The 72,089-nt window shown below is 44.3% G+C and overlaps 1 protein-coding gene across 1 annotated transcript; it reads left to right on the top strand.

Moving 5' to 3' along the window:
* The first annotated feature begins 36,079 nt into the window (after positions 1-36,079).
* Positions 36,080-58,623, top strand: RCN1 (reticulocalbin 1). The gene is made up of 6 exons (XM_030200663.1): positions 36,080-36,447; positions 38,041-38,234; positions 39,815-39,993; positions 44,362-44,422; positions 53,524-53,723; positions 57,872-58,623. Exons 1-6 carry the CDS (start codon positions 36,164-36,166, stop codon positions 57,887-57,889), a joined length of 936 nt encoding a protein of 311 aa, XP_030056523.1. The 5' UTR covers positions 36,080-36,163; the 3' UTR covers positions 57,890-58,623.
* The last annotated feature ends 13,466 nt before the right edge of the window (positions 58,624-72,089 follow it).

Here is a 72,089-nt window from a genome sequence, read left to right as displayed (position 1 = left end):
CCAGCTTCTCTTCCTCTCTTTCCTTCCCCTTATGCATCTGGCTCTTTCTCCCTGCATCTCTCTCCCTTCCCTCTGCATATCATCATCTGCATATCCAGCACCTCTCCTTCAGCCCCCCCCCCCACACACACATGTCCAGCATCTCTCCCTTTCATCCAGCCCCCCTACATGTTCAGCACCTCTTTCCCTTTCATCCAACTCCCATACATGTCCAGCACCTCTCCCCTTCACTTCAACCCTCTGCATATCCAGCACTTCTCCCCTTTCCCTCCACCCCCCTGCATATCCAGCACCTCTCCCCTTCCTTCCACCCCCCCTATATATCCAAAACCTCTCCCTTCCCTCCAACCTCCCCTCTGCAAATCCAAAACCTCTCCCCTTCCCTCCAACCTCCCCTCGGCAAATCCAAAACCTCTCCCCTTCCTTCCAACCTCCCCTCTGCAAATCCCAAAACCTCTCTCTCTCCTTCCTGCCAACCTCCCCTCTACAAATCCAAAACCACTTCCCTTCCCTCCAACCTCCCCTCTGCAAATCCCAAAACTTCTCTCCCTTCCCTCCAACCTCCCCTCTGCAAATCAAAAACCTCTTCCCTTCCCTCCAACCTCCCTTCTGCAAATTCCAAAACCTCTCCCCTTCCTTCCAACCTCTCCTCTGCAAATCAAAAACCTCTTCCCTTCCCTCCAACCTCCCTTCTGCAAATTCCAAAACCTCTCCCCTTCCTTCCAACCTCCCTTCTGCAAATCCCAAAACCTCTCTCCCTTCCCTCCAACCTCCCCTCTGCAAATCCCAAAACTTCTCTCCCTTCCCTCCAACCTCCCCTCTGCAAATTCCCAAAACCTCTCCCCTTCCTTCCAACCTCCCCTCTGCAAATCAAAAACCTCTTCCCTTCCCTCCAACCTCCCTTCTGCAAATCCCAAAACCTCTCTCCCTTCCCTCCAACCTCCCCTCTGCAAATCCCAAAATCTCTCTCCCTTCCCTCCAACCCTTGCAAGTCCAGCACCCTTCTGTTCCCTCCCCTCCCTGCCTCCCCTTACTGGGCCAGCACGCAGCACCCCACTGACTTCCTCACCCTCTCCCACCCCTGCCGCAGCGCTTCATTTAATGTTGTTGTCGGCGCTGCTGTTACAGTTTCCCACCCCCGCGGCAGCGCTTTACACTTTACCCGACGGCAACGCTACAGATGCAGCGCTGACGTCCGACGTCCTGCTCCGGGGCCTTCCGCGTCCCGCCTCCGTAACAGGAAGTTACATCAGCGTGGAAGGCCCCGGAGCAGGACGTCGGACGTCAGCGCTGCATCTGTAGCGTTGCCGTCGGGTAAAGTGTAAAGCGCCGCCGCGGAGGGTGGGAAACTAACAGCAGCGCCGACAACATTAAATGAAGCGCTGCGGCAGGGGTGGGAGATGGTCACGGCAAGGATCTGCTTCTGGGCGGGCCTGAGGCTAAACTGGGTGGGCCTGGGCCCATCCAGGCCCACCCGTAGCTACGCCCCTGCATCCTTCGTTTCGATAATACGGTCAGGGACACCCAAATCCGGAAATTTGGACATCCTTAGAGATGGTCGTCCCTAGACTTGGTTGTTTCTGATTTTCGGCGATAATGGAAACCAAGGATGTCCATCTCAGAAACGACCAAATGCAAGTCTTTGGTCATGGGAGGAGATAGCATTTCTAGTGCACTGGTCACCCTGACATGCCAGGACACCAACCGGGCACCCTAGGGGGCACTGCAGTGGACTTCATAAATTACTCCCAGGTACATAGCTCTCTTACCTTGTGTGCTGAGCCCCCTAAAACCCACTACCCCCAACTGTACACCACTGTCATAGGCCTTACGGATGAAGAAGGGCACCTAGATGTGGGTACAGTGGGTTTGTGGTGGGTTTTGGAGGGCTCGCTGTTTCCTCCACAAATGTAACAGGTAGGGGGGGATGGGCCTGGGTCCGCCTGCCTGAAGTGCACTGCACCTACTAAAACTGCTCGAGGGACCTGCATACTGCTGTCATGGACCTGAGTATGACATCTGAGGCTGGTATAGAGGCTGGCAATCAATATTTTGACCACTGGGGGAGTAAGGGGAGGTGATCCCTGATTCTCTCCTGTGGTCATCTGGTCATTGTGGGCACCTTTTTGTGCCTTGGTCATAAGAAAAACACGACCAGGTGAAGTCGTCCAAGTGTTCGTCAGGGACATCCTTGTTTCTTTCGATTATGGGTCGAAGACGTCCTAGTGTTAGGCACGCCCACGTCCCGCCTCCGATACGCCCCCTTGAACTTTGGCCATCCCTGTGATGGAAAGCAGTTGTGGACGTCCAATATTGGCTTTTGATTATACCGATTTGGACGACCCTGGGAGAAGGACGTCCATCTTCCGATTTATGTCAAAAGATGGGCGTCCTTCTCTTTTGAACATGAGCTCATTTGTCTCATTAATCCATGTTTTTGAATATGCTCTGTAATTTTGTTCTGTATAAAAGTATCTACCATTTTGCCCGGCACCGACGTCAGGCTCACTGGTCTATAATTTCCCGGATCCCCTCTGGAAAATATCAGCGTTACATGGGCTACCCTCCAATCTTCCGGCACCACGCTTGATTTTAAAGATAATTTACATATTATTAACAATAGTTCCGCCAATTCATTTTTCAATTCTATCTGTACTCTGGGATGAATACCATCCGGTCCAGATTTGCTACTTTTCAATTTGTCAAATTGCCCCATTACATCCTCTACGTTTATAGAGATTTCATTCAGCTTCTCTGACTTGGTAGCTTCAAATACCATTTCTGGCACTGGTATCACTTCCAAATCTTCCTTAGTGAAGACCGAAGCAAAGAATTCATTTAATCTCTCCGCTACAGCTTTGTCTTCCCTGATCGCCCCATATACCCCTCGGTCATCCAGCGGTTCAACCGATTGTTTTGCCAGCTTCTTGCTTTTAATATACCTAAAAGAATTCTTACTATGTATTTTTGCCTCCAATGCAATCTTTTTTTAAAAGCCCCTCTTTACCTTCCTTATCAGCGCTTTGCATTTGACTTGACATTCCTTAAGCTGTTTCTTATTATTTTCAGTCAGTTCCTTCTTCCATTTTCTGAAGGATTTTCTTTTAGCTCTAATAGCTTCCTTCACCTCACTTTTTAACCATGCCGGCTGTCGTTTGGTCTTCCTCCCTCCTTTTTTAATACATGGAATATATTTGGCCTGGGCTTCCAGGATGGTGTTTTTGAACAGCAGCCGCTCCTTTAAGTTTTTTTTCACTGTTCTTCTCATTTTATCATAGTCTCCTTTTTGAAAGTTAAATACTAACGTATTGGATATCCTGTGTAATATCAAATCTGATCATATTATGATCACTGTTATCAAGCGGCCCCATCACCATTACCTCCCACACCAGATTATGTAATCCACTAAGGACTAGGTCTAGAATTTTTCCTTCTCTTGTCGGCTCCTGTACCAGCTGCTCCATATAGCAATCCTTGATTTCGTCAAGGAATTTTACCTCCCTAGCATGCCCCAATGTTACAGTTACCCAGTCAATATCGGGGTAATTGAAATCACCCATTATTATTGTGTTGCCCAGTTTGTTAGCCTCCCTAAATGGTTAACTGCTGGCTCCGCCCCATGCCCTGCTCTAACCTACCCAGTTAGTGCTTTGGTGATCAGAGGGGATATTCAGTGGCATTAAATGGTTAAGTGCTGCTAAATATCTGGGCATGGCCAGCTCAGCAGGGGTTTACTAGGCAGGAGCATCTGCTGCCTGGTTGAGCCCTTTTGAATATCGACCCCTTAGTATTTAGTTCACGCCTTTCTGATGGTAGATGAAGGCCAAGGTACATTCAGGCACACAGTAGGTATCTCCTTGTCCCCAGAGGGCTTATAATCTAATTTTGTGCCTGAGGCACTGGAGGGTAAAGAGACTTGCCCAAAGCCACAGGGAGTGTCAGTTCACTGCCTGCTCTTCTAATCACTAGCCTTATAATGGAGAAGTCGCCTAATGGTTGACACGGTGGCCTTTGATCCTGGTGATATGGGTTTGATTCCCACTAAAGCTCCTAGTGACCTTGGGCAAGTCACTTAACCCTCCAGTGCCCCCCATACAAAAACTTAGATTGTGACCCTCTAGGAACAGAGAAAGTACCTGCATGTCATGTGTTCAGAGATGTGTACATCTAGTATTGCTACAGAAATGATTAGTAGGAGTACACAGTAAACTGATTGGCATGTAATGAAAAGTACTTGCAGTAAACATTAAGAACATAAGTATTACCATACTGGGACAGACTGAAGGTCCATCAAGCCCAGTATCCTGTTTTCAACAGTGGCCATTCCAAGTCACAAGTACCTGGCAAGATCCCAAAACACTACAATACATTTTATGCTGCTTATCCTAGAAGTAAGCAGTGGATTTTCCCAAGTCCATCTTAATGGCTTATGGACTTTTCTTTTAGGAACATAAGAACATAAGCGGTGCCATACTGGCACAGAACAAAGGTCCATCAAGCCCAGTATCCTGTTTCTAATAATGGCCAATCCAGGTTACAAGTACCTGGCAAGATCCCAAAACAGTACAATATATGCTTATCCTAGAAATAAGCAGTGGATTTTCCCTTCTTAATAATGGCTTATGGACTTTTCTTTTAGGAAGTTAGCCAAACCTTTTTTAAACCCCGCTAAGCAAACTGCTTTTACTACATTCCAGAGTTTAATTACACGTTGAGTGAAGAAATGTTTTCTCCCATTTGTTTTAAATTTACTATTTTGTGGCTTCATTGCATACCCCCTAGTCCTAGTAATTTTGGAAAAACAAGCGACTTCACATCTACCCATTCCACTACACTCATTATTTTATAGACCTGTATCATATCTCCCCTCAGTCATCTTTTCTGCAAGCTGAAGAGCCCTAGCCATTTCAGCCTTTCTTCATAGGGAAGCTATCTCATCCCCTTTATCATTTTCGTCACCCTTCTCTGTACCTTTTCCAATTCTACTATATCTTTTTTGAGATGCGGTGACCAGAATTGCACACAGTATTCAAGGTGCAGTTGCACCATGGAGCGATACAAAGGTATTATAACTTTCTAATTTTTGTTTTCCATACCTTTCCTAATAATACGTAACATTCTATTTGCTTTCTTTGCCACCGCTGCACACTGAGCAGAGGGCTTCAATGTATCGTCAACGATGAAACCTAGCTCCCTTTCCTAGTCGATGACTCTCAGTGTGGAACCTTGCATCACATAACTATAGTTTGGGTTCCTCTTTTTTACATGCATCGCTTTGCACTTGCTCACATTAAACATCATCTACCATTTGGATGCCCAGTCTCGTAATGTCCTCTTTCAATTTTTCACAATCCTCTTGCAATTTAGCAACTTTGAATAACTTTTGGGCTCATTTTCGAAAGAGAAGGACGTCCATATTTCAACATAAATCGGAAGATGGATGTCCTTCTCCCAGGGACGTCCAAATCGGTATAATCGAAGCTCGATTTAGGACGTCTTCAACTGCAATCCGTCACAAGGACGGCCAAAGTTCAAGGGGGGCGTGTCGGTGGCATAGGGTGAAGCAAAGATGGAACATATAGATAAGAGAGTGACAGGAGTAAGAAAATAAGGGACTAATTTAAAGAAAGATGCTTGAATATTAGCTAGGGTAGGAGTGGATAAACATGTTAGTATGCTGACTAGCAAGTTAGTTGCATGACTGCAGAAGTGAGGCAGAGAGCAGCAGAATTTTTAGACTCTCTGTATAGCTTATAGTCTCTACCCAGAACCACCTGAAAAAATCCTGTCCCAATTGAAAACATGTACAAAAGAGTAGGGGTGGACCAAAAACTCTTGTCAGCCGATGGTGAGTTGAGGTAACTTTATTCAACATCAAGAGTGCTGGGTCATATACAGTCTTGGTGCTGAATAAAGTTACCTCAACTCACCATCGGCTGATGATATTTTTTGGTCCACCCCCTACTCTTTTGCACTCGATTGAACTACATGCGGGGGGTTTCTTACCCTGACCTGTTGGTTGCTGTTTGACCAATTGAAAACGTACTACTTTGGTCATATTGAGGTGAATTTTACACCTGGGTGCTGCCATTTACACACCTTAAGGATCCTATTTTATAACAAAACCAAGTCGCCTAGGTCCCATTATATACTGGCGTAACCTGTTATCAGTAGACCTCACTTCTAGGTGCCTGCACTCACGCCCAAGTGTACACCCTGCCCATCTTGCAAAGTGTATATTTGCAAGTAGTATATTTCCAGAGCACGCTAATGGCACACACACTCAACAGGCTGGCATTCTAAACATTTTTATGTGCAAATGTTAGTGCTTAGTTACAGAATAGCTTTTATTGCGACTTACCAGGCCAAAAGCTAAGTGTTCGACAACCTGAGAAATCTAAAGCAAAGCTATGAAGTAGTGAAACCTGCTGCCAACCTCATAAGTACTTTTGAATTTTGACCTGTCGATTTGACAAATCCATTTCTGGAATAGAGTGAAGCGGGATGAGTTTATCCCTATCCTGGGAAACTGAAGCCAGCTGGGAATGTTCTCTTCAAACCCCACTGAGTCCCACCATCACCAGCACTAACCCCCCTTCTCTGAGTTACTCGAGTTCTTCTTAGATTGCAAACAACTCTGAAAACACATTTTCTAAGACAAGATTTAGTGACCAAACTATAACTTTATTGTTCCAGGTTTTACTTTGTAATATCAAATTTCATAAGCTGAAACTTGAATTTGAACTTACATAGAAAATCCCTTTAATCCACCTTGGGGTATATTGTTCAGAGGCCATTAACTAAAGTTTGCTATTACAAGTAGGACATTTTCACACTGTTCAAAATTTACTGAAGTGTTTAGAAAAAGGCCTGAGGAACAGAATATAATAACAGTCATTGAAAAGCAAGAGCCAGAACAATCGTCAGCTAGTAATAGTGGCTGGGGGTTAATGAGCGCTTCGCCTTTCTTTCACTACAGGGCTTGGCCATAAGTCAGAGATGAGACCTCCATCATACGTTTATAAATACACTAACAATAGCACATTCCTTCCTCATAAATCTTCACAAAAAATATGGACATACAAGACAGACAGGCTCATACAGCAACAATAAATTCTCTCCTCCCAAGCCTTGCCTAGTGGCCTGTTCATTTCTACAGCTGGTTTTCCAACATTCCTTCCTGCGTTCATAGCCGCTCATTTAAAATCCATTTTAATTTAAAGATGCTCTCTGCAGACCTAGAGGTACATTTACTCATCCTAGTTATACATCATGGAGCAGGGAAAAGAAAATTGTTTAATCTCGAGATACAGTTCAATCTGGTCACCAATGGAGAGCGTAGTAATTACCAGATCAGCTCCAGTAAAAATGCAGTGAGGCAGCTCTGTGACCTATCAGTGCCTAATCTGCATAGTGAAGTATGGCTTCATAACTATAAATTGCTGACTTAATTAAAACCAGGACCTTTCTGTCATTTAATTACAGGGAGAAAGGTTATTGCTTAAATGCAATTTTCCAAATGTGATTTCTTAACAGTTATTAAGTGCTCTGCTATCATTTATTGTTTCAGATTTTTCAATTTGAAAATAGTTCCTGTGACAGAAGTAATGACTTCACCAGAAACTCAATCTAGATGAAACCCAGCACACCCATTTGTTTCTCGTAAGTGGAGCAGACAGAAAAGTTGAAAATGTCACAGGAGGGTACCCTGATTGCTCTCACTTTACGGGAGTAATTAAAAACCAAGATGCTTTATTAAAAGTGGAGTGTATAGGGTTATGACAATTTCAAAGCTTTTTTTTTCCTACTGAAATGTTGTGGTTGCATTTTCAACTCTATTAGGAGTGGGATAGACTAATAATTAATAATTTATCCCACACCAGTACACAGCAGTGGGCTCACTCATGTATGAATTCTACAAATTTAGTGTTTATTTATAGGGAAAATGTTAATTGAAAGTAAAGAAAGTGTGAGCTAATTACCTGTACAAGATGAACATTTTCACTTTTAGTAATTGCAAAAGGTAAAAATTATTTTTAAATGATATTAAAGTATTACCGCTACCTAAATCAAGAATCCCCAAGTCCCAGAGACAGGCAGGAAAGGGCGCAGGAGAGGAATCAGTTTCTTGAAATATCTGAGAGGGTTTTCTCAGAGAGACATAGATAGCTTTCACTGTCTTCACATATACTTGTAATTTCTTTAAATATTGATCTAGGGGGTTGATGCTAATGTGAGTTAAGAAAATAAAGCACAATTTTTGCCTCAATGCATGCTAAACAGAATATTGCGTATTCTTTTATCATAACAATCAATAGTTTAAGGCAGTGCAGGCTACATAATAATGAGATGCAAAGCATGCAAAATACCTCATTATTATGTAACTCAAATAACACAGCTTGCATTAAATTCTCCAAACTGCGCTATCCTAGGGAAAATAGTGCCAGCTCAAACCTTGCATTATTGTTGCTGCCCAGGAGCACTGGGCTGCTAACATGTGTTCTGATGCTCCAGGCACCATCTTAAAAAGACATGTAGTCTAGGGGTCCCTCCTATCCCTCCTCCCAGCAAAGACCTGCCCCACCAAAGATACCACCTACTCCCCCACCCCCTGAAGACACATTGAGTTTGATTCCCGGCACAGGCAGCTCCTTGTGACTCTGGGCAAGTCACTTAACCCTCCATTGCCTGCCGCATTGAGCCTGCCATGAGTGGGAAAGCACGGGGTACAAATGTAACAAAAAATAAATTGGATTAGATTCTATATATCATGCCTACAAAACTCGGCAGCAAAACAAAATATGCCTAGGCGTATTCTATAAAGGATGGCTAAATTCAGGCATACTTTATAGAATAAGCCTAAATTTCCAAGATGCTGAAGACCTGTCAATGTGACTAAATTTAGTCGCGGACAGTTATGCCAAGTATAACTTGGTGTAAATGCCTAAATTAGGCACAGACTGGGTGTATTTTATAACAATGAGCATGGATTTTAGAAATGCCCAAGCCCATGGCCACAACCCCTTTTTAACTATGTGACATAATTTATGCGCATCACGTTATAGAATATACTTAAGACAGTTCTGCACATACATTATAATTAACGCCAATTAGTGTCAATAATTGCTTGGTAAGTGGCAATTGACTTGTTAACTAAGTTGCACGTGCAAATCCTGAATATGACTGGATGTTCACGCGCAACTTAAGACGCACTATATAGAATCCAGGGGAATAGTTCTAAAGCAGGGGTGTCCAACCTCAGCCTTCTCCAGGTTGATTTTTCAGGATTTCCCAAATTAATATGCATGATATATATTTGCATACAACGGAGGCAGCGCATGCAAATAGACCTCATGCATATTCATTGGGGAAATCCTGAAAACCTGACTGGATTGTGGCTCTTGATGACCGAGGTTGGACATCCGTGGTCTAAAGGGTTCAAGCCCCATTCCTACCTCCTGCTGGCCCCCTGGCTTCCCCAAGACTCCCCCCATGTCTGCCTGAAGAAATTGATAGTCAAGGTGTCATGAGGTAGGAACGATCAGCAGTCACTCCTGTCCCTTCCAGTGTTCAGTTCAGAATGGTTAACACAGCTTACTAACTTCCTCCCTTACTGAGATTAATTTGGATTTCTATAAATATTCATAGATTACTACTACTACTACTATTTAGCATTTCTATAGCGCTACAAAGCATACGCAGCGCTGCACAAACATAGAAGAAAGACAGTCCCTGCTCAAAGAGCTTACAATCTAATAGACAAAAAATAAATAAAGTAAGCAAATCAAATCATTTAATGTGAATGGGAAGGAAGAGAGGAGGGTAGGTGGAGGCGAGTGGTTACAAGTTCAGTTTTATAGTAGTTGAAGAAAACTGATTTTCTGAGTATTTGCATTTAATCTGGGTCATAAAGGTTGAAACCAGGTGACTGTCAGGATGAAAAAAAGCTCTGATCTTAGAAAACAAAAATTGTTCTGTGGTGTCTCTCATTTTATGGTTACAGGAATGTGATCCCCAGGGTAGCCAGCTCATTAAAAAAAAAAAAATCATTTCCTGACAGTCTGCCAGATTTGTAATACTATTATATAACTTTCTTTATAGAGAAATGTGGGTTTTTTCCCACTCAGCGTACAATTAAATAAATGGCAGATGAAATTTAATGTGGACAAATGCAAAGTGATGCACATTGGGAAGAATAATCCGAATTATAGCTACCTGATGCTAAGGTCCACCTTGGGGGTCAGAACCCAAGAAAGAGATCTAGGTGTCATTGCAGATAATATGCTAAAATCTTCTGCCCAGTGTACGGCAGTGGCCAAAAAAGCAAAGAGGATGCTAGGAATTATTAGGAAAGGAATGGCAATTAAGACTGAGAATACTATAATGCCTCTGTATTGCTCCATGGTGCAACCTCACCTTGAGTATTGCATTCAGTTCTGGTTGCCGTATCTCAAAAAAGATATAGCGGAAATAGAAAAAGTTCAAACAAGAGTGACCAAAATGATAAAGGGGATGGAACTCCTCCCATATGAGAAAAGGCTAACGAGGTTAGGGCTCTTCAGCTTGGAAAAGAGATGGCTGAGGGGAGATATGACTGAGTGGTATAGAGTGAGTAGAAGTGAATTACATAAGAACATAAGCGTTGCCATACTGGGACAGACCGAAGGTTCATGAAGCCCAGCATCTTGTTTCCAACAGTGGCCAATCCAGGTTACAAGTACCTGGAAAAGTCCCAAAACAATACAATACATTTTATGCTGCTTATCCTAGAAATAAGCAGTGGATGTTTTTCGAGTCCATCTTAATAATGGCTTATTGACTTTTCTTTAGAAAGTTATCCAAACCTTTTTTTAAACCCCGCTAAGCTAACTGTTTTTACCACATTCCCTGGCAATGAATTCCAGAGTTTAATTACATGTTGAGTGAAGAAATATTTTCTCCAATTTGTTTTAAATTTACTACTTTGTAATTTCATTGAGTGCCCCCTAGTCCTAGGGCCCTGTTTACTAAGACACGCTAGTGATTTTAGTGTGCACTAAAATTTAGTGTGCGCTAAAAATGCTTGCGTGCCTACAATGAGGCTTAGTAAACAGGACACCTAGTATTTTTGGAAAGAGTAAACAAGCAATTCATGTCTATCCGTTCCACTCCACTCATTATTTTATAGAGCTCTATCATATCTCCCCTCAGCCGTCTTTTCTCCAAGCTGAAAAGCCCTAGCTGCTTTAGCCTTTCCTCATAGGGAAGTCATTCCATCCCCTTTATCATTTTTGTTGCCATTCTCTGTACCTTTTTTTTTGTACTCTTTCAAAAAGTACAAAGACCAAAGGACATTCAATGAAGTTACATGGAAACACTTTTTTAAAGCAAATAGAAGGAAATATTTTTTCACTCAATGAATAGTTAAGTTCTGGAACTCATTGCTGGAGGATGTGGTAACAGTGGTTAGCATATCTGGGTTTAAAAAAGGTTTGGACAATTTCCTAGAGGAAAAGTCCATAGTCTGTTATTGAGACAGACATGGGGAAGCCACTGCTTGTCCTGGGATTGGTAACATGGGATGTTGCTACTATCTGGGTGTTTGCCAGGTACTTGTGTCCTGGACTGGCCACTGTTGGAAGCAGGATACTGGACTAGATGGACCATTGGTCTGATCCAGTGTGGCTGTTCTTATGTTCATACTGTTAAGAGACATAATATGTTGCAAGCATAATAGCGATGGAGTATCTAATAAGCACATAATTAGAACATTCAAATAACATTGCTATGATTCTAATGCTTTTCTATAATACATCTTACCATATAGCTGAGAGTCCAAATGCAGATATATAAATAGAGACAAGATGCCGATACAGAATCAGTTGGGATAAATAGATGGTTGGCAGTGCATTTTTTGTGCCGGTATGCACCTTTTTTACCCAGGGCCGGCTCACCAGCCCTTCATCTTCCCGACACCCCTGCTTTCTGTTCCTGCGCCCCATGTTTAAATCTTTTATTTTTTTTAACCTGAAGTCACAGCACCGGCGGTGGTGTTAGTGAAAGCAGCAAGCTCGCCTCCTCCAGCTTTCCCTTCCCTCTCAGTGTCCCGCCTTCCTCTGATGTAGTTTCCTGTTTCTACGAGGACAGGACACTGAGGGAAGGGAAGGCTGGTGGAGGCGAGTCTGCTTTCACTAACACTGCCACCAGCATTGCAACTTCAGGTAAAAAAATGAAAGATTTAAACGCGGGACAGCAGGAACAAAAAGCAGGGCTGACGGGGAGGTGAGGGTGGGCAGATGGGGCTGAGGTTGGAACTCAACAGGGGATGAAAAGGGGGGTAGGTAGAGGCTAGGGTGAGTCACTGGACATGGATGGAAGGGGAGGATAGGGGGTAAAGGAGAATCGCTGGACATGGAGGGGAGGGGAGAGAGGAGAAATCGCTGGACATAGATGGGAGGGGAGGGGAGGGCAGGGGAGAGAGGAGAAATCACTGGAAATGGATTGTTAGGGGAGGGCAGAGGAGAATTGCTGGACATGGGAGGGGAGGATAGGGGCAAATGAGAATTGCTGGACATATATGGGAGGGGTGGACAGAGGAGAATCGCTGGACATGGATGGGAGGGGAGGGCAGGGGAGAGAGCAGAGTTGCTGGACATGGATGGATGGAGGGGAGGGCAGGAGAAATGCTGGACATGAATGGATGAGAGGGAAGAGAGAGGAAGGAGATGCATATGGATGGAGGGGAGAGAAGAATAGGAAGGAGATGCATACTGATGGAAATGAAGGAAAGGGAAAAGAAGAGAAAAACTGCACATGGATGGAGAAAACAGGCAAAAGCTGGATCCACCCTATACCTCCTCCAGTGAAGTCCATGGAGGACCCAGCTTTTACCTATGGATGTAGAGCAAGAAATGAAGAAGAAAGGAGGAAAGTAAAGAAATAAATGGAAAGGAAGCCCTGGAAATGGAATTAAGGGAACAGATAGAGAGCAGCAGAATCAGAGACTGGGACCAATATGATCAGAAAAATAGTCACCAGACAACAAAGGTAGAAAAAATAATTTTATTTTAATTTTAGTGTTTGGAAGATGTCCAATTTGAGAATTTATATCTGTTGTCTTATTTTGCACTGGGTATACTGGAGCTGTAACAGCTTACAGAAATTATTTATAATGAAAAAAAATCACGTTATTTTTTTCTCCTATACTGGTATAGTATTTTCAATGATACTGCTTATATGCGCCACGGCTGGTATAAGGGGTGTGACTACCATAGAGGCGGAGCCATAGATGGTGATCCCCGCCCACAATGAGTACCGGTACCTTTTTTTTTACAAAAAAAGCACTGCTGTTAACATCAATAAACTTTTCTAGAGTACAGAGCTTGGATGTTTCCCTTGCAGCTTGCCATACAAACATATATATTTAAGTTCTGGTGTCACCTCAGTAACAGCAATGCAAAATTCCTCCACTACCAGATACTGTACAGTAACACAAAGCCCTGCAAATATGCTACCTAGAAAAAGAGAATATATGAACAGCAGATGTGCAACATTTCTAGTTGGGGGCCGGTGGCAGTAGTTATCATTGGGGAAAGTAGAAAAAGAGACCAGTTAATGGGGATTTTAAGTACTTAAGTCTCTTTGAGTCTCTGCTTTCCCCAGCTTGCAGGCACAGGTAGTTAGGTAAAGCACAGGCTTGCTGTCTATGTCAAATTTTTGGTGACACACCAGCGTGCCCCAACACACTGGTTGAGAATCACTGCTTTAATCTAATTAAAACAGATCAAATCCTGTAAAATCTAAAAATCATTGAGCAGAAGGCCGTGCTTTAGTTTGCTTCTGAAATAAACTTGTACAACTGCTCATCTGAGAACACACCAGAAAGTAAAAATAATTTGTGAATTCCAGCATGAACCAGATGTTGGGCTTCTGCTCATTTTTTCAGTCTTTCTAAAGAATAATAGAAATCTTTGTTTATGAAAGATGGTCCAGTAAATGCTCAAATAATCCAAGTGCTTAACAATGAAACAAATCGAATGAGAGAATGGAGCTGAAACCCATGTATCGGAGGCTAATTTAGTCCAATAAATAGATCTCACCTACAGATAGTTTCTTGATTTGTATTCTTGTGGAACAAAGTGAACTAATATAACCACTCTAAAGAATGTGACAGATAAAGCTCCATTTTTTGAGTCAGAAATAATAGTTTGCATGCTGCTGAGGTCCTTCACTAGCACAAAGGATTGCAAAATGAAATCACGGGGTGTGAGTGAAGCTTACAGAATAAACTAGCAATGTTCCACTGTTGTTTGCTGCTTCATACAAATTCTTGACAGGGCAATTTGAAGTCTGGCTGCTTTGGGACAAAGGGGCCCTTTTACTAACGCGTGTTAGATTTTGCACTTAATACACATTAATGCAGGAAATTAATGCATGCCACGGGTAAAAGTAATGTGGTGCCCAGCATGTAGCTGTAGTTACTATATCAAATGCCCATTAGCATGTGGAAGCACATAGGGCTATATATATGGTGCCAAAAAAACAGTGCTGAAAAAAAGCGCTATTCTATAAGCTGAGCTTAAAGTTAGGTGTGGTTTATAGATTAGTACTTGTGCCCGGGAATTACACCTAACCCTAGGCATGGCCATTTGCACCAACTGAAATGTGGTGCAAATCTACATGCCTTCATTAGGCACATGTCCCTATTATTCTATAACAACGCATGTTGTGCCCATTTCTACACCCCCTTTTCAAATCACGCATAAATTTTATGTGTGTCAAGTTCAATCAACTTTAATTAGTGTCAAAAACTGCTTGTTAAATAGCCAATCATTGGTGCTAATTAGTTGGCATTCAATTACATTGTGGGCTCAAATTGGGCATGTGCTTAAATTTGCATGTACAATTTTTGGCAATTTTTACAGAATTAGGGAGCTAGCGTCTCCTATTTAGTCAGCACACTGTAAGTGCGGTTGTTCATTGCCAAGCATTCCCCATGCCCATTCTCCTGCCCAGTTCTGTATCCTTACAAAAAACTGTCTTAACACACGACTTAGCATGCACTAGCTGTAAATATACTGCATAGGCTGTTAACACGTGTGTCCATTAGCTGTTAACAGGCACCAAAGGGCATGTTTACAGCCTAACACACTTTAGTAAAAGGGCAGCAAAGTCTGAAGGCTCTTTTCACTTACAGACTTTGCACCAGCTTTCAAAAGGAAATAATTGTGTTGAAGCATTTGCCATGGTTGCACGGAAACTGTACATATTTGCACCTGGTTTTACAGTGGTTAGGAAGAGTTGCAGTCTATCTGTACACTCTTTTCTGAGCTGTCTCAAAAGACACCCCGGAGAACACCTCATCTACTGTGAAACACTGCAAGTAGTACTTTTAGCCGTACTGAGAAAGGACAACTTACCCAGATGCATCACATTTAGCTATTTCCTCTTCCTGTATCAATGTATTCACCCTGTGCTTCAAAAGTGACTTCTGAATAAATGCAGAAGGGCCAGAATGATAGAAGCAGAACTGAAAAGATATAGGACTTGGTGTTTTAAGGTCTTAGAACAAAGGTATCCGAAATCACCATCGCCTCAGCATCTGGTCTTCCCATGTTCACACAGGGAGCAGACACCCTCTGGCTGATGCTTCACTGCACGTGATATACAATGCAAATTACAATAATTATTACCCGCAGGGGTCAGTTTTCAGTGATTCGGGTATAGTCAGGGTTGCTGTATTTACATATTGCGTGGTCACCACTGCCTTCACCAGTATCTGTTTAGTTTCAGTGGTGCAGGTATAGTCAACGGTGCTGGAGTTGCATATTGGGGGGGATTCTATATACGGCGCCTAAAAAATCCAAGTGGAAAACATTTTCGCCTACACATATTTTATAAGCAGCATCTATTTAGGCACAGTATATAGAATATGCTTGATAACCTATGCATTTCCATTTTCACCATCAAAAACGTGGCACAAATCCTGACATGTAGATTTAGGGGGAGAGGACCATATTCAATAACAACGCGTGTAAATTTCAGAATGCCCATGAAGCGCCCGTTTCCATGCCCATAACCTGCCCCTTTTTGTCTGCGAATGTTAGACATTAGGTGCAGTGCATTACAGAATACATTTAGCAAATTATGAGCAGAGGTTCTAATTATTGCCAATTAGTGCTCATTATTGCTTGTTAGGTGCTGTTATCAATGCTAATTAGCTGGTTAAGCCAATTAAGTTGCGCACATTGTAATAGGCTCACTATATAAAATCCGGGGGATTGTGTGGTCACCACTGCCTTCACCAGTATCCGGTTTCAGTGGTGCTGGTATAGTTAGCGGTGCTGTATTTGTATATTGTGTGGTCACCATTGCCTTCACCAGTATTCATTTAATTTCAGTGGTGTGGGTATAATCAGCGATGCTGGATTTGCATATTGTGTGATCACCACTGCCTTCACCAGTATTCATTTAATTTCAGTGGTGCGGGTATAATCAGCGATGCTAGACTTTTATATTGTGTGGTCACCACTGCCTTCACCAGTATCCGGTTTCAGTGATGCCAGTATAGTTAGCGGTGCTGTATTTGTATATTGTGTGGTCACCACTGCCTTCACCAGTATTCATTTAGTTTCAGTGGTGTGGGTATAATCAGCAATGCTGGCCTTGCATATTGAGTGGTCACCACTACTTTCACCAGTATCTGGTTTCAGTGGTGCAGGTATAATCAGCAGTACTGGATTTGCATATTATATGGTCATGCCTGCCTTCACCAGTATCTGCTTGGTTTCAGTGGTGCGGGTATAGTTAGCGGTGCTGGATTTGCATATTGTGCGGTCATGCCTTTATCTGCTTGGTTTCATTGGTGTGGGTATAGTTAGCGGTGCTGTATTTGCATATTGTCTGGTCACCACTGCTTTCACCAGTACCATTTAGTTTAGATTTGTAATTCTTCAGACCTAAATTAATGAATAGCTTATCTGGATAGTGGCTGAAAATTTGTACTAGTTGGATCAGTTTTGTGCTCGGTCCTTGCTGTGCTGTTCCTTCTCCCTTCACTCTACAGATGGGGAGTAATACTATTTACATGTGGATTGCACGTGTAACGATTAGAATAATGGCATATGTGCATTAATATGCACACATATGCCATAAGAATGCCTAAGTGCTCCTCTGCCCCTATGTATATATCTCTCGTCGTTTGCAGGTGGGAGTTCCATAGGTGGAGCTCAGCCGGTACATGGGTGGGGCGCACACTTGTACGCATGGGGCAATTCTATAACTTGGCACCATGATGTAGGTGCCCCAATGGGGTGTGTTTAGCACTAATTCTCTAATGACTTCAGGGTGTTTCTAAGCAGTTAGAATACTAGAGTAGAGGCCACCCACTTACGAAAGGTCAATGGCTGTTGTGTGACACAAAGTGGGCAAATGACAGTATTCTATAACTTGCATGGGTTGCCTGTTGACACATCCATGACCCATCCACATGTTTGCCTCCCACCCAGTAACACGACTTTGTCACGTATCTTATAGAGCAACACCTGACACATGCGTAACTGCCATTTGTTGACCCCTCTGGGCACATAAATTTCTATTATTCTATAACAAACACACACACACTTGGCACCTAATATTAGACGTAAGATTATAAAATTTCCCTTCACACTTACAGAATAAGTTTAGCTGGCACCTCTGCCTCACAGGTGCACACATTTGTCTCAGCTCTATATCTGGCGTAAGGGTAACAAGCATCTCTCACCAGTAAAGCAGGTGCCTGTTTCCCCTCATAGAATACGGACACAATTATACAATTACCCCATAGAACAGTGGTTTTTTTTTGTTACATTTGTACCTCGCGCTTTCCCACTCATGGCAGACTCAATGCGGCTTACATGGGGTAATGGAGGGTTAAGTGACTTGCCCAGAGTCACAAGGAGCTGCCTGTGCCTGAAGCTGGAATAGAACTCAGTTCCTCAGTTCCCCAGGACCAAAGTCCACCACCCTAACCACTAGGCCACTCCTCCTAAACCTGGTCCTGGAGGCACCCCAGCCAGTCACTGCATGCAAATCTCTCTCATGAATATTCATTGTGGATATCCTCATAACCTGACTGGTTGGGGTGCTTCCACGAACAGGCTTGGGAGTCACTGCCATAGAAGGTAATTTCACAGCAGGACACATGGTTTAAGAGGGTAAGTAGACGTTTATGTGCTTTAGAAAATTCTACTGTAACCTGCAGAAACTGCACCTACCTTGTATGAACAGAAATGTGTGTGTTGCTCAAACCTGTATATAATATGTAAACTATTTTGACTGTACCACAGAAAGGCAGGATATTAAATCCCTTTCCTTCGAGCGCTCCAGTTGATAATCTATGTGCAGACTTATGTTCTCTGTCCCCACTCTGCTCAAATTCAGCCCCTGTACGTGCCTTCTGACATGTCACGGCATGCACTTTTACACTGGTTGGTGCTTTGCATAAGGCCATTTACATACGCTCTGTACGTGGCCACATACATGTAAAAATGATGTTATAAAATTATCCCCGTAGTAGCAAGTCAGTTGCCTAGATTGAGAGGGTGAGAAGGCCCTCGTTTTTAGCTTATTTTATGTTGAAGTATTTTTTAAAATTTTTATTAGTAAAGGCACCAGTAAGAACAAACCTTAGCCACAGAACAGTTGCTGAAAATTAACTAGTACAATCAATAATCAAAACTGAAAAGAAATGTTGGCTACAAATTTAACCTTCCCACCCTCCCCTCCCTAATGTTTTAGCTTATTTTATAAGGCACAGAGGCAACCTACATGTATCTAGATATAAAACTGCCCAATCACACTCAACTGAAGCTAGTCTTGTTCCTGCCTCCTTGGAAGACATTGTAAATGCTCACACATAGAGGGCTCCTTTTACCAAGCTTCGATAAACACTTACTGCAGGTTAAAAGGGTTTACCATGGCACGTGCTGAGGCATCCTGCAGTGAAATCCCAATGTGGGTGTCAACACCATCCCCTGGATTCTATGTAGCGCGCCGAGAGTTATGCGTGAATCTGTGCATAGATCTATGCATATTCCATAACTATGTGTATAGATTAATTGTTTTAACAAGCCAATCAGCACTGTTAACAGCTCTTAACAAGCAATAACGAGCACTAATTGGCAAAAATTAGAATTTACATGCGTACATTGCTAAGCATATTCTGTACTGTACTGCACCTAAATTCTAACGTGCAGGCATAAAGGGGCATGCTTAGGGCATGGAAATGGGCATTTTGTGGGTGTTCCAAAATCTACATGCGTTGCTATAAAATATGGGCTAGTGTGTGTAAATGTATGCGCAGGAAGTTACACCAGCTTTTCATTGGCGTAAATAGACACACATAGATTTAGTCGCATGAACTACACACCAAAATGTGTAATCCTGTCCCTTGTCCCTGGGGAGAGGAAAACACTTCAGCCCTAGAGGCTGGAATAAGAGAGACAATCAGACTTAGATATAGGCGCAACCAGTAAAAATTTTTATTGGTATCTGACTAAGCCAATACAAAATAATTGTTCTCTCTGGAGCAGGTTGTCACCCAGTGGCCAGATGCACAGACCGAATAACAAAACTGCTCAGCAAAAACTTTCTTAGCCATCACATATATACTGTTGTAAGTTTCATTTCTAAATCATGTGATTTCTCCTAAACTAACTTATCAATATATGGATATCAATATATGGATCTTCCTGTTTCCTTCCATCACACAATATAGTAATATACAAAAATGGCAATTTCCTGTATTCTACCATCCTCTCCTACTTGTGTTCACATGCATACCACGTGGCAATTAGCTAATTCCTTATCAGTAACGCGTGATCACAGTGTGCCAAAACCATGTTTAACGCTAGTATGAAACACCTGTTAGCTCATTTTCAAAGCACTTAGCCTCCCAAAGTTCCATAGAAACCTATGGAACTTAGCCTCCCAAAGTGCTTTGAAAATATGCCTGCTGGTGTCCTTCCTCTCTCAAACACATATTTCCATTGGAACATCTTGGAGTCTGCAGAGTCCTCAGTCTCTCATCACCACCAAGGTTATATCCATGTGTATCTGCCATTTATTTATTTATTGCATTTGTACCCCACATTTTCCCATCTTTTTGCAGACTCAATGTGGCTTACAGAGTATTGTTATGATAAAGTCGTCACATGATTTAAATACAATCGATCATAAGCTGAGGTATAAGAGGATTTAGATGGAAAGGTGTTAGGTAAGGTCATGTGAGAGGTGTTTTTTGGTGTACCTTGACATGTAACATGTACTTTCCATTTACTGAGAAAGCACTGTAGCTTACATGCAGCTGCAGGAAGAAACTAAAAATATGCTGAGAACAGCAAGGCTAGGAAAACTGAGGGCTAGCAGGGCCATATTACAGGCCTAGTATAGGAAGGAATATACAGTTGTTATAAAATATGGGCTAGTGAGTGCAAATCTATGCGCAGGAATTTATACCAGCTTTTCATTGGCGTAAATGGACGCACGTAGATTTAGTCGCATAAACTACACCTAAGCGTATTCTAATACCGCATGTAGATTTACAAACAGTATTTAGAATACACTTAGGCATGATTAGGGTTACCATATTTTGTCCCCCCAAAAGGAGGACACATGCCAGGCCCCGTTCACGCCCCAACCCACCCCCTTTCATGTCACACCCCGCCCCCTTTCACACCCTCGCTCTGCCCGTCACATTTTCCCCTCCCCCCTGTCACACACCACGTCACTCCCCCTCCCCGTCACCCCCTCCCCTTACCTTACTACTGCCCTGGTGGTCTAGTGACCTCTTCGGGGCAGGAAAGAGCCCCCTCTTTCCTGTCCAGAGCGCTGCCCTGCATGCATCCTTCCTGTTCGTGATCTCGGCACTGATTCTAAATGACCGCCAAGAGTTGAAGTCTCGCAAGGTCACTTCAACTTTTGGCGGCCATTCTGAATCGGCGCCGAGATCACGAACAGGACGGATGCATGCAGGGCAGCGCTCTGGCAGGAAAGAGGGGGCTCTTTCCTGCCCCGAAGGCGGAAGAGGTCACTAGACCACCAGGGCAGTAGTAAGTAAGGGGAGGGGAGGCTAGCAATCTGCCCGTTTGTCCGGATTTCTGGACAAATGGGCAGGCTGGCGGGTGGGCAAATGGACAAATGGGCAGATTGGCAAAACCCGCCAGGCTGCCCGGACATGTCCTCAAAAAGATGACATGTCCGGGTAAATGCGGACATATGGTAACCCTAGGCATGATTGCCTAATGTGCATTAATTTTAGACACCATATATAGAATCAGGCCCCATGCGCTAAAAATTATACTGTGAGGGGGTGTGTCTGGGGGGCAGAGTGTGGTTATGACAGCACGGATCAGTTAGTGCAGCCACATTACTGCATGCTGATTAGTGCGTGAGCTCTTACTACCCACAAAATAGGTGGAGGGAAGGGCTAATGCACTAATTTTTGTTAATGGCTGCGTTCTAATGACAATATTAACACATAACCATTAATTTGGAAAATTCGCCATTTTCCAGCGGCGGTACAAATGGCCTTAGAATGCAGGAAACAAAAAACACAACCAACCCAGCACTAATCTTTAATTACTTATTCTTATCTTAATGTACATAATCTGGTATGTGGTAGAATAACATGAATCATGTTTCACAAAGCTGCATCAGGAAGTCTAGTCCAGACATGTAGTGCAGCAAGATAAAAGGAATGGTGGTGCAGATAAGAGAGATTTGGAGGGGCATAATCGACCAGAAACGCCTATCTCCATGGGCGTTAATCTCCGAGAACGGGTCCGTGAAGGGGCGGAGTGAACCGTATTTTTAAAAAAAAATAGACGCCCATGCTTTATTCGCCAAGGTGTGAGCTGGGCGTTTTTGCTTTTCACCGATAATGGAAAATGAAATCGCCCAGCTCAAAAACGAATAAATGCAAGGCATTTGTTCGTGGGAGGGGCCAGGATTCATAGTGCACTGGTCCCCCTCACATGCCAGGACACCAACCGGGCACCCTAGGGGGCACTTTTACAAAAACAAAAAAAAAGGTAAAAGAGCTCCCAGGTGCATAGCACCCTTCCCTTGGGTGTTGAACCCCCCAAATCCCCCTCAAAACCCACTGCCCACAAGTCTACACCAGTACTATAGCCCTAAGCGGTGAAGGGGGGCACCTACATGTGGGTACAGGGGGTTTGGGGGGGGTTGGACGACTAGTAGCATTAAGCAGCACAATTGTAACAGGTAGGGGGGGGATGGGCCTGGGTCCACCTGCCTGACGTCCACTGCACCCCCTAACAACTGTTCCAGGGACCTGCATACTGCTGCTTGGGAGGAGGGTATGACATTTGAGGGTGAAAGTAAAAAGTTGTGAAACATCATTTGTTGTGGTGGGAGGGGGTTAGTGACCACTGGGGGAGTCAGGGGAGGTCATCCCCGACTCCCTCTGGGGGTCATCTGGTCATTTAGGGCACTTTTTGGGGCCTTATTCGTCAAAAAACAGGGTCCAGGAAAAGTGCCCTAAATTCTAGCTACAAACGCATCCATTATCGGCGAAGGGCGCCCATCTCTGTTCGGGTGATAACCACGCCCCAGTTCCGCCTTCACCACGCCTCCGACACTCCCCCATCAACTTTGTCCGCATCCGCGACGGAGTGCAGTTGAAAGCGTCCAAAGTTCGGCTTTCGATTATGCCGCTTTATTTGTTTTTGTGAGAAGAACGCCCATCTCCCGATTTAGGTCGGAACTTGGGCGTTATTCTCGTTCGATTATAAGCAGGTTGGAGTTCCCGGGGAGGAGTGTAGGGAGAGCTAAGAGTGGACAGGCACCAGGGGCGTAGCCAGCCTTCCGTGGGAGAGGGGTCCGAGCCCGGGGGGAGGGGGCACATTTTAGCCCTCCCCCCGGCGCCGCCCCCCCACCGCCGACATTGCCGCCCCCCCTCCCGCCGCGAACCCGCCGCCGCTGCAGCCTACCTTTACTTTTGCTGGCGGGGGATCCCACTCCCCGCCAGCCGACGTCTTCTTCTTAGTCGCTTCCCGCTCTTCAATTTGTTTGCTGACGTCCTGCACGTTGTACGTGCAAGACGTCAGACTCAGAGAACAGAACTGTTCTCTGAGTCTGACGTCCTGCACGTATAATTACGTGCAGGACGTCAGCAAACAAATTGAAGTGCAGGAAGGACTGAGAAGACGTCGGCTGGCGGGGAGTGGGATCCCTCGCCAGCACAAGTAAAGGTAGGCGGTGGCGGGGGCGGGTTCGCCGGGAGGGGGGTCCTGGGGTGAATCTGCGGGGGCCCCGGCCCCCTCAGGCCCCACGTAGCTACGCCACTGACAGGCACTGAGGAGCTGCAGAGTGAATGCACTTGTAAGTCAATAACAGGAGTTTGAACTGTATGCGGAAATGGATAGGGTGCCAATGAAGTGACTTGAGAAGAGGGCTGAGCATAGTGACAATGGCGGAATATAAGTTGTGCAGCAGAATTTTGAACAGATTGAAGGAGAGAGAGATGGCTTAGTTGGAGACCTGTGAGAAGCAAGAGTCTAAGCAAGAGGTGATAAGAGTGTGGATGAGGGTTCTGGTAGTGTGCTCAGAAAGGAAAGGGCAAATTTTGGTGATATTATAGAGAAAGAAACGACAGGTTTTAGCAGTCTGCTGAATATGTGCACAGAAGAAGAGAGAGGAGTTGAAGATGACCCCAAGGTTACAAGCTGATGAGACAGGGAAGATGAGAGTGTTATCCACAAAAATAGAGAATGGGGGGGAGAGGTGGGTTTAGGGGGAAAGACAGAAGCTCAATCTTGGTCATGTTTAGTTTCAGATGGTGGTGAGACATCCAGGCAGCAATGTCAGACAGGCAGGCTGATACTTTTGCCCGAATTCCCTGGATTCCTGCTGAAATTTCTGATGTAGAGGTAGATCTGGGAGTCATCAGCATAAATGTGATACTGAAAACCATAAGATGAGATCAGAGTACCAAGGGAAGAAGGATAGATGGAGAAAAGAAGAGGTCCCAGGATAGATCCTTAAGGTACACCAACTGATAGTCAGATAGAAGTGGAAGAGGATCCATCAGAGTATACTCTAAAAGTATGATGGAAGAGATAAAAAGAAAACCAGGGAAGAACAGAGCCCTGAAATCCAAGTGAGGACAGTGTATCGAGGAGTTGGCGGTGATCAACAGTATCAAAAGCAGCAGATCGAGAAGGATGAGACTAGAATAGAGACCTTTGGATCTGGACAGGAACAGATCATTGGAGACTTTAGCAAGGGCTACTTTAGTTGAATGAAGAGGGCGAAAGCCATATTGAAGAGGATCAAGAATAGCTTGTGATGAAAGAAAGTCAAGACAACAGTGGTGAAGTATCTTGGATAGGAAAGGGAGGAGGGAGATAGGGCAATAATTTGAAGGACAGGTAGGGTCCAATGAAGGTTTTTTGATTAGTGGTGTGACTATGGCATGTTTAAACAGCACCACGGGCCTTTAAAAATGGAACACAGTTCTTTAATGAATGAGCCTTGACAAAAAGACCCGACACGGGCCGTGTTTCGGTGACTAGCACCTGCGTCAGGGGTCACAGTGATGACGTGGAAAACTTGGGGAATAACTCGAATATATTCCTCTACAATATATTATTCCTTACCCCACGTCTCATGTAGTAAAAGCTACAAAGCACCAAGGCACTTTCACTTTCTGTGCCTTGGTGCTTTGTAGCTTTTACTACATGAGACGTGGGGTAAGGAATAATATATTGTAGAGGAATATATTCGAGTTATTCCCCAAGTTTTCCACGTCATCACTGTGACCCCTGACGCAGGTGCTAGTCACCGAAACACGGCCCGTGTCGGGTCTTTTTGTCAAGGCTCATTCATTAAAGAACTGTGTTCCATTTTTAAAGGCCCGTGGTGCTGTTTTTTTTGTTTGGACTTTAGTTTGTACTTTGTTCCCTCTCTTTTGTTACATATGGCATGTTTAAAGGCATCAGGAACAGTCGCAGTGGAAAGTTAAAGATTGAAGATATGAGAGATAAAAGGGATGACAGTAGAAGAGTGAGTGTTAAGTAGATGGGTGGGAATAGGATCAGAGAAACAGATAGTTTTGAGGAGGAAAGAAAATGTGCAGTTTCCTCTTCAGTGATTTCAGAAAAGGAAGAAAAGGAGGCAGGAGTTGAAGGAGGGTTGAGAGAATGGACTAAGGGAAGGAGAGGTGGAGGTGACTTGGTTGAGAATTCAAGTTTCATCTTGTGAAACTTATCATGAAAGTACTCAGCCAGAGTCTTGGAGAAAGTGTTGGGGGAGCTGGAGGTGAAGGCACTTTGAGGAGGGGGTTCAGTGTGGCAAAGAGATGTTGAAGGTTTGAGCCAAGAGAATTTGTCAACTGGATGTATTTATTTTATTTAGATTTTGCTCACACCTTTTTCAGGGTAGCTCAAGGTGAGTTACATTCAGGTACACTGAATATATCTCTGTCCCAGGAGGGCTCACAATCTAAATTTGTACCTAAGACAATGGAGGGTTAAGTGACTTGCCCAAGATCACAAGGAGCAGCAGTGGGATTTGAACTAGCCACCTCTGGATTGCAAGCCCAGTGCTTTAACCACTAGGCCACTCCTCCACTCAGTAGTATTACTGTTTGGCAAGTGAAAGAGCAGACTGGAAGGAGGTCAGCAACAATTTGAAGTCAGCATGGGCACAGGATTTCAGCCAAAGGCGTACGGCATGTTTGGAATGTATCTATATGTATTATTTATTTACGATTCTTTGGGTGGAGTGCTGTTTACAATTTTCTTTATATATGTTTTTCAATCAATTCTTTTGTATTTTGCTAGACCTCTGATGCAAGTGAATTTTCGCCGAAACAGTGCCTGTGTCGGGCCTTTCTACTAAACAATTTCTCATTGTCCTGCTCCTGAAGGTCCTTTTTTTTTTTTGCTTTGTTTCACCTTAACGTACACACGTTCTGATCATCATGTGTATTTTTACATGTGGACAAATTTTATAAGACGGTTTTATGCACTTACCCCTCATATATGTGTGGAAAAGCCTTTTTATTTGGACAGTCATTAAACATACATAGATATGTTCACTGGCCGCTGGGAAACTCATTCATCTGTCGGCATATCATCCTGAAATAGACATGCGGAATTGCATCTTATCAGGAAAGTCCTACTCCTGCAACCCTGTCTGCATCACCATTTTTTGCTGAATAGTTGAGTCCAGACGTTCTGGATAATGGGAATTTTCTGCTACAATAATTTTGCAGAAAGGATTCTCAAAGTCCTACACATTAGGCAATATAACATGATAGAGCCTTTTGACAAATGGGAGGAGTGAGTGAGGGAGAATAAGTTTGATGGCAGCCAGATTGGCTTGTGGGTAGCATGTAAGGATTTCCTGGTGGGGGGGGGGGGGCAGATGAAAGGGAGGGACAAGTGGTAGGTTGGCACCAGTTATACCTTTTGGGCTTGAAGATGATACATAAGAAATTAAATAAATATTAATAAAAGGTGGTGAGGGAGGGGTAGAGTGAGAGTGGGAGTCAGTGCTTTCTCACTCTCCTATCCCCTTGATGATCAAGGAGAGTGGGGTGTGGGCAGGGCCACTGAGGGGAGGGGGCAAAGGGGCAAAATTCCCCAGGCCTCCAAGGGGGGCCCGGCACCAGGGTCTCTCTCTTTCTCATGCTCCTGACGGGACCAAGGAGCTGGGGAGGACACGGAGCTTCCTCCAGCGCTGCTGTTCCAGCCATTGCTGAGCGCATGTTCGGTTTTGATACTGAACATGCCCTGAGAGGAAAAGCAGGGGCAGGCAGTCAGCACTGGAAGATGTCTTTTGATGGTGGGGCCTCGGGATCCCTGTCAGCCAAGGTATTTCAATTCAATCCTTTTGCAGCAGCGATTGGGGGGGGGGGGCGGCGGGCAGCGGATGACAATAGTGAGGGGGGGGGTGGCAGTGGTCCTGCCCAAGGCCCAGTTCAGTCTCTCAGCGGCCCTGGGTGGAGACTTTAAAATGATATACCAGGAAGTGGAAGGTTTGGGGGGGGGGGGGGGGAGGAAGGAGTTTGTTTTGCTGTGTGGGGAAGTGACAACTTTGGAGGGGGGGGGGGGTGCAAATTACTCATCCACTTTGATTCCTGGATGAGGCCTAATGAAAGGGGATTAATGGATGAAGAATGAAAATTAGGGTCTAAAATCTCATGGGTGTCACCATCACGCGTGCAGTCAGGGGGAGGGAAGGGCAGTGGCACTGCAGACCTCAGGGAAGTACAGGTTTTGATACAGCATCACAGCTCTGTCCAGCTAACTAGTAAGGGGGTTAGTGTTTGGGGCTTTGGACAAAGAATGTGTGTGATGGAATGGGACAGCCAATATGGGGACTGGGATGATGTTCTGATTTGTTAAGCTTGGTTTACTTGATTGCTATTTGATGTCAATAAATTGATAGATGAAACTGTGACCAATGTTTTGTCACTGAAATATGGCTCCTTACTTTTAGTGTCATGCTTGAGTGACGAAAAGGTGCAAATACTGATATTGTGGAATTTTTCCCAGACAAAGGAACATATGAAGCCAACAAATTTTGGAATAATTGAATTTCCAGACAACAGAACATAGGCCCGAGCCTGAGATTTTATTTTTTCCCTGGATAATTAGGTGTTCTATGTGCTTAATGGTTTTGCAAATTCAGTGCACCACAATGGTAAGATTGCCGTTGGCTCTCTGAAATGTACAGCTGTGAATGCATCAGATAGTATTGTGTCTCACAAAGAAGAAAAAGGTTTACGTACATTGGCCATTTTAGCAGTTCCTTCCTTCCAGTTTCACTTCAGCTCTAAGTAAGAGTCCCTGGCTGCTTTGTCTGTGTGAAACTTTCTAAGCTTTACATTGGAAGAGCTGAAGAGCATTGTCTCCTGTCACAATCCTAATTATATGTTCTGATAGGAAAATCTCATTAGCACTGGCACAGCCCCTTCCTTACCTCTGAAGTACTGTCTCTATTTTACCTGATATCACTTGACTGTTTGACAGCCTCTGTGAGTGAGCTAAAGCTGTGACAAACACTTAAATTGCTGAAAATTAAGGGATATTTACTTTTACAAATATGAAAGGTTCTTTACAATGTAAACTGACTTCATTTTATTAGTGGATGTCGCAATGTGCTAATTTAAGAGAACTACACAACCTTGTTTGAATAAATTACCCACTCTTTTTCCAGTGGTGGGGGACGGTTCCCTCAGCTGTATTTGTGTCAGTATGAAAAGAAAAACACAAACGAGAATACTGTAGAGACTGCAGAATATCTTTATTTTAAAAGGCATTTGGAAGAATGCAGTTACTTATAACAGGGACCTGTTTTTTTTTTTTAATGAAAACTAGAATGATTTTAGGATCTGATCATTTCTTCTGTGTGCACATGGGTGCATTGTGCTTCATGAGGAGTAATATAAGTTATAACCAATTAACTGGATGTGATTCTATTATACTATTTTATTGACATGATTTATTTGCGGTGTTTTAAAGTGATGTTTATTGCTATTGGGATAAATAAGTGCAAGTATAAATTTAAAAAAGTAAATTAGTTAAATTTCACAGAAAATGGGATCCATAGAGAAGTTTGGGGAGACCCAGGTATGATTCTTTAGTAGAAGGGTAAACATGTGACTTGGATCCAGTCTTGCCCACATAAAGCCAGGAACACTTAGAAGAATCAAGAACTTTACTCACCTGGACACCTTCACTTAACTGCTCCAAAGTCCTGCAGGATCAGATGCAAAAATCTACCAGTACATTGATCAATACTAGATTGCTAAACCACTTGAAGTAACTGATGGTTAGGAATATATTTATTGTAATCATTATCATTGCTGTTATTTATCTTTATTTTATATAAAATTGTACATTGTTGATTTTTATTTTTATAATTAATTTAATTTTTTTTTCGTGGTGTAAATACTTTATTGATTTTGTTATAAAACAGAAAGCAGAAAACAGAAAGCAACAACAGAAAGCAAAAGACACCCGGCCTGGTTGAAAAGTGAGGTGAAGGAAGCTATTAGGGCTAAAAGAAACGCCTTCAGAAAATGGAAGAAGGAACCGTCTGAAAATAACAAGAAACAGCATAAGGAGTGTCAAAGCAAATGCAAGGCGCAGATTAAGAAGGCCAAGAGGGAGTATGAAAAAAAGATAGCATTAGAGGCAAAAAAACATAGTAAAAATTTTTTTCGGTATATTAAAAGCAGGAAGCCGGCAAAAGAATCGGTTGGGCCGCTGGATGACCGAGGGGTAAAAGGGGCGATCAAGGAAGACAAAGACGTAGCGGAGAGACTGAACGAATTCTTTGCTTCGGTCTTCACCGAGGAAGATTTGGGTGGGATACCGGTGTCGGAAATGGTATTTCAAGCGGACGAGTCGGAGAAACTTACTGACTTCACGGTAAACCTGGAGGACGTAATGGGGCAGTTCGGCAAACTGAAGAGTAGCAAATCTCCTGGACTGGATGGTATTCATCCTAGAGTACTGATAGAACTGAAAAACGAGCTTGCGGAGCTACTGCTAGTGATATGCAACTTATCCTTAAAATCGAGCGTGGTACCGGAAGATTGGAGGGTGGCCAATGTAACGCCCATTTTTAAAAAAGGCTCCAGGGGAGATCCGGGAAATTATAGACCGGTGAGTCTGACATCGGTGCCTGGGAAAATGGTAGAGGCTATTATTAAAAACAAAATTACAGAGCACATCCGAGAACATGGATTACTGAGACCAAGTCAGCATGGCTTTTGTGTGGGGAAATCTTGCCTGACCAATTTACTTCAATTCTTTGAAGGAGTGAACAAACATGTGGACAAAGGGGAGTCGGTTGATATTGTGTATCTGGATTTTCAAAAGGCGTTTGACAAGGTACCTCATGAAAGGCTACAGAGGAAATTGGAGGGTCATGGGATAGGAGGAAATGTCCTATTGTGGATTAAAAACTGGTTGAAGGATAGGAAACAGAGAGTGGGGTTAAATGGGCAGTATTCACAATGGAGAAGGGTAGTTAGTGGGGTTCCTCAGGGGTCCGTGCTAGGACCGCTGCTTTTTAATATATTTATAAATGATCTAGAGATGGGAGTAACTAGCGAGGTAATTAAATTTGCTGATGACACAAAGTTATTCAAAGTCGTTAAATCACGACAGGATTGTGAAAAATTACAAGAGGACCTTACGAGACTGGGAGACTGGGCGGCTAAATGGCAGATGATGTTTAATGTGAGCAAGTGCAAGGTGATGCATGTGGGAAAAAAGAACCCGAATTATAGCTACGTCATGCAAGGTTCCACGTTAGGAGTTACGGACCAAGAAAGGGATCTGGGTGTCGTCGTCGATAACACACTGAAACCTTCTGCTCAGTGTGCTGCTGCGGCTAAGAAAGCGAATAGAATGTTGGGTATTATTAGGAAAGGTATGGAAAACAGGTGTGAGGATGTTATAATGCCGTTGTATCGCTCCATGGTGCGACCGCACCTTGAGTATTGTGTTCAATTCTGGTCGCCGCATCTCAAGAAAGATATAGTAGAATTGGAAAAGGTGCAGCGAAGGGCGACTAAAATGATAGCGGGGATGGGACGACTTCCCTATGAAGAAAGACTAAGGAGGCTAGGGCTATACAGCTTGGAGAAGAGACGGCTGAGGGGAGACATGATAGAGGTATATAAAATAATGAGTGGAGTGGAACAGGTGGATGTGAAGCGTCTGTTCATGCTTTCCAAAAATACTAGGACTAGGGGGCATGCGATGAAACTACAGTGTAGTAAATTTAAAACAAATCGGAGAAAATTTTTCTTCACCCAACGTGTAATTAAACTCTGGAATTCGTTGCCGGAGAAAGTGGTGAAGGCGGTTAGCTTAGCAGAGTTTAAAAAGGGGTTGGACGGTTTCCTAAAGGACAAGTCCATAAACCGCTACTAAACGGACTTGGAAAAATCCAAAATTCCAGGAATAACATGTATAGAATGTTTGTACATTTGGGAAGCTTGCCAGGTGCCCTTGGCCTGGATTGGCCGCTGTCGTGGACAGGATGCTGGGCTCGATGGACCCTTGGTCTTTTCCCAGTATGGCATTACTTATGTACTTATGTACTTATGTAACTGCACAAACACACAGTACAGCAAAATACAGCAATCACACCTGTGTACGCTCAGACTGTACCTGTGAAACAGCATTGTAAATATTTTTCTCTATACATAAAACTCCGCCTAGCTAATCATTTAACTTTTAACACAAAATTAAACATACAGTTTTGACTAGTTACATACGACTGACTGGATTTAATGTACAGTTAACACAAAAAGAAACGCACAACTTGGACTAGTTACATATGACTCACTGGATTTAATGTACAGTTAACATAAAGAAGAAGGCATTTCTTCCATTTTTTTCACGTAGATGTACTGATTCATTTTCTATTGTTAATATTTATTTAGATTTATTAGGAGGAATGTGGATACAAACATTTTATTTCAGTTAGGGACTGATGAGAAATTGTTCTCAGCTCAAAACATGCCAAGAAGAATCTGCAGGTAGTGGGCAGCAGTGTTACCCTAAGATGAAGAACTTTTTGGGTGGTCCATCTTATTAGGAAGAGAGTCTGCTGAGAAAATGTTTTTCTACTCTTATCCACTATGGATGGCAGCAATATCATACCTATTTCCTAGAAGAAAGGCCTGACACCAGATATTCCAAAATGGATTTCTCGTGTGGCCTCTAGGCGAGGAAGGCTTAATGAATCTGAGGGGATGTTCACGAGACACTCTGCACTCTGTTACAGTGTGTGCCATTGCCACAGAGGGGGTAATTGTGCAAATGCACTTTCACGCTTATATGACAGGGTCTGTGTGAAATGCCTCTTATAACTTCACCCACATCAAAGTGCATGTGATGACAAGAACCCAGGTGTAGGCATGTTCAAGGACGGGTTTTGGATGGAGTCCCACTTTCCATGCTTCACTGCATATGTTACCTGTGAACGCCGACACCTGCTTCCGAGCTGGTTTACATTTCCACTGTTCCATATTACTTCAATTTCTGCAGGATTTGTTCTAGCATGTTATAAAGACACTGATGTGCCTACAAGTACATGTTAGAAAATTGTTCGCAGAGTAACTATAGGTCTGCGTGTGCCTAGATTTTCTACAGAAATGATTATCCTGCATATAAATTTGAAAATTCAATCTACATGCCGTATTTTCTCCTGGGAACAGTAAACGTGCATTCTAAGGCAAGTCAAGTTTCAGACCAATTCGCATACATGTACGTTGCTATATCTGCAAAAGTAAATTCGAAGGTTGTCCTCCTATGAAAGGAAGCCTGCTGTGTACACGCGCTGTTCACAGTGCCTGCCACGTTGAATCAGTCCAGTAACAGTGCACCTATATTTGGGTGTCAAGAACATACTTATTTAATAATGTTTAATGATTAAACCATGATTTGATATACTGCCTCCTGCAGGGCTGGTGATAGGTTTCTGGTGCTCCCCTGCAACCCATAAATCAGCATCCCCTCCCCCCCCCCCCCCCCCACACAGTGCAGCATCTCCATCCCTCTCATCCCTCCCTTCTTCCCAATCAAACTGAGAAGGGCAGAGCACACCCGTGAGGATAGGGTGGCCAAATAGGCAGACCAGGTGAGCAAGAATTTCCAAAGCACCCGATCTGGTGTCCACGGATAAACATTACACGTTAAGCAATTCGTACATCTGATTCCGCCATAACATCAAAGTGGGTGAATCCACTGCAACAAAATACATCTCTTCGCTACTAGCACTGCGGAGATTGGGTGGCGATGCCGGTAATTGGGAAACAAAATGGGAGCTGGGCAGACTTCTACGGTCTATGCCCTGATCGTGACTGAATAGATAGGGATGGGCTGGAGTGTAAATTTTAAGGGGCTTCGACGTTAGCTCCAGAACTTAGTACAAGAACAGTGCTGGGTAGACTTCTACGGTCTGTGCTCTGAGAAAGGCAAGGAGAAATCAAACTCGGGCATACATATAAAGTATCACATACCATGTAAATGAGTTTATCTTGTTGGGCAGACTGGATGGACCATACAGGTCTTTATCTGCCGTCATTTACTACGTTACTATGCCTTGCGGAGAAACAGTGCAGAAACCTGAGTGACCTGTACCACTGCTGACAAATCATCTGTAAGCACATCTGGGGAGTGGTACCCCAATTTCTATTATAAAGCATGCACAAGTGTTCCCAGAGATCAGTCCAAAACAGATGAATTCCCGGGCAGTCCCGAATACAGTGTCAATAGGAAGCATTAGCTGCATAACTCAGTTTTTGAGCTCTAGAAGGTTGTATATACATTTTGATAAGACATTTACACCTGTGTTTTATTTAAATAAGCAACTTTTGGGGGCATCTTGCCGATGCTTATTTTGATGCTGTGCTGTTAACTTGCCAGGCACAATGCAGAATCTGCTTTGCACCCACATGCACACTGTGCTACTCAAGAACAGAGAGCAGGAGCAAATTTAGGATATGATACAGAAGCAGATGAGAAAGATGGAGGGACAGGCTAAGAGATATGAAGAACGTAGGAGCTGGAGAGACGATGGGAAGGGCAACGGTAGGACTGAGATGGAGAGACATAGTATGGAGAGATGAGAGGGGGGTGGGACTGAGGGATGCCAAGAGGTCTGAGAAGGAGGAGGGAAGAGAGGAATGGGAGCGGATTGTGATGAAGAGGGAAGGAGCAAGTGATGGAGGGAGAGGGCTGAGGAATGAAAGGAGGAATGCAAAGTAGAGGGGTGGAGGGATGGGAAGGGGAGCGATATATGGACAGTGGAAGGGATTTAAAGGGAGGGATGGTCTGAGGATAGATAGGATTGGGAATTATTATTATTATTATTTATTGCACTTGTACCCCACATTTTCCCACCTTTTTGCAGGCTTAATGTGGCTTACAGAGTACTGTTATGATAAAGTCGTTACATGATTTAAATACAGTCGATCATAAGCTGAGGTATAAGAGGATTTAGATGGAAAGGTGTTAGGTAAGGTCGTGTGAGAGGTGTTTTTTGGTGTACTTGGGTGGTTTAAGGAATGATTTGTTTCATTGAGGATGACTCTTGTAGGCTTTGGTGAAGAGATGTGTTTTCAAAGCTTTGTGGAAGCTAGTTAGATTGTTCATGGTTTTCAGGGCCATGGGTAAAGCGTTCCAAAACTGTGTGCTTTTGTACGCAAAGGTAGTAGCATAGGCCTGTTTGTATTTCATTCCTTTACAGCTGGGGAAGTTCAGATTGAGGAATTTGCGGGCCGATCTTTGCGGGAATGATTAGACTGGTGGGCAGAGGGGACGGAGGGAGGAAGAGATAGATAGGAGGGGGGGCTGAATGATGGGTCTGATGGAGGAAGGGTTTGGACAGAGGATGGATGGAAGGGTGATAAGATTGAATGGGAGGAAGGGACCATTTGACAGATAGGGGTAGGGCTGAGGTATGGAGAAAAAGATAGTTAAGGGTAGATTAGAGGATTGGATTGGATTGAAGGGGTGGGAGGGATGGTTTGATGGATTTGGGAAGGACTGAGGGATGAGGAGATGGAGGGGGGAGTGACTGGATAGAGGGGGAGGAGATTAGATGATGAATGGAGGAGGGCTAAATGAAGTAGAGATAGAAGGTGAATGGATGGAAGGGGAGTGAGGGATATGAGAACATAAGGACATGTATTGCAATACTGGGACAGACTGAAGGTCCATCAAACCCAGCATCCTGTTTCCAACAGTGGCCAATCCAAGTTACAAGTACCTGGCAAGATCCCAAAACATAGGGTTACCATATGTCTGGATTTACCCAGACATGTCCTCTTTTTGAGGACATGTCCGGGCAACCGGGCGAGTTTTGCCAATATGCCCGTTTGTTCGGATTTCTGGACAAACGGGCAGGCTGGTGGGCGGGCCGTATAGGATGGCCCGCCCGCCTGCCCGTTTGTCCAGAAATCCGGACAAACGGGCAGATTGCTAGCCTCCCCTCCCCTTACTTACTACTGCCCTGGTGGTCTAGTGACCTCTTCCGCCTCCGGGGCAGGAAAGAGGCTGCCCGGAGCGCTGCCCTGCATGGATCCTTCCTGTTCGTGATCTCAGCGCCGATTCAAAATGGCCGCCAAGAGTTGAAGTGACCTCGCGAGACTTCAACTCTCGGCAGCCATTTTGAATCAGCGCTGAGATCACGAACAGGAAGGATGCATGCAGGGCAGCGCTCCGGGCAGGAAAGAGGGGGCTCTTTCCTGCCCTGAAGAGGTCACTAGACCACCAGGGCAGTAGTAAGGTAAGGGGAGAGGGGTGTCGGGGAGGGGGAGTGACAGGGTGTGTGACAAGGGGGAGGGGAAAATGTGACAGGGGGCGGACCGAGGGCATGACAGGGGATGGGGTGAGATGTGAAAGGGGACGGGGCATGTGTCCTCCTTTTGGGGGGACAAAATATGGTAACCCTACCAAAACAGTACATTTTATGCTGCTTATCCTAGAAATAAGCAGTGCATTTTCTCCAAGTCCATCTTAATAATGGCTTAGGGACTTCTTTTTTAGGAAGTGACCCAAAGCTTTTTTTAAACCCAGCTAAGCTAACTGCTTTTACTACATTCTCTGGCAACCAGAATTTAAATATACCTTGAGTGAAGAAATATTATCTCCGATTTGTTTAAAAGGTGGATGGGGAGGGAAGTGATTGGCTGTGGGCGGATGAGATTGCAGTAGCTGGATGAAAGAGGAGGGAGGGTGGATAGAGAGATCAGTAAGCAATGGATTTGGGAATGTCTAAGAGGGTGGAAGGAGGATGAACTGGATGGAAGGGGCGGGAAGGATGATTTGATGAATTTGGGAAGGGCTGACGGATGGGGGAGGAAAATGATTAGAGGCTAGATGGGAGAACAGTGTTGATTGTATGCAGAGCTGACAGATGGGGCAAGGTGGGGGAAGGTCCCAGAGCCAGATCACTTACTTTTTTTCAGCTCTTTCTCGGCTGCCTGCAACGTGGCTGCGGAGCCCCGCCTTGTTTCTGACCAATAACATTAGCAGAGACACAGCCCCCCCCCCCCCCCGACCCCTCACTCGGGACTGGTCACTAGACGGAGAAGGGGGAGTTGGTGCCATTATCCTACCCGGCCTCCCTTGAGTTAAAGGTCAACATGCCGCGGTCGGGGGGTTGGGTGAGGGTCCGTTCCTCAGTTTCCGGACTCCTGCAGAGGAGAATGTTCCTGCACGCCGTGCTGTGTTTACTGCTGCTCGGGTCCGGAACCGGCTCCGCGAAACCCACTTTCCGTACAGAGAGAGTCCGACCCGAGCCCCAACTGAGCCCCAAACTTCACGACGACACTGGAAGTTTCCAATACGACCACGAAGCCTTTCTGGGGAAGGAGGAGGCCAAGCGCTTCGATCAACTGACACAGGAGGAGAGTCGAGACAAGCTGGGGTAAGATTTCTGTCTCTGTCCCTAAGAACTGAGCTTATTTTCACTTTCTATCTGCTTTCCCTCTAGCTGCAAGATGATCTATGTTTACTGCTTCCTGCTCCTTGCTGGAAGTTCTTGCCAGACTTTTCCAGGCAGGAGGTTTATCTGGGCTTCTCCAGGGCTGCAAATCACCCAGTCCCTGATTCAGACTGAAAAATCAGACCTTCGCTGGGATTGGTTTGTCAGTAATCCAGAAGTGACCTAAAATCTCCGCCCTGGACCTAGGAAAGTTGGTAGCTTTGAGCTGACTGTTCTCGCCTCATGTGTCTCCTCACACAATGCACTAGATTGTGGAAAGGGGACACCTACAGCCATGCCCCCCCCCCTCCCCCGCTCCCTTAGCATTACTCATTTCCCCAGCAGGCCATGCACACTGGAGGTGGCTGCATGTGTCAGAATATCCTGCCAGATGGCTGCTCAATGACTCCCGGAAGTACCGATTGAACCTGAATTGGCTGTAAAGTGAAGCTGCTGCACAATGCCTTGGGTGTATTGTATAGAATACTCACACTTATGCCCATTCGAGGCGTCAGCAATTTGCCGTTATGCGCAAAAGGGCCAAGCGCTATTCTATAAGGCAGTGGTTCCCAAACCTGGTCCTGGAGGCACCCCAGCCAGTCAGGTTTTCAGGATATCCACAATAAATATTCATTAGAGATATTTGCATGCACTACCTCCATTGCATGCAAATCTTTCTCCTGCATATTCATTGTGGATATCCTGAAAACCTGACTGGCTGGGGTGCCTCCCTGACCAAGTTTAGGAACCACTGAGCTATGTGCCAAAGTTGCTTAACTCATAACTGTACAAGTGGGCGGAGCATGGGCGTGTCATGCACAACTCAGAGAATGCTGCACCAACTTGTGCCAGACACGGACCTGTTATAAGTGGGCGCATCTAATTTTTGGGCTTTGCGCTAGTATTTTACAGTGGCTTAGGCGCTCTCTGAAGCCATGATAGAGCTGCCCCTATAGCATTGGGCTGAAAATCCATCTTACCACCCTGATAACCATCTGTACAGGGAGATAACTATGTAGCCGAAACGTTTTGCTACTGTGCAGATAAGTTAGACATCTAGATTATGCCTGCCATCCGAAAGCAGGCGGAAATCGGATCATGAGACTGCCAGTATTTACAGTAATGCAGTGGCCGCTGCAGCTAAGAAATGACTCTAGGTTCCGTATTTTTATCCTGGGTGCCACGCTGAGGCAGCAACACGCCAGACTCGGTGTTACTCTGTTCCTTTGAAGGTGTATCCCTGCCAAATGAACTCTGTTATTCATTCTCTTTCCTTCTATGGATTGCTCTTTACTAAATATTTCAGTGACCTTCTAATTGCTTCCCAACATACTGGGAAGACAGTGGAATAGGACTGGAACATTGTGTTAATTGTTTTCTTGGCTTCTGGGGTGCATTATTCTTGCTGTCTGTTTGAAAGCCGCCTGACATGTTGCCTTCTTTCTCATCCTGGCAGAAAAGCAGATACTTCATTTCTGCTGGAAGAACAGAATCTCTTATGTGTATAGATTATGATTCATGTTTCTGGTGTTGCAGGAAAATTGTGGACAGAATAGATGATGACAAAGATGGAGTTGTCACCATGGAAGAATTAAAAACCTGGATCAAGCGAGTTCAGAAACGATACATCTACGAAAACGTGGCTAATGTCTGGAAAGAGTATGACCTAAATGAAGATAATAAAATTTCCTGGGAAGAATATAAAGAATCAACATATGGATATTATCTGGGTAAGTCGACACTTTGCACCTCGGCAGTGTTTAGGCCTAAAGATGGCGACTGATGTTTGTACAGTGACAGCAAAGTAACTTCCCAAGTAGCCTAGTGGTTAGTACAGTGGACTTTGATCCTGGGGAACTGAGTTCGATTCCCACTGCAGCTCCTTGTGACTCTGGGCAAGTCACTTAACCCTCCATTGCCCCGGTACAAAATAAGTACCTGAATATACTATGTAAACCGCTTTGAATGTAGTTGCAAAAACCACAGAAAGGTGGTATATCAAGTCCCATTTCCCTTCCCTTCCTTTCCCAAAAATATTTTCCATACAAGAAGCTGGAGGAGGGGAGGTGCAGACAGCTGCTGTCCCCCCCCCTTAAAAAAAAAAAGATATTAGAGCCATCTATGTTATCCTTGTGCTTCTCCAGAAGTTTTTTCTCTCCCATAGGGTAATTTGCCTCTTACAGTACTGTTTCGGAATTGTTTCTTGCCCTGTATTAAAGACACCAGGCTGTGCACACTGTACCTACGGGTGCACTAGGGCCAGGCTGTGCACACTGTACCTATGGGTGTACTAGTGCCAGGCTGTGTACACTGTACCTAAAGGTGCACTAGGGCAGGCTTTGCACACTGTATCTAAGAGTGCACTGGTTCCAGGCTGTGCACACCGTACCTAAAGGTGCACTAGGGCCAGGCTGTGCACTGTATCTAAAGGTGCACTAGGGCAGGCTTTGCACACTGTATCTAAGAGTGCACTGGTTCCAGGCTGTGCACACCGTACCTAAAGGTGCACTGGTTCCAGGCTGTGCACACCGTACCTAAAGGTGCACTAGTGCCAGGCTGTGCACACTGTACCTAAAGGTGCACTAGGGCCAGGCTGTGCAGTGTATCTAAAGGTGTACTAAGGCCAGGCTGTGCATACTGTATCTAAAGATAGGAGTGGAGGAGTGGCCTAGTGGTTAGGGTGGTGGACTCTGGTCCTGAGGAACTGAGTTCAATTCCCACTTCAGGCACAGGCAGCTCCTTGTGACTCTGGGCAAGTCACTTAACCCTCCATTGCCCCAGGTACAAATAAGTACCTGTATATAATATGTAAGCCGCATTGAGCCTGCCATGAGTGGGAAAGCACGGGGTACAAATGTAACAAAAAAAAAAAGATGCACTTTGTACCTAAAGGTGCACTAGGGCCAGGCTGTGCACACTGTATGTAAAGGTGCACTACGGCCAGGCGGTGTACACTTTATCTAATAGTGCACTAGGGCCACTCATGGTTGTACTAATCTTTTTGCTGCAAATTGAGGGTGATTTTTTAGATGCAGCAGAAAGGCCAAACATTACAAAAGAATCATTTGTTTTAAAAAGTCATACAGTTTATATGTTGACGGAAAATGATCAGTTATCTTCTGTGAAGAAGGAACGGGAACCTTGGGACAGGTTTTCTTTTCCTTGTCTTGTGCTTAATGTGGTACATGAGTCCTGGTTCTCTGTCTCCTGGTTGGATGTCACCTGCAAGGTTTCACTTACCCAAGTGCTGCTCCGATTTCAGATCCTCCCCCAAAGTTGTGACTAGCACCTTTGTCCTCTGTATTTCCAGCTAACCCTGCAGAATTCCAAGATGCCACTGATAAATTCAGTCTTAAGAAAATGCTGCCCCGTGATGAAAGGAGATTTAAAAACGCTGACCTGGATGGAGATCATGCTGCGAACAGAGATGAGTTCACATCTTTTCTTCACCCTGAAGAATTTCAGCACATGAAGGAAATTGTTGTGTTGGTAAGAAATCAAAAGCTGCCTAATTGTTCTACCTCCTGACCCCTAAAAGTAGAAACTATGAAGTGTAATATTCTTATTTAATTGTACAATGAACAGTACTGAAGGTTTCTATGGATCTGTTTTGCAGTGTATACTGGATGGATGCTGGTTATTGCTGCCTGTAGAGTTTATAAATGATGAAAGAATTTTTCAGTGGCTCATTGTCCCAGGAAGATGTACTGTATGGTGGGAACTTTAAGAACCTCCTGTATTGAAAACTTTATACAAACATCCTGTATAATAATTTGCAGCTCTGCACATCCGTCTAGATGCCTGGGTTCGTACACAGTTCCCATTGGTCCGCCTTGGGGATGACGTCACAGGGCGGACCAGTGGGAAGTGAGAGGGAAGAGAACCCAGCAGCAGCCACCGGAAGCTCCAGTCCGACGCCCCCCCTCTCCTCCGATTTTCTCCGCCCAAAAACGTTTTACCTCCTGCTCTGCGGTCCGCCGGCCACAGTGAAGCCCTGCACGCACGGACGCCGCTTCACACTGCCTTTGCTTTCACTTCTGTTTCAGCTGTTCCTGTGATCCTGCCCTTCCGCAAACAGGAAATGAGGGCGGGACCACAGGAACAGTTGAAACAGAAGCGAAAGCAAGGGCTATCTAAAGCGGTGTCCGTGCGTGCAGGAGGTAAAAACTTTTAAACAGCTGGCTCTTACGAAGGGGAGGGGCAGAGAGGGGGGGGTTCGGGTCCTGAAAGGGGAGGGGAGTCCTGGAACTGGAAGAGGAGGGACGGGTCCTGGAACTGGAAGGGGAGGGGGGTCCTGGAACTCGAATAGGAGGGGTGGGAGGGGGATCCTGGAACTCGAACAGCGGGGGGGGGGGGGGGGATCGGGGGAGGGGGATGGGAAGAAGGGGGAGGGGGTCCTGGAACTCGGAGAGGGAGGGATGTGGAGGAGGGAGGGAGGTTGAGTGGGGGAGGGGTACCTGGAGCTCTGAGGACGGAGGGAGAGAGGGAGGGGGCCATGGAACCTTGCTAGCGCCATTTCCTTCTGTTGGAAACGGGCCTCTTTTACTAGTTTCCTAATAATCCAGTCATCATAGTGTGTGAAATTCTTTGCATAAGATGCCACATATGCTAGAAATCTTTTAAAGCATAAAAGTACACATTTCTCCAGCATTTAGTATTGATACAAACCTCTGTATCCATTTCCAAATAGCAGATAAAATTCAATGTGGACAAGTGCAAAATGAAGCAGATAGGGAAGAATGACCCAAATTACAGGTACAGGACAGTGGGAACCACATTACGAGTCACCACCCAGGAAGAGGATCTGGGTGTTGTCTGAGTCACACCAGAGTCTAAAAAGAGGAATTATTAGGAAAGGGGTGAAGAACAAAACTGAGAATATTATAATGCTTTTCTATCACTCCACGGTGCGACTGCAACTCAAATACTGTGTGCAGTTCTGCTCACCGCATCTCAAAAAAGATATGGTAACATTAGAAAAGGTACAGAGAAGGGAGAAGAGAGGGCTGAGGGGGGATATGAGAAAATCCTGAATGAAGTAGAATTGGTAAACGTGGATCAGTTTTATTCCTTCAAAAGTTACATAGAACACATTGAAAACAAATAGGAGAAAATGTTTTTTTTTTTCATATTATGTGCAATTTAGCTCTAGAATTAATTTCTGGAGGATGTGGCAAAAGCAGTTGGTATAGCTGTATATAAGAAAGATTTGGACAAGTTTGTGGAGGAAAACAAATCCAAAGGAACAGTACATTATAGGGGTGAAGTGCTTCAGTGTATGAAAGAAGAGCAGGACTTGGGGGTGATTGGATTTGATGATCTTACTCTCCAAAAATACTAGGACTAGGGGGCATGCAATGAAGCTACAAAGTAGTAAATTTAAAACGAATCACAGAAAATGGTTCTTCACTCAACGTGTAATTAAACTCTGGCATTTGTTACCAGAGAATGCGGTAAAGGTGGTTAGCTTAGCAGGGTTTAAAAAAGGTTTGGATGACTTCCTAAAGGAAAATTCCATAGACCATTATTATAATGGGGAAAATCCACTGCTTCTTTCTGGGATAAGCAGATAAAATGTTTTGTACTTTTTTGGGATCTTGCCAGGTATTTGTGACCGGGATTGGCCACTGTTGGAAACAAGATGCTGAGCTTAATGGACCCTTGGTCTGTCCCAATATGGCAATACTTATGTACTTATCTCTGTGGGAGAAATCCAAGTATATCTGTTCCTATGATTTAGCTGTGCATTAAATGTTAGTCCAGATCTTTTAATTGAAAAACATAATACAATTAAACACAAGAACAACAAGGAACAGAGTCACAAGTTGCACAATCCAGGACTGTTACAGTAGCCTCCATGTCACAGCGTACCAGAACCACCATCCAAAGTAGGTTAGCAGCCAGAACGGCTATAACAGAAACAGAGGAAAACCGTAAAGAAAGAAAAGAAGGAGGGGCAGGAAGGAGAACTATTCCATGTCACAAAAAAAGGTATCCAGGGAAGACCTAACTCAGCATTAATAATTGTTACATGTGGAAGGGCATTTCGATATGACATCCAAGTCCGACTTTGGACGTTTTGTAAATAGTGTCCAAAACTTAATAGGAAAGAATGTCATTTTCAAAAAAGAAAAAGTCTATCTTTTTTTTCGAAAATAGTGTTTATGATTTGGGCGTTTTGTTTTTGGTCTATTTTCGACCCCCCCCCCCCCCCCCCCCCCCACCCCAGTCCAAGTGCAAAACGCACAAACTCAAGCCATTGGGAAGTAGGAGGAGCCAGCATGTTTAGTAGACTGGTCCCCCTGACAGCCCAGGAAAGCAATAGGGCACCCTAGAGGGCACTGCAGTGGACTTCATAAAATGCTCCCAGGTACACATCTCACCATTGTTCCCTTATCTTGTCTGCTGAGCCCCCCAAAACCCACTACCTCCAACTGAGCACCACTAACATAGCCCTTACGGGTGAAGGGGCTAAGTGGGTTTCTGGTGAGTTTTGGAGGGCCCACAGGGTCCTCCATAAGTGTAACGGGTAGGGAGAGGTATGGGTCTCAGTCTACCTGTCTACAGTGCACTAAATCCACCGCTAGACTACTCCACAGACCTTCATGCTGTTCTAATGGGCCTGAGTATAACATCTGAGGTTGGCTAGTAATGTTTGAAGTCACATTTGGGGGTGGGAGGGGGTTAGTGACCACTGGGGGGAGTAAGGAGAGGTCATCCCTCATTCCCTCCAGTGGTTATCTGGTCATTTAGGGCATCTTTTTGTGCCTTTTTCATTATAAAAATAGGTCTAGCTCAAACCTCTTAGTTTTAGTCCTGGACAGTTTTGTTTTGTTCCATTATGGCTGAAAAATGTTCAAGTCTTAGGAACGCCCAGATCTCGCCCTTAACATGCCCCTGACATGCCCCCCTTGTGATTTGAATGCAGTTCTGATGGACTTCATAGAAACACTTCTACAAATTGGTTTTGAAAATACCAATTTGGACGTTTTTGTGAGAAAAATGTCCAAATGCATATTTATGCCACTTTTTGGATGTTTTTTTTTCTTTTGAAAATGAGCTCCATAGTAAAATAGTAGATGACAGCAGATAAAGACCTGTATGGTCCATCCAGTCTGCCCAACAAGATAAATTCATTACATATGGTAAAAAGTGATTTATCCTTGCCATTTTAGGCCATAGGCCTTAGTAGTCTGCCTGGCACTACTGGCCTTGTTCTAAAATTTCTGAATTTGTTGTCAGAGCCCCTGAAAAGCTCCACTCTGGCCCATCCAAATCTATTCAGCCTCGATCAGGGCACAGACTGTAGAAGTCTGCCAACACTGGTTTTCCTACCTAATCTCCACTAATCTCCTTTGCATCCAATCCTTCTAAACATGATTCTTTTGTGTTTGTCCCATGTATTTTTGAATTCCCTTACTATTTTCATCTCTGCCAATTGCAGAAACCAGTGCCAATTTCTGTAATTGGCATTGGTTTCAGGGGGAAGGGCAGAGAGAGTACATGCCCGGACCTGTCTGATTTCCTAACACCAGGCCCGCTCTTCAGACACACTTCTAAGGCCACTGATGTAGCCCTCTCAGATTTTGCCCTGGGCTCCTGCATTTCTACCACCAGCCCTGCCAAGGAATGCCCTTGTCCAGGATGAATGTTGCTTTCGTATGGGTCATTTGTGGAGTCAGTGCAGCACTAGTTAAGGAAGAAGCGTCTTCAAACTAGTCTGATGCCTGTCTCCTATCAGCAGCCCTAGGATTTGGGGATCTTTTCTCTGTAGAAACTTTCTTTCTGATTATGCTGGTGAATCTTGGACATGTTTATATCAATGAAGTGAAATTCTGAAAATAATTTATTTTCTAGGAAACCTTGGAGGATATTGATAAGAATGAAGATGGATTTGTGGATCAAGATGAATATATTGGTCAGTGGTATTTATTTTATTTCATCATAAAAAAGCAACACAAACAGGTCTGGGAGGTTTATTGTGGGGCCAGACATTTCCACACTCATTTTTATTTTATACTTGATTATCTGCTTTTCTACCAAAGGCCCACAAGACAATATAATAAAATAATAAATGTAAAATACATATGAACTAATGCAACAAGCATCAATTAACAAAATCTAAAATGTACTGTGACACATTGAACTGATGGCTTTTTTTGTATCGTTAATGTTTGTTTATTGTGAGACTTTGCTATATTGCTTGTCATATTAAAATATCAATGATAAGCATACATCTTAGAAACACCATTTAAAAGCAAAAGTGAAGACCAAATATTAAAAACTACATTAAGTTAAAAATAAAATTCAACCAAAAAACTTGGCTACAATAGACCATAAACTCATCCTAAAACCTGATCAAATAAGTTTTGATTGACTTCCTGAAACCCAGCCAAATGTCCACGTGGCTGATTGTCTGGAGCAGAGCACGAGAGAACGCATGTTGCATAGTTGATGTTTAAAAATGCCATCTTCGAAGCCCAGAGCAAATGTTGGTTAAAAAGCAAGGTGAAAGAGGCTATTAGAGCCAAAAGAACATCTTTTAAAAAATGAAAAAAGGATCCGAATGAAGAAAACGGGAAGCCGTATAAGCACTGGCAAGTTAGATATAAAGTACTGATAAGGAAGGCTAAAATAAAATTTGAAGACACTTGATGTATAGGCAAAAACTCATAAGTAAAATCTTTCAGGTACATTAGAAGCAGAAAGCCAGTGAGGGAGTCAGTGGGACCGTATATCATCAAGGAGTAAAAGGGACTCTCTGAGAACAAGTCATAATAGAGAGACTAACTAAATACTTTTCTTTGGTCTTTTAATGAGGACATTGTAAGGGAGCAACATGTGCCAGAAATGGTATTTAAAAGTGACAAAATGGAGAAACGAAAAATAAATCATGGTAAAACTGGAAGCAGTAGCGAAGGCTGACACCCAAATTTGGGTGGGTCTGGGCCCATGGTGGGACAGAGACAGGAACCCTCCCTGGCTGTTTGCCCGGCATCTCTCTCCTCCCCTCCCCCTCCTCTGATTAAATCACCAGTTAGTACTGCTGAAAATAACCGGTTAGTTCTGAACTGAAAACCGGCTATTTTGGGGGTGGAGTTTGGCACTTGGCCGTTGAGTGCTGACATTCAGCACTTAACTGGCCAGGTAAACTGCGTAGATAAGACCCACAAATAGGGTTACCATACGTCCGGATTTCCCCGGACATGTCCTCTTTTTGAGGGCATGTCCGGGGCGTCCGGCGGATTTTGCCCCCGCCCACATTTGTCCGGATTTCTGGACAACGTGGGCGCGGGTGCGGGCAGGCGCGTGCGTGCGGTGGGTGTGTGGGCGGGCGATCGGCGTGTGGTCTCCCGTCCCCTCCCCTCCCCTTCCTTACCATGTTCCCTGGTGGTCTAGTGACGTCTTCGGGGCAGGAAAGAGCCCCCTCTTTCCTGCCCGGAGCGCTGCCTCCCCTGTCTATCATCCTTCTCGGTCTGGCTGGGGATTCAAAATGGCCGCCGAGAGTTGAACTCTCGCGAGGCCGCTTCAACTCTCGGTGGCCATTTTGAATCCCCAGCCATACCGAGGAGGATGCAGCAGGCAAGGGCAGGCAGCGCTCCGGGCAGGAAAGAGGGGGCTCTTTCCTGCCCCGAAGAGAAGACGCTACTAGACCACCAGGGCTAGACAGTAAGTGAGGGGGGGGTATGTGATGGGGGGGAGGGGACTATGTGACGGGGGGGGGGGGGAATAGGGGCGGAACCCGGACCTGAAGGGGGCGTGGCAGGGCGGGGCATGAGCGGGGCGGGGGCGGGGTAGGGGGGCGTGGACATGTGTCCTCTTTTTCAGAGGACACAAAATGGTAACCCTACCCACAAATATCAGACTGTCTTTTTGCGGTAACCCGTAGCTGGTTAAGTACTGAATATTGCACTTAGAGGGGCTCGGCAAACCAGGAAATTCAGTGCTAAAGCCCGGATATGGCCTGACATTGAATTCCAGGTTTAATGCCAGAGTCGGTCAGCAAAACACTGATCACTGCTGGCTGAATATCGGGCCTCTATATATTTAGGTGTTTAGTGTTTTTTTTAGTATACTGAAAATAGGTGTTTCATTAGTGTTTTCATATAGCAAACAGTACTTCTAATGCATTTTTATTTGGGGTTGTTAATTTATAACAGAGCAGAGGTAGAGGTGTGTGTGGATCTTGTGGCTTAGACAGTTTTAGGGGAGGGTGTATATGAGGGGTTTGGGTGCATTGCTCCCACCCCTCCCTTACTCTGATTCCTTTACTTACCCCATCCCCAGCGCTCCATACGTTCAGCGGTTGCTTCTCCTCAGCTACTTGAAATTGTTGTGCTGTTGACAGCAGCCAAATTCCCAAGATTTCTGTGGTGAACAGTTCCCCTTCGCTGACAGTGGGATTGGTACTGCCCTGTAAAATGCCTAATTCTTTGGCAGCCTCGACAGTGGTAGAAGTAAGGGCAGTGGACAAGAGTGTAGCACAGGCAGCAACCAGGAAAGAGCCATATATGTATATTTTTTTCATCTTGTCTCTCATGTGGCAATAAGAATTGGGTGGGGGTGGGTGTAATCTGACCTAATGAGAAATCATTTATCATTCATGTTGCATCTTCCCCCCTCTACTCACTAGCCTACTGATCTCAATTTGTAATTAAAAAGCAGCAGCCATGGTACTTTCGGCTGCTTTCTCCTTCCCCCCAGCCCGGGGATGGTGTGTGCATCACATGATTAAAAATCCTGAGTGCTGTAGAAATGGGTAAAAGGAAACCGTTTTCTACGCTTTCAAAAAGTACCAAAGACTAGGGAGCACTCAATGAAGTTATGTGGGGAATGGGTGGGGAGAAAATGTTAAATGTTTGAAGATAAGCTAATTGCCGGACATTTGTAACCTGGTGGTGAGATATTGATGGTTAAAATAAGTACATAAGTAATGCCACACTGGGAAAAGACCAAGGGACCATCGAGCCCAGCATCCTGTCCACGACAGCGGCCAATCCAGGCCAAGGGCACCTGGCAAGCTTCCCAAACGTACAAACATTCTATACATGTTATTCCCGGAATTGTGGATTTTTCCCAAGGTCCTTTAGTAGCGGTTTATGGACTTGCCCTTTAGGAAACCGTCTAACCCCCTTTTAAACTCTGCCAAGGAGGATAACCAGTGGGACACTGTCATACCGGGGTACAAATATATCGTAGTGATAGGGTGAATCGGATTGGTGGAGGGGTAGCATTGTATATTAACGAGAGCCTTGAATCAATAGATTGAAAATTCTGCAGGAAACAAAACACTCCTTGGAATCACTGTGGATTGAAATTCCATGTGCAAAGGGGAAAAGGATAGTGATAGGAGTGTACTACCGTCCGCCTGGCCAGGACGAACAGACGGATGCGGAAATGTTAAAGGAAATCAGGGACGCAAACAAACTGGGCAAACACAATAATAATGGGGGATTTCATTACCCGCATATAGACTGGGTTAATGTAACATCTGTACACGCAAGGGACATAAGATTTCTTGATGAAATCAAGGACAGCTTCATGGAACAGCTAGTTCAGGAGCCGACAAGAGAATGAAAAATACTAGACTTAGTCCTTAGTGGTGCTCATGATCTAGTGCAGGGGGTAACGATACGAGGGCCGCTTGATAACAGTGATCATAATATGATCGGTTTTGATATTGGCATTGAAGGAAGTGAACTAGGAAATCAAGTACGCTAGCGTTTAACTATAGAAAAGGTGATTACGACAAAATGAGAAAAATGGTGAAAAAAAGACTGAAAGGAGCAGCTCGCAGAGTAAAAAACTTGCATCAGGCGTGATGCTGTTTAAAAACACCATCCTGGAGTTCAGGACAAATATATTCACGTATTAGAAAAAAGGGAAAAAAAGACTAAACGTCAGCCGGCGTGGCTAAACAGTAAGATAAAGGAAATCATTAGAGCCAAAAAACAATCCTTCAGAAAGTGGAGAAGAGAACCACTGAAAGTAACAGGATAGATCATAAGGAATGCCAAGCCAAATGCAAAGCGGAGATAAGGAGGCAAAAAAGGACTTTGAGAAAGAAATTAGCGTTGGAAGCAAAAATACATAGTAAAAATTTTTTTAGATACATTAAAAGCAGGAAACCGCCAAAGAGTCGGTTGGGCCGCTGGACGGAAAATGGTGTTAAAGGGGCGATCAAGGAGGACAAAGCCGTAGCGAGAAATTAAATGAATTCTTGCTTCGGTCTTCACCGAGGAGGATTGGGGGGGGCACACCGGTGCCGGAAAGAATATTTGAAGCGGGGGGTCGGAGAACTAAACAAATTCTCTGTAACCTTGGAGGATGTAATGGGTCTAGTTCAGCAAGCTGAAGAGTAGTAAATCACCGGGACCTGATGGTATTCATCCCAGAGTATTAATAGAACTAAAAAATGAACTTGCGGAGCTACTGTTAGAAATATGCAATCTGTCCCTAAAATCGAGTGTACGTACCGGAAGACTGGAGGGTAGCCAATGTTACTCCGATTTTTAAGAAGGGTTTCCAGAGGAGATTCGGGAAATTATAGACCGGTGAGTCTGACGTCGGTGCCGGCAAGATGGTGGAGGCTATTATTAAGAATAAATTGCAGAGCATATACAAAAACATGGACTGATGAGACAAAGTCAGCACGGATTTAGTGAAGGAAGTCTTGCCTCACCAATCTAATGCATTTTTTTGAGGGGGTAAGCAAACATGTGGACAATGGGGAGCCGGTTGATATTGTTAAGCTGGATTTTTCAGAAGGCGTTTGACAAAGTGCCGCACGAAAGACTCCTGAAGAAATTGCAGAGTCATGGAATCGGAGGTAGGGATTTATTATGGATTAAGACTGGTTGAAAGTAGGAAGCAGAGAGTAGGATTTCGTGGCCAGTATTCTCAGTGGAGGAGGGTAGTTAGTGGGTCCCGCAGGGGTCTGTGCTGGGTCCGTTGCTATTTTAATGTATTTATAAATGACCTAGAGATGGAATAACTAGTGAGGTAATTAAATTCGCCGATGACACAAATTATTCAGGGTCGTCAAGTCGCAGGAGGAATGTGAACGATTACAGGAGGACCTTGCGAGACTGGGAGAATGGGCGTGCAAGTGGCAGATGAAGTTCAATGTTGACAAGTGCAAAGTGATGCATGTGGGTAAGAGGAACCCCGAATTATAGCTACGTCTTGCAAGGTTCCGCGTTAGGAGTTACGGATCAAGAAAGGGATCTGGTGTCGTCGTCGATGATACGCTGAAACCTTCTGCTCAGTGTGCTGCTGCGGCTAGGAAAGCGAACTAGAATGTTGGGTGTTATTAGGAAGGGTATGGAGTCCAGGTGTGCGGATGTTATAATGCCGTTGTATCGCTCCATGGTGCGACCACACCTGGAGTATGTGTTCAGTACTGGTCTCCGTATCTCAAAAAGATATGTAGAATTGGAAAAGGTACAGCGAAGGGCGACGAAAATGATAGTGGGGATGGGACGACTTTCCTATGAAGAGAGGCTGAGAAGGCTAGGGCTTTTCAGCTTGGAGAAGAGACGGCTGAGGGGAGATATGATAGAAGTGTATAAAATATGAGTGGAATGGATCGGGTGGATGTGAAGCGACTGTTCACGCTATCCAAAATACTAGGACTAGAGGGCATGAGTTGAAGCTACAGTGTGGTAAATTTAAAACGAATCGGAGAAAATTTTTCTTCACCCACGTGTAATTAGACTCTGGAATTCGTTGCCGGAGAACGTGGTACGGGCGGTTAGCTTGACAGAGTTTAAAAAGGGGGTTAGATAGATCCTAAAGGACAAGTCCATAGACCGCTATTAAATGGACTTGGAAAAATTCCGCATTTTAGGTATAAACTTGTCTGGAATGTTTTTTACGTTTGGGGAGCGTGCCAGGTGCCCTTGGACTGGATTGGCCACTGTCGGTGACAGGATGCTGGCTAGATGGACCTTGGTCTTTCCCAGTATGGCACTATTCTGTACTTATGTAAGCTAACCGCCTTCAACCACGTTCTCCAGGCAACGAATTCCAGAGTTTAATTACGCGTTGGGTGAAGAAAAATTTTTCCGATTGTATATGAAATCTTATGGTTATGTTTTGTAAGTGGGAATCATCAATAAAGATTATTGAACTTAAAAACAAATGGGAGGAAATATTTTTTTCACTCAATGAATAATTAATCTCTAGAACTCTTTGCCGGAGGATGTTGTAACAGCGGGTTGTATGTGGGTTTAAAAAAAGGCTTGGACAAGTTCCTGGAAGGAAAGTTCATAGTCTGCTATCATTCATTGGTAGCATGGAATGTTGTTATTAATTGGTTTTTCTGCCAGGTACTTGTGACCTGAATTGGGCCATTATTGGAAATAGGATACTGGGCTAGATGGACCATTGGTCTGACCTAGTATGCCTGTCCTTATGTTCTTATGGATTTGTGTATTCAACAATTTTCTGTAAGGAGTTTGTTCCTGTATTGGTTTACTCTATCTATATGATATAAATTCCTTCAGGAGTTCCTCTCACAAAGACAACAGGCTGTTCAGTGATGTCACTTCCTTCCCCCCAACTCTGCATCCTGTTTCTCACCAGGAATGCTACTGAGGCCCTCTGATGTAACTTTTTCAGACATGATGCTTAGGAGTTTGGCAGCACATGTCTGAAGCAAGGTCCAAGAGGTCAGTGAGAAAGCCTGTAGTCTACTTCTTAATATAGAATTTTATTTCTCGCTAAGGGGTCTTTTACAAAGGTGTGCTAGCATTTTTAGTGTGCGCTTTCCATTCAGACACCCATAATATTCCTATGGGCATTTACACGGTTAGGGCACCCTCATTTTAAGTGCATGCTAGAAATGCTAGCGCATCTTTGTAAAAGGGGCCCTAAATGCACGGTTGAACTGCTGAGAGCAGTGCTTCATGGCAGTCTGTTTTCTGCTACAGATGTTATTTTAATCATGGGTGTGGCTCCCAAATGCACATTTTGGGACCATAAAATGATTAGTTCTAGATATTAAAAAAATAATTGTATATTTGAATGAATCATTTTTCTAGGACATTTATATTTACTTTTTATTTTGAAATTTATATTACCAGTTGCCATAAATTTTTTACAGAAAGAATAATCGTATACCTTCTCTGATTGTTAACATTTCATCTTTGGCCTTAATGCTTCCCATCTCAACTTGCTGTACTGTGCCGTGCACCGCTGCTTAAATATTATTCCTCCATCTGTGCCTCCCCCAGCAGCAGACTGCCGCTCCCTGCACTTCATATCTGCTAATTTGAAAGCATACCTAGAATAGATTCATAATTGAGTCCTATTGTGTGTGATGATGTGAAGCATTAAGAAATGGTTTTATAAGCGATGCAGGATCTTTAATCGCCTTTCGGCAAACACAATATGTGTCTTTGGTCCAACTTGTGTCACAGGAGGCGTTTATCAGTGTTCCTGCTGTCAGCTCCACAGAGGTGAAGTGTGTGTATGTGTGAAATGGCTCTGCTGCAGGCGGCAGGCTACCCACGCTGTACTTCCCTCATAATGACAGGTTCTTGTGCTCTTTGAGTGGCTTTAGTAATGTTGAGATGAAAAGTAATTTGATTTAGGGGTTGATCTTGAATGTTCTTTGCACAGCAGTAGGGGGAAAAAAATGATATTGCGGCATTGAAGGTATATATTGCTTAGGTTGTTTTTATGGGGGGGGGGGGGGGGGGGGGGGGGAGGGAGGGTCAAAGAAGAGCCCAGATAGCAGATGCACTCAAATCCTTTGGCTACCTTTAGATCACAGTCGGGAAGAACGCATGCACACTGACAGAGCTTTACTGATCATTAGTCTCAGGAGCTGAATGCTTTTCATGTATGACTAAAATAATAGAGATGTACAGTTTCCACAGTAATTAAGGTTCATTCCATGACATTACCTACGTATAATTACAAGGTGGTTGTCAGCATTTGTTACTGTGGGACTGGCATTTCTGCTTGTCCTATCCAGAGCAGAATAGAGGGTTCAACTGTTGAATACATTACATTGACAAGTATGATAAAATCAAATTGACAGAACATGCCAACTTATTAAAATAAACAATGCAATGGTTTGGATTAAATTAAATTCATGCTTGAAAAAATGAATTTGCTTACTGAGCCTTTGCCTTAACAGGTGGTAAAAAAAAAAAGTACTCCAATTAGAATACATATTGTTGTTTTGCACAATTTGCAGAACCATGTACACTTAATGTTGCAGGAAGATTGTTCTACAGATAGCAATATGGCAGGAGAAAACATGGCTGAACCCTGGTGCACTACCTCTAAGTAAAATTCACTCCGCAGCATGGTGCCTTGCTTTCTGCCTGACAACCTGAGCTTCCCACAGTTCAGGGGTTGCAGGGAGAATAGATTTTAAGTTTTCACACTGACTGCCTTGGTGTTAACATCGCTGGTCTATTATACCTTCTTTGTGTGAATAAAAATCTGCTGGAAAGTCATGTGCATAGAATTGAAACTTGACTCTATGTAGGTTATTTTAGCAACCCACCTAAAACATGGCCCCTGGGCTGCCTTCCCCCAATCTGGCTAAAAATACTCACATTATGGAACCCCATATGTGGCTTTAGCCAAATTGAGGGATGGATGTTTCCAGACAGCTGGTTTAGTCTAGTAGGTTGGGAACTAGGGTTTAAAGCTTTATGACCTTGGGCAGGTCATTTAACCCTCCATTGCCTCAAGTACAAATGCAAATTATAAGCCCTCTGGAGACAGGAAAATACCATCTGTACCTGAAAGTAACTTGCCTAGAGCTAAATACAAGAAAGTCCCTTTAAATACGCTTCTGTTGTGTTTACCTCATCTGAATCACCTTCACTGATTAGATACTTAAATCAGAATTTTTTGGAACCTATTCAGTAAAGGCTGATGTTCTTTTGTCACACTTTGACACTGCTAATGGATTTGATTTACTAAGGCAGATCCCTGGAAAAGACCTCGGCTAAATGAGGATCACTGACTGATTCTCAAACCTTTTCACCTCTGCAGCGGATATGTTTGCACATGAAGATGGGGGACCAGAACCTGAGTGGGTTGCAAATGAACGGGAGCAGTTTTCAGATTTCCGGGATCTAAACAAAGATGGAAAAATGGATAAAGATGAAATGCAACAGTGGCTTCTCCCACAAGGTTACGATCACGCACAAGTAGAAGCCAAGCACCTCATTTATGAGTCCGACATAAACAAGGTACCTACCAGTTTCAGTGCGGAGAAAGGTCTGAGCAAAAAATCCCTTTTCCCTTCCTGTTCCCTGCAGTGTAATAAGGTGTGCTGAGTTGTGGTTCTGTGCATAGTTTAACATACCCAGTGGAGTGCTAGGTGCTGGAGCACTTGTGTCAGAATGTATGCCCTTATTATATCACTGTTATTTGAATCTTATCTTAATGAAGGTATTAGCTAAGGCTCCTCAAAGCAGAGAACTGTAAACAAGACCCAGAGGCTTCCCACATAGGAGCAGATGCACAAAGCTTTCTGTGCTGGGACTGTTTGCTTAAGACTGGTTCTAGTCAGTCTAAAGTCAACGTTATTTAGCCAGTATTGCACAAAAGGGTTTTCATGGCTCTAATGTGTACCATTAGTAGCCACCAAGAAATTTATTACAGTGAGCTCAGTAGTATTCTAATGAGCATTCCAAGGGATGCACAGCTCCAGAGTGCCCAGCTTTAATGAGCAAATTTTACGGCTGCTCTGGAGTTGTGAGAGGAGGGAAGCACAGGCAAGCAGCTGCAAAGGCTTCTGCTTGTGCTCCCTACCTCTCACCTCCAATCTCTGCCCCCCCCCCTCAGCGATTGACCTCTTGAGCCCCCTAGGGGTGACCCACTGAATATTTTTGGACCCTGCGTCCTAGAGCCCCCGTACCCCCTCCTGACCAACCCTACAATGCAACAAGTGACCTGACCCTCCTTCCCCTCCCCTTTTAATAGCTAGAAAATATGGAGGGGGGGGTCAAAACCTCCCACCCTCCTGCCTTGTCGTGCCCTGCACAAAATGGCAGCACCCAGCTCCAGTCCATCTTGGGATTTACTGGGCAGGGCTAAGCACGATATAAGGAATTTTCTTTCTTATATGGCATGTATTATTTATTTTATTTATTTATTACATTTGTATCCCGCGCTTTTCCCGCTCAATGCGGCTTACATAGTAACAAGAGAATACAATCTGTAGTATCTGAATCAACAAAGGAGGTATGTGGTAGGACAAATGAAGCCCTGCCCAGTGTATCCCAGGATGCACCGGGCCTGGGCTGGGCACCACTATTTCGGACAGGGCGGACCCAAAGCAGGAGGGTGGGAAGTGTTGCTCCTGCCCTATTGCCTCCATCTTTTCTAGGGAGGGGGATCGGGTCACTAGTTGCCTTTGGGAGGGAGTTGGGGTCACTAGACCCCTGGGACCATTGTTGCCTTTGGGGGGGGGGGGGCAGGACGGGTAATGGGGGGTTCTGGGTCACCAGAACACCAGGGCCATTGTTGCTTTTGGGAGATTGGGAGAGAGCATGGGGTCGGGGGACCACTGGACTGCTAGATATTTGTTCTTTGGGGTTGGCGGGTGGGAGGGTAGTGTCGTGTCTCATCGGGAGCTGTGAAATGCATTTAACAGCTTGGAATCGCAAACAGCGACTGATGCACAGTCTGCTGTAGACGCAACTCTGCTTTCCAGGATTGGTGTTAAGGGCTGGAGCAAGAGTAGAATCTGTGCTGGGGGCTTTGAACCTCAGCTTTACTTCATCATTCGGCTTTCCCGAGGGGCTGCTGTAGTGAGGTAAACTGTGAACTTCGATCCAATTCTATAATAGCATCTTGGCACCAAGATTCCATGATAGAATACTATTGTAGGTGTACCAAGTGATGCTCATGCTCTGTCTATGTGTACACTCCCTTGCAGTTAGGTACCACATTATAGAATAGTGCGTGTCAATAAATGGCATCTTTGACGCTTGTAATGGCGCAAACCTCTTGGCATCCGTTTATGGAATTCCCTTCTCTATGCTTCTCTGAGTTCATTGAATGGTTGTTTCCTCAGTTCTGTATGTTGGCAGGAAGACTGCATTGGCTGATGTCAGATTTTCAGAGCAGTACTCTTTTCTTGCCAGCAGATGGCACCAACAGGGCAAGGAGGAAGCGGCTTTGCTGTCTCGGCCCTTGTCTAATGTAAAAGCTCTGTCACATTTTATTGAATGTGATGCCAATATATTCCCTTTGGCTGCTAACGATACTGTAAATGAGACCTTCTCAAGCCTTTCATGTTTTAAGATATGCTTGAGATAAATGAGTATATATTGCTTTTCCCATGTGTGCATTGTCACTGTTGAAATGCTGTGTGAAGCCCTGGTCGACTTTCCTCTTTCTTTCTTCCATTCTCCTTTAGACACAGGTCACTGGTTAGCGATATCCTCTCATTTATTCTTCAGATTATTTGACATAATATTCAAAATAAAAATAATATCAAGACAGTTTACAATGGCATGAATAATAAGCGGACAGAAGACTAATCAAAGATACAGATTAAAAAAAAGAAAGCAATCAAAAGTAAGGAAGGGAAAATAGAATAGCTTAAAAATGTATCACCTTATCAGACACAAAGTCGTGGAACACAAAAGTTGGAATAACTATTTCTTAATATGTGCCTTGATTTAGAGTCAGAGCTCTCAGTTCACAATATGTTGACCGTGCATTGCAGAATGTAGTGCTAGATAGGAAACAAAATTTACTTTGAGATATTTGAAATCTGAAGGCGATCGGGAGAAGGTGTAACCAAAAGGATTGCATGGTGTATGCAATAAATGTGAAAAAAACCCCTGTGATCTCATAATGAATGAGTCAACATTAATGTCTTAAATTGGATCCTGCTCAGAGATGGACCGTCAGTGCTTTGAATTGTACAATACTTTAACGCAGTGTTCTGCAGTTACAGAAGTCTTTTTAAATGTATGTTCGACTCCCAGCTAAATAAGAATTACAGTATTCTATTCGATTAGGGGCCCTTTTACAAAGCGGCGGTAAGCCCAACGCGGGACTTACCATTCGCTAAAAAGGAAGTACCACCGGGCTACTGCAGCAGCCTGGCGGTAGTTCCCACCCCAGTGCGCCGTCATATTTGGTGTGTACCTGGCAGTAATCAGGCAGTGCCACATGCTGCCCGGTTACCAACGGGTTAGCAGGAGCTCTTACCTGCCACCTCAGTAGGTGGCGGTAAGGGCTCCCCTTCGAAATGGCTGCATGGTGAGTGCTTTACTTGCTGCATGGCCATTTCCTCAAAAAAAGAAAGACCTACCTTTTACCCACTGCAGTAAAAGGGGGCCTCGACACGCACCAAAAACACAAGGGGCCGTTAAAGACCAGGATATGAAGTAATGGTCTCCACTGAAGTGATGAGCAAAAGCAAAATAAATAAATAAAAGACTGAGAGAAGAGATATAAGGTATGAAAGAAGGATCATGCCAATGATAGACTAGCAGCTTTTAACAGAGACATGAACACCAAACTACACATTCTAGTAAACCACATGCTTTTTGATTTTATGTGTTTACTAGCCGTTGAGCCGTAAAAACGGGCTAGTAAAGGAAGGGGGGTTGAAAGGCCCCCCCCCCCTGAATAGGTCGCCGCCGCCGCTGCCCCCCCCCCCCCCGGAGTCCCCTCCGCCACCCTCCACCCGGGCCGGGCACCTGGCTTCACGATTCAAAACCGCCGGAACGCAGCACACAGCTCATCTGAGCTGCCGTCGGCCTTCCTTCTTTTCTGCGTGTGTTCCGCCCTCGTGTGACGTAACGACTGGGGAGGGGCGGGGGCCTTTCAACCCCCCCTTCCTATACTAAGGGTGGAGGGTGGGGTGGCGGCAGTGGCGACTCCGGTTGGGTGGGGGGAGCGGTTAGCGGCAAACCCTGGGGGGGGGGAGCGGTGGCGACGGCGGTTCCCTCACTCGCAGGTGCGCAGGTTCCCTCTCTGTCCCGCCCCCGTCATCACGTATTGACGTGGGGGCGGGAAAGAGAGGGTCTCTATTGCGCATTTGCGAGTGAGTACGCCTCTTGCCATTTATATGTTTGATAAGCCAGTCCAAGAGACTTGAAATCCAGTAGTTAACACTTAGGTGGAGAGCCATGTCCCATAATTGGTAGCAATAACAACTTGTATGTCATTGGAGTAACAATAAATGCTCAACTCAAGACTGTGTCTAAGGGTGGTGAATGGGACCAGAGAAATAATACATAATGCAGGGAGGCCTTGTGGGATCAGTGCAGGAAATCGTCCTCATAAGCCACTCACTCCTGTCCCTGCCTGTAATCCTGGGCCACTTCACTTTTCACAATGTGCCTGAATTAAAAAGGTCTTTTCTATTCAGGATGAAATGTTTAACTAGAGATGAGATTCTGGAGAACTGGAGAATGTTGTGGGGAGCCAGGCCACCAATTATGGAGAAGATCTCACAGGAAAACATACTGAACTGTGACAGTAACAAGAGTGGACCAGAAACTGTATATCAGCTCCCAGCATATGAGCAAAGTCATAAGGGCATGATGTTTGCACCAAAATGTTTTCAGTTACTCCACACACACACACAAGCTGTGTCATCTTGCTGCTAGAAGTGGCCCAGTTGCTCCCTTTAATGCTTCTAATCACCGATGCACATTTGGGTGTTTTTCTTAACTTTTTAGAATCCTAAGAAGTTTGTACATTTTTTTTATGTAAGGGCAGTGCCGCAGCATCAGTTTAAAAGTGAACAAAAGGAATTGTGAATGCTGTAAGATGCAATGTTTTACTGTTATTTTTATGAAAAGACACAGATTGATTGTACCTGTTAAGTTATTTTATGTTTCTGAAAGGATTACACACTTTCGTGTTGTCAGATTTAGAAGCGTAGTTACACGTTGGCTACCATTAAGAACTGTTATTTTACTGTTAACCCTAGTTATTAGTAACTAGGTGTCATGGCATAAAATGGGGACCTGGTGCTAAAACAGCTTGAGTTAGTGGTAAAATAACATGTCTTACCAGTAGCCACTCTGACAGAACAGTAGCTTTAAAGCCTGTAGAATTGCCTTTATTAAATCTTGAAGTGCATTTCTCTAGTTTGGCCAGCAGGTGCTGCATGTATGTTTTAAGCTGTTATTAAAGAACTGACCTTCCCTTCTTTAGTTAACACAGATAAAAGAAATGCCTTTTTTAAACTTTGTTGACTAGGCTCTGATTGGCCTAAGACCTTTTTTTCATTTGAATTGTACTGGCTTTTGCCTAGTTTCAGCCCGGGAGAAAGAGAGAGAGAGAGAGCTCTTTGCTGAAGCCTGTAAAACAGTTATGTTGTGATAACTGGTGGAGCAGCTATATGTCCTGATCTCCCCAGGTACTTTCTATGAAGTAAACAAATGTTTAGTTAGTGTTACAATTGATCCATATTTAAGTTACCTGTTATTGTGTGCTGATTGCACATTTTCTGTCCACTGGTCAATATTTTTTTAATGAGAATAAATGCAATTGTTTGTTTGCTCTGTTTGTCTGGACTGATAAAGTATCCTGGTGTGGTTTGTGTGTGGGGTCTGTGGCTGCTCTCTGTGAACTGTAGGACCATTGGGAGTGTGGCCTCCAGTAACCTATAAATCACTGGGATAATTTGAGAGCGGAAGACTCGCCCAGAGGTGGTTGTGACCCAGTCGGTGGGTGGAGGATGCTAGTGTAGCACTCAGGAGACAGCAAAGATGACACAATGGGATGAGGATTCTGTGTGGTCTAGAAGATTTATTAAAACCTTGACTCGTATAGATTGGTCTGTCTGTATCTCTGGTTATGATGGAATGTATAAAACTGGTTGTGGTCATAAACCAAATAAAAAAAAAGGAGGGTGGGAGGCGCTATACACTGAACATCACAGCCTTGAGATTTCTACTGTGTTTTTGCAGTGAGTGTTCGGCACTATCAATAGTGCCTCCCACCCTCCTCCTTTTTTTATTTGGGTTATGACCGGAACTTGTTTTATACATTCCATCATAATCAGAGATACAGACAGAGCAATCTACACGACACAAGAAGACTCCTGAGGCAGGCCACTGGGCCAAAACACGGCCAAGTCGAGTCAAGGTTTTAATAAATCTAGCATCGTCGTCCCATTATGTCATCTTCGCTGTCTCCTGTGGGTGCTAGTATAGAGCACAGGCGGCAGGTGCAGGCGAACCTGAGATGTGCTGGGGATAGAACCTCTGAGTGGCCGCAGGGTAACCCCATGCAAGTGGCTAGGTGTTTTGTGACACCCATGTTGATAATTTCACTCTTTGGGTGAAGAGTTTCAGTCTGGTAACCAGAGCTGATATTGTGATGTCATAATGCCTTATTCCACCAATGCCTAAGAGCCAACATCATCAATGATGTCACAATGGCTTGATTGTCCTATGCTTGGCTCACTTTTATTACATATAGCAGTGATTTTAATTTCTGGAGACTTTTCTATTTTCTTTAATTAAAGGGGACGTTATCAAAGTGGGCTGCAGTTATTAGTAACTGGGTCTCATTGCATAAAATGGGGCTTGTGCTAAAACAGCACTAGTTAGGGGTAAAATAACATGTCTACAATAGATCACATTGATAACTTTGCCCCTATATTACTGTGTGATATGAACAAGTGTAAACATAAAAAGGGGTAATTCTATAACATCCCTATTACACATGTAAGTGTTTAGAATAATTACATTTACATGCAGATGTGTGCACATACATGCATGACTACCAGAATATTGCCTAAGCACTATTCTGTCCATGTGTGCTTAATTTATCTGGTGCGTCTTTATCTGGGTGTGTGCCACTCCCAGCATTGAATATCTAGGTATGTATGCTGACCTGGAAGTTAACTGGACAGCAGATGATAATCAAGAGTGGTGCCCTTATTCTGTAAAAAGTTGACAAAAATTTGCATGTGCAATTTAATTGAATAATGAGCCACTTAGTGCCAATAATTGGCTTAACAAGCAATTATTGGCACTAATTGGCTTCAATTAAGATGTAGACATGTAAATTTAGGCATGTGATATGCGCATTATGAAAAAGGGGAAGTGGAAATGAGAGGAGCACTCGGAAGAAAAGGCCATAGTGGAGGAACTGAATGAATTCTTAGCTTCAGTCTTTACGGAAGAAGATGTAAGAGACATATCTGTAGCGGAAATGGTTTTCAAGGATGATGCAGAGCAAAAAGAAATCTCGGTGTACCTGGAAGATGTACTGAGCCAAATCGACAAATTAAAGAGAAATAAATCACTTGGACAGGATGGTATACATCCAAGGGAACTCAACATGAAATTGCTGTGTAAAAATCAAAATTACCACCTAGGCCACGCAGTAGCTGGGCAGTAACTCTGAATTGACATGCATTGGGCACACATGCAGCTTAGTAAAAAGGGCCCTAAGTGACTTGCCCAGAGTCACAAGGAGCTGTAATGGGAAGTAAAACCAGCTCCCCAGGATCAAAGTCCATTGCACTAACCACTAGGCTACTCCTGCATTCCTGCATCATCATCGGGATTCATGAGGATAGCTGCCTTAGCAGCAGAGTCAGCAGGTGCCCTGCCTTTTGAATTCCTAGTAGAAGAGTGAAAGTCATTCACATTTTCCAATAGTTAATTTTAGGTAACAAGGCTTCCTGGAGTAACGCTGCTACATAAGAACCATTCTGAATAAGCTTAGCTGCAGAAGAAGGAACCCCCCTGAATATGGTGACAGTACATAAATACTTAATATTAACACACTGGGGCAGACCAAAGGTCCATCAAGCCCAGCATCCTGTTTCCAACAGTGGCCAATCCAGGTCACAAATACCTGGCAAGATCCAAAAAAAAGTTCAATACATTTTATGCTGCTTATCCTAGAAAGAAGCAGTGGATTTCCCCCAAGTCATTTTAATATTGGTCTATGAATTTTTCCTTTAGGAAGCTGTCCAAACATTTATAAACCCCGCTAAGCTAACCGCCTTTACCACATTCTCTGGCAATGAATTCCACAGTTTAATTACACATTGAGTGAAGAAAGATTTTCTCCGATTTGTTTTAAATTTACTACTTTGTAGCTTCATCGCATGCCCCCTAGTTCTAGTATTTTTTGGAAAGAGTAAACAAATGATTCATATCTACCTGTTCCACTCCATTCATTATTTTATAGACCTCTTCCCTTCTGCTAGTGTGTACAGGAGTGAAGGCTACAAGTTCAGCTACCTGGGAACAACTTACTCCTGGTAATGGGGCTTGGTCTACAACATTTTTCAAGGTACAAATAGCACGACCTACTCTAAGTGTTCCTTTGTCATCCCTCAAGAATGAGCCATCCATGTGCAGTTCAAGTTCAGGATTTTGTAATGGAATGTCGTTAAGGTCAGGTCTTTACTTGGTAACTCTCGTCCAAGCACGCACATGTAACAGACACAATGCTTCCAGTTCTGGGCTCTGCCCTCCCGATTGACAACAGCCTGAGACTTTTGGGAGTGCACCTGGATTCATATCTCCAGCTGGTTGATCATGTACACTTGGTCTCCAAAAAAATGTTCCAGGCCATGTGGAGGCTTCGACGTATCAGATACCTCCTTCCCAGAGACTTGTTCCGTACCCTTGTCCACTGGCTTGTCCTATCCCACCTGGACTATTGTAGTGGTATTATGTGGGTTGCCAGGCCTCCTTACTGAAAACTTTCCAAACGGCTCAGAACACCGCGGCGAGGCTCATCCTAACGAGCGGCGTTTTGCACACGCTGACCCCCTACGCTTTAAACTTCATTGGCTACCTGTACAGGAGCGCATTGCTTTTAAGATCTGCTCCCTAACACATAAAATCATCTATGGGGATGCCCCGGAATACATGTTCCCCTTGATTGACCTTCCGCCTAGAAATGCCAACCCTGCTGCTCGGTCCTATCTTCACCTCCATTTCCCGAATTGTAAGGGAGTCAAGTATAAGAAAATCTTCGCCTCGTCTTTCCGTTACTGGAGTCCCAAATACTGGAACACGTTACCTCGCCACCTTAAAACTCAAGTGGACCATGCCCTTTTTAAGAAGTTGTTAAAGACATTCCTCTTTGCTAAGACTTATCCCTCAATTTACCATTTTGATTAAAACATCCCTTGTCCCTTACCCTACTTAGTTCACTTTGTTAGTTTCTTCCCCCATGTTTACTTCTTTATGCTTGCCTAAGCTGTTAAGTTTGTACTCTTATGTAATTCTCTGTAAGCCACATTGCGCCTGCATGTGTGGGAAAATGTGGGATATAAGTAACAAATAAATAAAATAAATAAATAAATAACTAGCTTCACAAGTTGTTTTCAGTCATGAGGCTCCCCTTCATCACAAAATTCATAGTTAGTCTGATGAATGGCACATGTTAAGTTTTTTGCATGAGGTGTTAGTAGGACCAGGGGACACTGAACAGCAAGGTTTTCTGATAGCTTAAAAGCATAAGGGAGCTGCTGCAACAACTGAACAAAGGCAAGATCAAGATTCTTTGGCAAAATGGGTCTAATGAGGCACTATAGAAGGTTATAGTCTAGGCCTATGTTTGTCTCTATATTGCTGATTTAAGACACTGGCTCCCAGTGGCCAAAAGGATATTGTTTAAGGCATTTTGCTTGTTGTTTCAAATTATTTACGGTTCTAAATCACATTTATTAATAAATATTATCTCCAATTCACTATTTGGTCACTTGTCTCATTCACTATTTGGTCACTTGTCTCATTTAAGGGATCAGTTTATTCTCTGTCCTTCATTTTTTTAGACACATTTTTTGAAGATGATTAACTCAATTTTTTTAGTTATTATAATTCCTGAATGGAATTCTCTCCCGTCGATAACTTGTTTGGAATGGGATTATCTGACATTCAGCAAAATGGTAAAAACTTATCTTTTTGGTCAGCTTTAAATAATAATTCTGTGCTGTTTAGTTATTGCTCCTTTTGTATACCATGTTAAACCCAAGTCATGGGAAAGCTGTGGTCAAAAGTATAACATTGACATTGGCATAATGGCAAAACAGGGTGAAGATCACTGTGGAATCTGGCATTAGAGCTGGTGTAGTTGACTGTGTCTGCATTACTTAGTTGCTCACACTGACCATGTGCCACTCAAAGTCCAGCTGCGTTCACTGCTATAGTGAAAGCATGTGCCATGCAAATGCTGCATGAATTTTACACTGTTTGGCATTATATAAAAGGCCATTTGCATGCAGTTCTTGTCCCTTCTGCACACAAATGACTAAACTACCAACATTTATGAGCACTTTGCACTTAAAAACTAAACTCCACCTTATGAAATTAACCCCGTGATGTGCAGAGGCCGACACTTTAGTTTAATACTTGATTTATAGTAGTAGTAGTATATATCAACTTTCATACTGTTTACATATTGGTAAGCAGCAGGAAAGGGAATATGATAACTGATAGAAGGAAGTTGTAAATGAATAAAATCAAGGGTAAGAGAGCAGAAAGAAGTGCTTCATCCAGAAATTATGTTTTGTTTTTTTTTAAATTCGATACACTGCTTGACTTCTATTGAACAAAGTGATTTACATTAAAAAAATCACCATAAGTTCTCCACAAGCTTAGGGGATTCAGGGGCCCTTTTACTAAGCCGCATAAGCGTCTACACACACCCAGCATGCGCCAATTCTGAGTTACCACCCGGCTACCGCGTGCCCTTGCGGTAATTTCATTTTTGGCACGTATCCGCTACGTGTGTCTGAAAGATATTTTTTATTTTCTGCTGCGCATATCAGACGTGCACCAAATGCCACTTAGCGCGCATAGGTCATTGCCGCCTGGTCACCGCATGAGACTTTACTGCTAGGTCAATGGCTGGTGGTAAGGTCACAGACCCAAAATGGACTGGCGATGTTTTTTTTCATTTTGTAGCACGTCCACTCGGCATAAATAACAACAAGGCCTTTTTTACAGGTGCGCTGAAAAATGATTCTGCGCGTGCCCAAAACCCGCGCCTACACTACCGCTGGCCATTTTTCAGCACACCTTAGTAAAAGGACCCCTGAGTGTCTTTGACAGCTGCAGAGAAAAGGTAGGTTTTCAAGAGACTTTTGAATTAGGAATGGTTTGTTTCCTTCTTTTTTTTTTTTTTTAGCTCTAGGGGAAAGAGAATTCAATACCTGGGAAGCAGATTAAAAGAGGCAGGCTTGTCCAATGCATCTAGCTAGTGGGAGGAAGCAGAAGAGCAAGATTCTCTTACTGAGAATGAGCAGACCATGAAGTCGTGGTGGGTCGGGCAATGTGGAGACGTAGTGGGACAGTGAAGCAGATTCTCTTGGTGTTACATGTGCAACTATGGATTGGCTAAAAAGTCATAAAGCACCATGAAGCTATTTTTCCCCACAGACACAAAATGGAAGTACAACCAATGCAGGCCTAGGGTGGGAGCAACCTTTTACGCACGGATCCCATCGCTGGATTAATACGTGCCTTTCAGATTTTAGAGCATCAGACCTCTGTTCAATTTCACTTTAGAGAAAAGAGACACTGAACAGACCCCCAGTATATCCGCTGATTTGGTTAATTCCAGATAGATATCAGCTTATTCAACCTAGACAAATTTAATGACTGTGGACAGGCCATAGTATGAACATTCTAGTAAGTCATCTGGAATTGAAACATAAAACTTAAATTTCCATCTGAAGAGCCAGATAAGGTATTGGGATGACAGACAGCCCAGGCCTGGAAGAGTCATTGAGCTACATTTGAATACAGTCTGGGCTTCTGCACAAAGAAGCTTTAATTATACTCAACTTTTATTGTTTAAAAATATTCAAAAGTTTGAGGATTCATTTTCATATGACCCTCATAAGACCCTCATAAATGGACAAAAACTGTCTTGTGAACTTTCAGTTAGCAGAACAAGCCATGCCTTACATTTTTATTTTGGATATTATCCATATATTTGAGGGAGGAATGAGAGCAGAGGGTCTCTGTTTAGGCACATTATTGCAGGGATTGCCTATTCTATGAGGGCATCTGGGCAGCCATTTTATGAAGATGCCTAAAATCTAGGGGGTCTTTTACTAAGATGTCCTGAAAAATGGCTTGCGGTAGTGTAAGAAAGGCCTTTTTAAAAATTTTGCCAAAAATGGATGTGCGGCAAAATCAAAATTGCCGTGCATCCATTTTGAGTCTGCGACTTTACCACCAGCCATTGACCTAGCGGTAAAGTCTCACGTGGTAACTGGGCGGTAATGACCTATGCATGTTGAATGCCACTCGGTGTGCGTCCGATAATTATTTTTTGGCAGTGCGTATCGGACGCGTGCCAAAAATTAAATTACCGCAAGAGTGATGCAGTAGTCAGGCGGTAACTCCATTTTGCCATGCGTTGGGTGCGCCTAGACGCTTACGCGGCTTAGTAAAAGGGCCCCTACATGACTTAACTGTGGGCACTAAGGGACCTTTTTACTAAGGCGCACCTAAAAGTGGCCTGCGCTGGTGTAGGCGCATGTTTTGGACATGTGCAGGTAATTTTTTCAGTGCACGAGGAGTGGCCTAGTGGTTAGGGTGGTGGACTTTGGTTCTGAGGAATTGAGTTCAATTCCCACTTCAGGCACAGGCAGCTCCCTGTGACTCTGGGCAAGTCACTTAACCCTCCATTGCCCCAGGTACAAATAAGTACCTGTATACAATATGTAAGCCGCATTGAGCCTGCCATGAGTGGGAAAGTGCAGGGTACAAATGTAACAAAAAAAAGGGCTTTTTTTCATGGCCGAAAATGGACACATACTGGTTTTAATTTTGCCATACGTCCATTTTCGGCCTGAGACCTTACCGCCACCCATTGACAGTGATAAGGTCTCATGCGCTACCCGGGAGGTAAGCGACCAGTGGGCATAAACTACCGATTATCACAGGGTAAGCGCCACGCTTTAGAAAATAGAAAATATTTTATTTTCTGCCACGTATTTTGGACTCACGTCAAAAATGGAATTACCGCTCGGGGTATGAGGTAGCTGGGCGGTAGTTCCAATTTGGGATGTATTGGACGTGCATAGGCGCCTACGCGCCTTAGTAAAAGGGCTCCTAAATGTTCTATTACGTATCGTGTTAACATTGTAAGTAGTATACTATCATACTTTGCATTGTTATTTGAATATTTTACAGCTGTAATTGTCTATTGCTCATGTTTGATTTATTCTTACTGTACACTGCCCTGAGTCTATTCCTTCAAAAAGGCGGTAAATAAATCCTAATAAATAAATAAATGCAGCAAGAGTTTATGTAACAAAGTATTTTGCGAGTGACATGTGAAAATGTCACCCAAACCCATGCGAACGGTTCCTTGCATTTGTGTATTAAGCCACTTATGCAGGGCCGCAGATAGATTGGGCCAGGCCTGGGCAAGGCCGCCCCCAGGGCCACGCCACCGCCGCCACCCCCCGAGGTCATCGTCCTCGCCACCCACCCCACCTCTGTCCACCACCGGGCCGGGCCCCCCTGAATTCAAATCATAGCGCTTCACCTCGACCTTGCTCCGTGTGAAAGAAGCGCAGCAGTAGCAGTCTGCAGCTCGCCTCCCTTTGGGCCTTCCCTCCCTGTGTCCCGCCCTCGCGCAACTTACATCAGACGAGGGCGGGACACAGGGAGGGAAGGCCTGAAGGGAGGCGAGCTTCAGACTGCCGCTGCTGCGCTTCTTTCACACGGAGCGAGGTCGAGGTGAGGCGCTTTGATTTGAATTCAGGGGGGCCCGGCCCGGTGGTGGACAGAGGGGGGTGGGTGGAGGGGACTGCGGTGCTGGGCCCCCCTTGGAGGCCCGGGGAATTTTGTCCACCCTGCCCCCCTCTCGGTGGCCCTGCACTTATGCCGCCTCACAGAATAGCACTTAGTTACTCTCTGGCCACTTCCCTGCACAAGGGCTGATATTCTGTATATTCACATTACATTACCCAGGACTTATAGCCTGCAAATACTAGAGCAGTTCACTGCAGGTTACAAAAAAAAAAAAAAAAAAGAAACAATCGTTCAGATAATTCACAGTATTATTATTAACAGATATATAAACTAATAACTGATACAATACAGAAAACTTTGTAAAAACAAAACAACAACCCTCGATTAGAACCTGATACAACATATTTCCTGTGTGGGACCCAGTTACAGACTCACCCTTCACATGATGAAATTAAGCTAGTAAACGGATAAATATTCAATTGGTAGCAATCGGTGATTTTTGGCCATTGCTGATGTGAAGCCTGGATATTCAATGTCAGGCCACGTCCAGGCACCAACAGTGAATATTTGGTTATGTGTGGCCGGCTCTCTCTCATCCAGTTAAGTGTGATAGATATTTATTTATTTATTCATTCAGCATTCAACAAACACCTAAGTGAAACCAGACAAAGACAGGACTGAGTCTTATGAGGTCCAATTTTTTCGGTTAACCTAGGCGGAGAAGTGCTGTAAATTGCACTTAATGGCATATGTGACAACTCTGCCCACAGACTGCACACAAAATAGCCAGTTATGGTGTTAGTGGTTTGTGCTAATATTCAGTGGCACTAACTGGTTAGTGGAGGAGTGGCCTAGTGGTTAGAGTGCGGGTCTTGCAATCCAGAGGTGGCTGGTTCAAATCCCAATGCTGCTCCTTGTGATCTTTGGCAAGTCACTTAACTCTCCATTGCCTCAGTACAAACTTAGATTATGAGCCCTCCTGGGACAGAGAAATATCCAGTGTACCTGAATATAATTCACATTGAGCTACTACTGAAAAAGGTGTGAGCAAAATCTAAATAAATAAACTGCTCAATGTCAGCAGATTACCCCACATAAATGGTTTAACAGCCAGAAGCCTCTCTTGGCTGGTTGAATCACTGTGAACATTGACCAGTGGCAGCCCCCTACCATTAGGCCAACTGAGACAGGGAGCGTCATATCCCTCTACACTGGCTGCGGTAATGGACATAACACAACTCTTCCATTATACTTTTTATTTTTGTTACATTTGTACCCCGCGCTTTCCCACTCATGGCAGGCTCAATGCGGCTTACATGGGCAATGGAGGGTTAAGTGACTTGCCCAGAGTCACAAGGAACTGCCTGTGCCTGAAGTGGGAATCAAACTCAGTTCCTCAGTTCCCCAGGACCAAAGTCCACCACCCTAACCACTAGGCCACTCCTCCACTGCACCCTAATGTGGCTGTGCCACATGAACTTTATCTTACCACAACATCATTTTGTATTTGTTCACACCGGAGTCTGCAAACGCCTCTCAGGTACTATGTAAGCCACATTGAGCCTACAAATAGGTGGGAAAATGTGGGATACAAATGTAACAAATAAATAAATCTTCCCCCTTCCTTATTCAATCCCCTTCCCTGAGCCTACCTTTTGTTTATTAAAATTTGGTGGCGCAGTGATTCCCATTGGCTGCCCTGCTGCCGGCACCAGCCTTTTCCCTCTACTGCAGCCCGCCTCTGAGGAAGCAAGAAGTTATGTCAGAGAGGCGGGCTGCAGTAGAGGGAAGAGGCTGGTACCGGCGGCAGGGCAACCTATGGGATTCGCTGCCACCTTTTGGAAAAGGTGGGCTCAGGGAAGGGGGTTGAAGAAGGAAGGGGGGAGATGCCAGACCACGACCGGGGTGGGGGCCCCATCTTAGCCCTTGTCTCAGGCGGCATCTCAGCTCTTATTGTCTTGGTCCACCCTGATATTGACGCTATAATTTATGCATTGTTTGAACCTGATGTTCAGCAGGCTAAAACTAAACAGATTGAGCCTGTGCAGTCATTGCCTTATCTGTTTATTTGCAGTACACACCTACACAGCAGAACTCAATATATGCATTCATTTAAACACTGGAGCCAATGACCGCATTATCCAGTTAAGACATACTAGTCACAGGGGCCCTTTTACAGAAAGGTTGTAAGCCCGCTTCCTCTTCTGGGACTACCATTGGCCCAACGTGGCTGCCGGCAGTAGTCCCACCCTGAATGTGCGCCATTTCTGGGTGAAAAAGAAAAACCCTGGAAATGGCTTCTGTGGCAGTAACCCAGCAGTAATCGGGCAGCGCAATTACCACTGGGTTAGCGCGGGAGCCCTTATCGCCACCTCAATGGGTGGCAGTAAGGCAGTGGCATACCTAGGGTAGTTGACACCTGGGGCCGGTCATTTTTTAACATCCCCCTCCAAAATCCAGTAATAGGCATACCGAGAATACAAAACAATCAGGACCTATAGAGCAATTGTACCATACCATAAGCAGTCATTTCTACGAGTCACACAAGGAAAAGGAAAGCATCTTAAACACTACAGAGAGCACTAGAACATCAATTCACCTATTGTAAAATGAAACCAGACAGAATGGTACAGATTGTCAATCCTGCACAGTCAATGCCAACTGAAAGCCATGTCTTTTTCACAAACACAGATACACTCTAATCCACTATAGAATAAGTAATCATAATCATAAACTTTCTATTTAAACAAAAATTAAACTGAACCCCCAAGATGCCAGACTCTGCATAAAATGCAACACCACAGAAACAGAAAATGTCCCCTAGTACTGTGCAAAATATAAAGACAGCAGATGCAAATTTGAAAAAACTAACAAATACCAATCACCGCTTTACAAATTAAGAAATAGAACTAAAACAAATATAGAAAATAAAATAAATTTAGCTTTCAGAGGCCAAAACCTTCTTCCTCAGGTCAATACAGTATAGTGCTGTTACAGTGTCCTATCCTGACCTGAGGAAGGGGGTTTTGCTCTCCGAAAGTTAGTCAAAATTTATTAAAATTAGTTCAATAAATTATTTACATATTCTATTTATAAACATTTATTAACACAGCTACAATATTACTTTATCCTAAAGCAAAAAAAATAAAATAAAAATATATATTTTATTTACAGTTTGTTGTCTCTGGCTTCTGCTTTCCTCATCTTCTTGTCACTGTCTTCCTTCCATCCAGCATCTGTCTTCGTTCTTTCTCTGCCATCCAGTGTCTGCCCTCTCTGCTGTCCCCTCCATCTAATGTCTGCCCTCTCTCCCTGCCCCTTCCATGCACATCTGCCCTCTATCTCTGCCCCTTCCATCCACCATCTGCTCTTTCTCTCCGCCTCTTCAATCCACCATTTACCATCCCTCTCCCCCCCATCCATCCATCCATCCATCCATCCATCCATCCATCCATCCAAGATCTGTCCCCTCTCTCTCTCTGCCCCTTTTTTCAGCCCCCAGTTTCAGCCCCCTTATCCCACCTGCCCCTAGTTCTAGTCCCAGCCCACATCTCCCACCTGCCCCCCTTTTCAGCCCCCAGTTTCAGCTCCACTCCCATCTGACAAGCCCCCACCCCTTTCTCCCATCTGAGAAGCCCCCTCCCCACCCCCCTTCTCCCATCTGAAACCCCCCTCTCCCATCTGAGCCCCCGACCTGACCACCAGCTTCGTCCAGAGAGGACAGCCCTCGTCTCCTGCCACCACCCTGCCTTTAAAGAAAAAGCTGTGAAGCGGCGTGGCAGGCTGCTTGTAAACTAAGTAAATCTCCATTCTCCTCGTCGTCGTTGGGCCTTCACTCACTGGGTCCCGCCCTCGCGGAAATAGGAAGTTACCTCAGAGGAGGGCGGGACCCAGTGAGTGAAGGCCCGATGAGGAGGAGGAGAATGGAGATTTACTTCGTTTACAAGCAGGGCAGACGCAAGGCGCTGCCTGCCACGCCACTTCACTTCACAGTTTTTTCTTTAAAGGCAGGTGGCAGGAGATGAGGGCTGACTGCAGCGCCAGTGGAACACCCCCCCCCCCACCCACTGACACCCGGAGTGGACCGCCCCCATTGCCCCGCCTTTGGTACACCACTGCAGTAAGGGCTCCTCATGTGTGCCTGGGGGCTTTTTACCCGCTGTGGTAAAAAGGGCCCTGGCTTGCGGGAAAAATGGGCCCTGCCGCAGCTTGGTAAAAGGACCCCATAATGCACTTGCTGGAAAACACAGGAACACCCACTCTCCACCCATGACACTGCCCCTCCCAAGTATATTGCTAAAAAATCAGAGACGCACAGCTTAGTGTACATCAACAGGAAATACCACAAAGCACTTTAATGCGTTTCTGCAGTAGCCTGTTGGGGCTTAACACCCTTTAGTAAAAGGGCCCCTGTATTTGGTAAGAATTTTTATTTTAAAAACAGGCTGTCTGTAAAGTGAAAAAATTCCCAAACTTAAAATTTCCAAATTGTAAAATGGCAGAGTGTCTTTAAAATAAACCAGAAAATTGTAGCAAATAAATTGTACAATGATGATACTAAAAGGGAAAATGTTACATGTTATTTCTGATTTTTAAAAAATGGCAGCAATATTTAGCCAATGCAAGAGGACCACAGAAGTGAAAAGAACACCAGTCACATGTAGAGAGCACAGCCAAACAAGGAGTGGGAACGGAATCAGGTTGTTCGAAACAGACCAAGGACTCTCGATGTGTAGTTAAGAACTTTTATTTGATAGTGACTCGACAAAGTACCATGTTTCGGCACTTACGTGCCTGCTTCAGGAGCCTTTTTCTCATCTGTCAGTGGTGTCTAAAAGCGACATTACTCCTTAAAATGCATAAACGGTCTTTCTAAAGACCAGT

The sequence above is a fragment of the Microcaecilia unicolor genome, chromosome 4, assembly GCF_901765095.1.
Source record: "Microcaecilia unicolor chromosome 4, aMicUni1.1, whole genome shotgun sequence".
In the NCBI taxonomy this organism is placed as follows: Eukaryota; Metazoa; Chordata; class Amphibia; order Gymnophiona; family Siphonopidae; genus Microcaecilia; species Microcaecilia unicolor.
This window is presented reverse-complemented; position numbering and strand designations above follow the sequence as displayed.

What these genes read in the sequence shown, in the direction of transcription:
- RCN1 (XM_030200663.1), top strand. Translation starts at nt 36,164, where the DNA reads ATGCCGCGGTCGGGGGGTTGGGTGAGGGTCCGTTCCTCAGTTTCCGGA. An exon ending in GAGAGTCGAGACAAGCTGGG is followed by an intron (nt 36,448 to 38,040) that starts GTAAGATTTCTG and finishes CTGGTGTTGCAG; the next exon opens with GAAAATTGTGGACAGAATAG. An exon ending in TGAAGGAAATTGTTGTGTTG is followed by an intron (nt 39,994 to 44,361) that starts GTAAGAAATCAA and finishes TTTATTTTCTAG; the next exon opens with GAAACCTTGGAGGATATTGA.